Source organism: Piliocolobus tephrosceles, chromosome 13 (assembly GCF_002776525.5).
Source record: "Piliocolobus tephrosceles isolate RC106 chromosome 13, ASM277652v3, whole genome shotgun sequence".
Lineage (NCBI taxonomy): Eukaryota > Metazoa > Chordata > Mammalia > Primates > Cercopithecidae > Piliocolobus > Piliocolobus tephrosceles.
In genome coordinates this window covers 50934529-51006617 of record NC_045446.1, presented here as the reverse complement: position 1 = coordinate 51006617, position 72089 = coordinate 50934529, and the positions used below count along the sequence as shown (strand labels likewise).

The following is a 72089-nucleotide window of genomic DNA, read 5'->3' as shown; positions in this document are numbered from 1 at the left end:
TGAGGAAAGAAAAGAATCTCTGCCTGCTAGTTCAGAGATTTCTTCTGTATATTGTCCAAGACCATTAAGGTGGTACCTCTATGAGTCTGCAAGAACCACAGTATTACTTGGCTTAGGGTGTCCCCCTAAAGCAGATACAGCTTAGATCTCAACACTCAACTCCTTTGGAATATCTGGAAAACTTTCTAAAGAAGGATGAGTACAAAGAAGCCCGGATTGAGAAAACTACAATAAATACCTAACTCTTTAATGCCCAGACATGGAAGAGGATCTAGAAGTATCAAGACCATCCAGGAAAACATGACCACATCACATGAACTAAATAAGGCACCAGGGATCGATCCTGGAGAAACAGAGATGTATGACCTTTCACACAGATATAATAATTCAAAGTAGCTGTTTTGAGGAAACTCAAAGAAATTCAAGATATCACAGAGAAGGAATTCAGAATTCCATCAGATAAATGTAACAAAGAGATTGAAATAATTAAGAAGAACCAAGCAGAAATTCTGGAGCTGAAAAATGCTATTGGCATACTGAATAATACATCTGAGTCTTTTAATAGCAGAACTGATGAAGCAGGAGAAAGAATTAGTAAACTTGAAGACAGGCTATTTGAAAATAGATACTCAGAAGAGAAAAATGGAAAAAAAAAAAAAATGAAGCACACCTATAGGATCTGGAAAATAGTCTCAAAAGTGAAAATCTAAGAGTTATTGGTCCTAAAAAGGAGATAGAGAAAGAGATAAGTTTATTCAAAGGGATAATAACAGAGAACTTCCAAAACCTAAAGAGACATTAATTTCTAAGAACAGGAAGTTTATAAACACCAAGCAGATTTAACTCAAAGAAGACTGCCTCCAGGCATTTAATAATCAAACTCCTAAAGGTCAAAGATAAACGATCCCAAAAGCAACAAGAGAAAAGAAACAACATACCATGAAGCTCCAATACATCTGGCCATAGACTTTTCAGTGTAAACTTTATAGGCTAGGGGAGAGTGTCATCAATCATTGAGAGTGCTGAAGGCAAAAACCTTTACCCTAGAATCATATATCTGGTGAAAATATCCCTCAAACATGGAGAAACAAAGACTTTCCCAGACAAACAAAACCTGAGGGATTTCATCAACATCAGACCTGTCCTGCAAGAAATGCTAAAAAGAATTCTTCAATCTGAAAGAGAAAGATGTTAATAAGCAATAAGAAAGCACCTGAAGGTACAAAACTCACTGGTAATAGTAAGTACACAGAAAAACACAGAATATTATGATACTATAATTGTGGTATGCAAACTACTCTTATCTTAAGTAAAAGACTAAAAAAATGAACATTAAAAATAACAACTGCAACAACTTTTCAAGACATAGATAGTACAGTAAAATATAAATAGACACAAGAAAAATTTAAAAAGTGGGGGGACGAAGTAAATGTATAAATTTTTTCTGTTTGCTTTGTGCTTGTTTGTTTATGCAATCAGTGTTAAGTTGTCATCAGTTTAAAATAATGAGTTATAAGATAATATTTCTAAGCCTCTTGGAAACCTCAAATCAAAATACATATAATGGCTACACAAAAAATAAAAAGCAAGAAATTAAAACATATTACCAGAGAAAATCACCTTCACTAAAAGGAAGACAGGAAGAAAGGGAAGAAAAAATACAAGACTACAAAACAACCAGAAAACAAGTAACAAAGTGGCAGACATAGATCTTTACTTACCAATGATAACATAGAATGTAAATAGACTAAACTCTCCAACCAAAAAACATAGAGTGGAGTCTCAAGATGGCTGACTAGAAGCAATGACAGTAAGAAGCTCCCACCAAGAAAAACCAAAACAGTGTACTAATCCTGCACTGGCAACCAAGGTATCCAGGTTCTATCATCAGGACTGAGTAGGCAGTTGGTGTGACCCCTGGAGAGCAAGGAAAAGCAGGGTGGTGCATTAGCCCACCTGAGAGCCACATGGGGCAAGGAAAGACCATGCCCCCAGCCAAGGGAGGCAGTGAGTGAACATGCTACCCAGCCTGGGAAACCATGCTTTTTCCACTGATCTGTGCAACTCACATATTAAAAGATCTCACTCATGAGCTCACAACACCAGGGCTTTAGGTCTCAACTATGAGCCATGCAGAGTCTCAACAGCCACTCAGCTGGAATCTTCTTAAGACTACTGCGTTCCCCAGGGAAGGGGTGGCCATCATCACTGAGGCTGACTGCTGTCTAAGCCGCCTGAGCTCCCTGAAGGAGGGGTGGCAGCCATCACTGTGGCTGCTGGCTGCCTAAGAAAACTGAGTTCCCTGGGGGAGGGACCACAGCCATCATTGCAGCCACTAGCTGCCTAAGACACTGAACTCCCAGGAAGGAAGTGCAGCAGCCATCACTATAGCTCCAGGCCACACTTTTCTCCTGCTGGGAGACTGGACAGCCTGGGAGACTGGACAGCTTGGTCCCAAGAGGTATTCCCCACAGTGCAGCACACCAGCTGTGGCAGACCATGGCCAGACTGCCCCTTTAGGCTGTACCCTGAACCATCCCCCATCACTGGATGGGGACTCCCTGCAGGAACTCCTGCCAGCCAGGGGCTTAGGGCCAGAGCTCTGATTGATCTCCCTGGGCCTGAGCCCCTGGGGGGAGGTGGTCATCTCTGCAGACCAACAAACTTAGTCTTTCTCACTGTTACCTCTGAGGAATCCAGGCAGCCCAGATGAGTGGGTTTCCCCCTAGTGCAGCACATGCCCTCCACCAAGGGACAGCCAAAGTGCACAATTAAATGGGTCCTGGTTCCTGTGCCTTCCAACTGGGTGACACCCCCAACAGGGGTCTCCAGACATCCTATACAGATGTCTGGAGCATTCCTGGTGGCATCAGGTCAGTGCTCCTTTAGGTCAGAGATCCCAAAGGAAGGAGCAGGCACTACCTTTGCTGTTCTCCGGCCTTCTCATTTGACATCTCCAGGTGCGGGAGGGACCCAGGTGAAAAGGGCCTGAAGCGAACCCCCAGCAAACAACAGCAGGCCTACAGAAGACAGACCTATTACAAACAAACAAACAAACAGAAAGCAACAACAACAGCATCAACAAAGAAGTCCCCACAAAAACCTCATCCAAAGGTCAGCAGCCTCAAAGACTGACACTAAACAAACTCATGAAGATGAGAAAGAATCAATGAAAAAACACTGAAGACTTAAAAGGCCAGAGTTCCTCTTCTCCAAATGATCACAATATCTCTCCAGCAAGGGCGCAGAACTAGACAGAGGATGAGATGGACGAAATGACAGAAGTAGGCTTCAGAAGGTGGGTAATAACAAACTTCGCTCAGACAGAGGAGCATATTCTAACCCAAAGCAAAGAAGGTAAGAACCATGATAAAAGGTTACAGAAGTTCCTAACTAGAATAACCAGTTTAGAGAGGAACATAAATAACCTGATGGAGCTGAAAAACACAGCACAAGAACTTCATGATACAAACACAAGTATCAATAGCCAAATCAAACAAGTGGAAGAAAGAATATCAGAGCTTGAAGACTATCTTGCTGAAATAAGGCAGGCAGACAAGATCAGAGAAAAAAATAATGAAAAGGTACAAACAAAACCTCTGAGAACTATGGGACTGTGTAAAAAGATCGAACCTAGGACTGACTGAAGTATGTGAAAGAGACAGGGAGAATGGAACCAAGTCGGAAAATACACTTCAGGATATCATCCAGGAGAACTTGCCCAACCTGGAAAGGCAGGCCAACATTCAAGTTCAGGAAATACAGAGAACCCCAGCAAGATACTCCACGAGAAGACCAATCCCAAGACACATAATCTTCAGATACTCTAAGGTCAAAATGAAGGGAAAAATGTTAAGGGCAGCTAGAGAGAAAGGCCATGTTACCTACAAAGGGAAACCCATCAGACTAACAGTGAACCTCCCAGTGGAAACCCTACAAGCCAGAAAAGAGTGGGTGTCAATATACGACATTCTTAAAGAAAAGAATTTTCAACCTAGAATTTCATATCCAACCAAACTAAGTTTTGTAAGTGAAGGAGAAATAAAATCCTTATCAGACAAGCAAATCCTGAGTGAATTACTCACCACCAGGCCAGCCTTGCAGGAGCTCCTGAAGGAAGTACTAAATATGGAAAGGAAAAACCAATACCAGCCTCTGCAAAAACACACTGAAAAACAAAGACCAATGATGCCATGAAAAACTGCATCAACTAGTATGCAAAATAACCAGCTAGCATAATGATGACAGGATCAAATTCACATATAACAATATTAACCTTAAATGTACATGGGCTAAATGCCCCAATTAAAAGACACAGATGGGCAAATTGGATAAAGAGTCAAAACCCATTGGTGTACTGTATTCAAGAGACCCATCTCATGTGCAAAGACACATATAGGCTCAAAATAAAGGGATGGAGGAAAATTTACCAAGCAAATGGAAAGCTGAAAGAAGCAGGGGTTGCAATACAAGTTTCTGACAAAACAGAACTTTGAACCAACAAAGCTCAAAAAAGACAATGAAAGGCATTACATAATGGTAAAGGGATCAATTCAACAAGAAGAGTTAACGATTCTAAATATATTTGCACCCAATACGGGAGCACCCAGATTCATAAAACAAATTCTTAGAGACCTTCAAAGAGACTTAGACTACCACACAGTAAGAGTGGGAGGCTTTAACACACCACTGTCAATATTAGACAGGTCATTGAGACAGAAAATTAACAAGGATATTTGGGACCCAAACTCAGGTCAGGATCAAGTGGACCTGACAGATAGCTGCAGAACTCTCCACCCAAAATCAACAGGATATACATTCTTCTCAGCGCCATGTGGCACTTACTCTAAAATTGATCCCATAATTGGAAGTCAAACACTCCTCAGCAAATGCAAAAGAACAGAAATCATAACAGTCTCTCAGACAACTGTGCAATCAAATTGGAACTTGAGATTAAGAAACACTCAAAACCCACACAACTACATGAAACTTGAACAATCTGCTCCTGAATGACTCCTGGGTAAATAATGAAATTAAGGCAGAAATCAGGAAGTTTTTTGAAACCAGTGAGAACAAAGAGACAACATACCAAAATCTTAGGATGCAGCTAAAGCAGTGTTAAGAGGGAAATTTATAACACTAAATGCCCACATCAGAATGCTAGAAAGATCTCAAATCGACACCTTAACATCACAACTAAAAGAACTAAAGAAGCAAGAGCAAACAAATCCAAAAGCTAGCAGAAGACAAGACATAATTAAGATCAGAACAGAACTGAAGGAGATAGAGACACGAAAAATCCTTCAAAAAATCAATGAATCCAGGAGGTGGTTTTTTTGAAAAAATTAATAAAATACATAGACTTCTAGATACACAAAGAAGAAAAGACAGAATAATCAAATAGACATAATAAAAAATGATAAATGGCATATCACCACTGGTGCCACAGAAATACAAACAACCATCAGAGAATACTATTAACACCTCTATGCAAATAAAGAAGAAAATCTAGAAGAAATGGACAAATTCCTGGACACATAAACTCTCCCAAGACTAAACCAGGAAGAAGTTGAATCTGTGAATGGACCAATAACAGGTTCTGAAATTAAGGCATTAATAAATAGCCTACTAACCAAAACAAAGCCCAGGACCAGAGTGATTCACAGCCAAATTCTACCAGAGGTACAAAGAGGAGCTGGTATCATTTCTTCTGAAACTATTCCAAATGATTGAAAAGGAGGGACTTATCCCTAACTCATTTTATGAGGCCAGCATCATCCTGATACCAAAACCTGGCAGCGACACAACAAAACAACATGAACTTCAGGCCAATATCCCTGATGAACATCAGTGCAAAAATGCTCAATAACATACTGGCAAACTGAATCCAGCAGCACACCAAAAAGCTTATCCACCACCATCAAGTTAGCTTTATCCCTGGGATGCAAGGCTGGTTTAACATATGCAAATCAATAAACGTAATTCGTCACATAAATGACAAAAGCCACATGATTATCTCAATAGATGCAGAAAAGGCCTTTGGTAAAATTCAGTACCCCTTCAGGCTAAAACTCTCAGTAAACTAGGTATTGAGGAAACATATCTCAAAATAATAAGAGCTATTTATGACAAACCCATAACCAATATCACATTGAATGGGCAAAAGCTGGAAGCATTCCCTTTGAAAATCAGCATAAGACAAGGATGCCCTCTCTCACCACTCCTATTCAACATAGTATTGGAAGTTCTGGCCAGGGAAGTTGTACTCAAATAGGAAGAGAGAAGGTCAAATTGTCTCTGCTTGCAGACAAAATGATCCAATATCTAGAAAACCCCACTGTCTCAGTCCAAAAGCTCCTTATCTTCAGCAAAGTCTCAGGATACAAAATCAATGTACAAAAATCACAAGCATTTCTATACACCAACAATAGACAAGCAGAGAGCCAAATCATGAATTAACTCTCATTCACAATTGCCACAAAGAGAATAAAATATCTAGGAATACAGCTAACAAGGGATGTGAAGGATGTCTTCCAGGAGAACTACAAACCACTGCTCAAGGAAATGAGAGAGGACACAAACAGATGGAAAAAGATTCCATCCTCGTGGATAGGAAGAATCAATATCATGAAAATCGCCTTGCTGCCCAGAGTAATTTATAGATTCAATTCAGTGCTATTCCCATCAAACTACCATTGACATTCTTCACAGTATTAGAAAAAAACTACTTTGAATTTTATGTGGAACCAAAACAGAGCCCATATAGCCAAGACAATTCTAAGCAAAAAGAACAAAGCTAGAGGCATCACACTACCTGACTTCAAACTATACTACAAGGCTACAGTAACCAAAACAGCATGGTACTGGTGCCAAAACAAACACATAAGCCAATGGAACAGAATAGAAATCTCAGACATAAGACCACACATCCACAACCATCTGATCTTCAACAAACCCAACAAAAACAAGCAATGAGGAAAGAATTCCCTATTTAATAAACGATGCTGGGAAAACTGGTTAGCCATATGCAGAAAACTGAAACTGCACCCTTTGTTACAACTTATACACAAATTAACTCAACATAGATTAAAGACTTAAATATAAAACCAGCAGCCATAAAAACCCTAGAAGAAAACCTAGGCAATATCATTCAGGGCATAGGCACGGGCAAAGATTTTATGATGAAATTACCAAAAGCAATTGCAACAAAAGCCAAAATTGACAAATGAGATCTAACTAAACTAAAGAGCTTCTGCACAGCAAAAGAAACTATCATTGGAGTAAACAGGCAACCTACAGATTGGGAGAAAATTTTTGCAATATACCCATGTGACAAAGGTCTAATATCCAGAATTTATGAGGAATTTAAACAAATGTAAAAGAAAAAAAAATCCCAGCAAAAAGTGGGCAAAGGATATGAACAGCTAGTTTTCAAAAGAAGACATTTATGTGGCCAACAAACATATGAAAAAAGCTCAACATCACTGATCATTAGAGAAATACAAATCAAAACTACAATAAGATACCATCTCACACCAGTCAGAATGGCGATTATTAAAAAGTCAAGAAACAACAAATGCTGGCAAGGCTGTGGAGAAATAGGAACAAATGTTGGTGGGAATGTAAATTAGTTCAACCATTGTGGAAGACAATGTGGTGATTCCTCAAGGATCTAGAACCAGAAATACCATTTGACCCAGCAATCCCATTATTGGTTATATAACCAAAGGAATATAAATTATTCTATTATAAAGATACATGCACACCTATGTTTATTGCCAGATAATAGACATGGAATCAACCCAAATGCCCATCAATCATAGACTGGATAAAGAAAATCTGGTACATATATACCGTGGAATACTATGCAGCCATGATAAGGAATTAGGTCATGTCCTTTGCAGGGACATGGATGAAGCTAGAAGCCATCATTCTCAGCGTACTAACACAGGAACAGAAAACCAAACACCACATATTCTCATTCACGAGTGGGAGCTGAACAATGAGATCACATGGACACAGGGTATTTCTGGTTCTAGATCCTTGAAACACAAGGGAGGGAAACAACACACATAAGGGCTTGTTGGGAGGGTGTGGGGAAAGAGAGCCTCAGGATAAATAGCTAATGCATGCAGGGCTTAATCCCTAGTTGATGGGCTGATAGGTGCAGCAAACCACCATGGTACATGTTTACCTGTGTAAAAAACCTGCACATTGTTCACATGTACCCCAGAACTTAAAATAAATTTTTTAAAGCCTGTAGAAATCTGCACAGAGAAATTTATTTTATGTTTAAATCAGAAATTCAAGTGTAGTAGAGTATCTTTTTAAATAGACTATTCTTGAAACAACTGAATTTGAAATAATTGCATTGTTTTTGAATATTTATGTGGATCCTATTTGTATATGTTAAATCATTCTTAAGTTATAAAAAATGGTAAAAGTCCATGAATATACTTAAACCTCAGATAACAAATTTACTTCTGAAAGTTCTCTTTTCATTAACAAAAGCTGCAATAACTTTACTACTATCAAAGGAATATAATCCTTTTTTTATCATTTATACTTGGAATGCTACACTTGAATGATAAAAATAAAACTTAAAATATTTTAAAAAGACATAGAGTGGCTGAACAGAATTTTTTAAAAGAGACTGAATAATATATTGCTTGCAAGAAACACACTTCACCCATAATACACACATAGACTGATGGAAAAAAGATATTCCATGCCATTTGAAACCAAAAAAGAGCAGAAATAGCTACAGTTGTATCAGAAAAAAATAGATTTCAAGACAAATCTATAAGAAGAGACAAAGAAGGTGGTTGTATAATGATAAAGGGGTCAATTCAGCAAGAGGATATAACAAATGTAAATTTATATATGCACTCAACACTGGAATACAAATACACTTTGAGCTAAAGAGAGAGACAGACCCCAGTAAAATAATAGCTGGAGACTTTCACACCTCACTGTGAGCATTGGACAGATCTTCTTGGAAGAAAATCAACAATGAATACACATTCTTTTCCTCAGCACATGGATCATTCTTGCAGATGGACAATATATTAGGTCACACACAAGTCTTAAAACACTGGAAAAAAATTGAAATAATATCAAGCATCTTTTCTGACCACAGTGAAATAAAACTAGAAATCAATAACACGAGGAATTTTGGGAAACATACAAGTACATGAAAATTAAACAATATGCTCCTGAATGGCAAGTGTATCAATAAGGAAATTAAAAGGGAAATTGAAAAATTTATTGAAACAAATGATAATGGAAATGCAACATACCAATACCTATGAGATACAGTGAAAGCAGTACAAAGGGGGAAGTTTATAGCTGTAACTACCTACATTTTTTAAGAGAGAGAAAAACCTCAAATAGACAACCTAATGAATCCTCTTAAAGAACTAGAAAAGCAAGAGCAGGGTGGCGCCAAGATGGCCAAATAGGAAGAGCTCCAGCCTCCAGCTCCCAGCGTGAGTGACAAAGAAGATGGGTGATTTCTGCATTTCCAACTGAGGTGCCGGGTTCATCTCACTGGGGCGTGTCGGACACTGGGTGCAGGACAGTGGGTGCAGCCCAACAAGTGAGAACCAAAGCAGGGCATCGCCTCACCTGAGAAGTGCAAGGGGGAAAGGAATTCCCTTTCCTAGCCAAGGGAAACCGTGACATACAACACCTGGAAAATCGGGTCACTCCCACACTAATACTGTACTTTACCAAGGGTCTTGGCAAATGGCACACCAGGAGATTATATTCCGCACCTGGCTGGGAGGGTCCCACCCCCACGGAGCCTCCCTTGTTGCTAGCACAGCAGTCTGAGATCTAACTGCAAGGCAGCAGCGAGGCTAGGGGAGGGGCGCCTGCCATTGCTGAGCCTTAAGTGGGTAAACAAAGCTGCCAGGAAGCTGGAACTGGGTGGAGCCTCCCCCACAGCTCAAGGAGGCCTGCCTGCCTCTGTAGACTCCACGGTTTCCCCTGGCTAGGAAAGGGAATTCCCTTCGCCCTTGCACTTCCCGGGTGAGGCGATGCCTCGCCCTGCCTCGGCTCTCGCTCTTTGGGCTGCACCCACTGTCCTGCACCCACTGTCTGACACACCCCAGTGAGATGAACCCGGTACCTCAGTTGGAAATGCAGAAATCACCCATCCTCTGTGTTGCTCACGTCTTCTGTGTTGCTCATGCTAGGAGCTAGAGGCTGTAGCTGTTCCTATTCGGTCATCTTGGTGCCCCCTCCTCAGTGGCATTTGTATATGCCAACAGTGAATGAGCTGAAAAAGAAATCAAGAAAGTAATCCCATTTACAATAGACATAAATAAAATAAAATATCTAGGGATTTACTTAACCAAAGAAGTGAAATATCTCTATGGTGAAAACTATAAACATTGATTCAAGAAATTGAAGAAGACACAATAAATAGAAAAATAATTCGTGTTTATGGATTGGAAGAATCGATACTTTGTGTGTCCATACTACTCAAAGCAATCTACAGATTCAATGCAATCCCTATCAAAATATCAATGACATTCTTCACAGAAAAAGAAAAAAACAATCCTAAGTTTTATATAAAACTACAAAATACCCAGAATTGCCAAAGCTATCCTAGGCAAAAAGAACAAAACTGAAGGAATCACATTACCAGAATTCAAGTTATACTACAGAGCAGTAGTAACCAAAGCAGCATGGTACTGATATAAAAACAGACACAGAGAGCAATGGAACAGAATAGAGAATCCAGAAACAAATCCACACACCTACTCATTTTCAACAAAGTTGCCAAGAACATACGTTGGGGGAAAAGACTGTCTCTTCAATAAATGGTGCTGGGAAAACTGGATATCCATATGCATAAGAATAAAACTAGACCCCATCTTTTGCCATATACAAAAGTCAAATCAAAATTGATTAAAGACTGAAATCTAAGACCTCAAATATGAAACTACCACCAAAAAAATAATTGGAGAAACTCTACAGGACATTGGAGTGGGCAGATACTTCTCTTGAGAAATACCTCACAAGCACAGGCAACCAAAGCAAAAATGGAAAAATGAAATCACATCAAGTTAAAAAGCTTCTGCACAGCAAACAGTCAATGAACTGAAGAGACAATCCACAGAATGAGAGAAAATATTTGCAAACTGCCTATCTGACAAGGGATTAATAATCAGAATATATAAGGAGTTCAAACAACTCTATTGGGAAAATGTAATAATCCAATTAAATATGAGCAAGAGATCTGAATAGACATTTCTCAAAATATATACAAATGGCAAACAAGGATATATAAAAGTACTCAACATCATTAATCATCAGAGAAATGCAAATCAAACTCCAATGAGATATCATCTCACTCCAGTTAAAATGGCTTTTTTTTCAAAAGTTAGGCAATAATAAATGCTAATGAGGATTTGGAGAAAAGGGAACCATTGTACACTGTGGATGGGAATGCATATTAGTACAACCGTTAGAGACAACAGTATGGCACTTCCTCAAAATACTAAAAATTGAGCTAGCATATGATCCGGCAATCCCACTACTAGGTACATGCCCAACAGAAAAGAAATCAGCACATCACAGAGATATTTGCACTCCCACATTTATTGCAGCACTATTCACAATAGCCAGGATTTGGAAGCAAGCTACGTGTCCCTCAACAGATGAATGGATAAAGAAAATGTGGTTGGTACATATACACAATGGAGTACTATTCACCATACGAAAGAATGAGATTGTGTCATTTGCAACATGGATGAAACTAGAGGTCATTATGTTAAGTGAAATAAGCGAGGCACAGAAAGAGAAACTTCACATAGTCTCACTTGTTTGTGGGAGCCAAAAAGTAAAAGATTTGAATTCATGGAGATAGAGAGTAGAAGTATGTTTACCAAAGGTTGGGAAGGGTAGTGGGGGGAGGAGGTGGGAGAAAAGTGGGGCTGGTTAAAGGGTACAAAATAAGACAGAATAAGACATAGTATTTGATAGCATAACAGGGTGACTATAGTTAATAATAACTTTTTTTTTTTTTTTTTTTTGAGACGGAGTCTGGCTCTGTCACCCAAGCTGGAGTGCAGTGGCCGGATCTCAGCTCACTGCAAGCTCCGCCTCCCGGGTTTAGGCCATTCTCCTGCCTCAGCCTCCTGAGTAGCTGGGACTACAGGCGCCCGCCACCTCGCCCGGCTAGTTTTTTGTATTTTTTAGTAGAGACGGGGTTTCACCGTGTTAACCAGGATGATCTCGATCTCCTGACCTCGTGATCCGCCTGTCTCGGCCTCCCAAAGTGCTGGGATTACAGGCTTGAGCCACCACGCCCGGCCATTAATAATAACTTAATTGTAGATTTAAAAATAACTAAAAGACTATAATTGAATTGTTTGTAACACAAAGAATAAATGCTTGAGGGGATGGATACCCCATTTGCCCTGATGTGATTATTGTGCATTACTTGCTTGAATCAAAATATCTCATGTGCTCTATGAATATATATACCTATATGTACTCGCAAAAATGAAAAATAACAACATTTAAAAAATTAGATTAAAAGTAAATAAGGACAAGAGGAGGCAAGAGGGTTCTAAGAAACTATGTGTTTAACTAGACCAGATATTAGTCTGAAAAACAAGTATATGGCGAGCAGAAAAGAAAATAAGCAGAAATTATATGACATGGTGGTGGAGAATGGGCTGTCTGGTGACTTAGTGATTTTATAGGCAGAATTGTTCTAGGTGAAGGCAGGATCCAGGGTGTAACTTTGGGAGTATGTGGATAAGGTGAGAAGGGTGGAGAAGTCCACTGAAAATAAAATAATCAAAAACCTAAAAGCCAGGGTTTGGGATAATTAGTCCTGTCTAGATACTAAAGTTACCAATGTTAATGGGCAGATTAAGAGTAGAGAGAAAGATTGACCAGCTGAGTGACTAAGTCTTTGATGAATGAGAGTTGGCACCCAGAATGTCAACAGATGACAGACACAGGAAGAAGAGAAGGTAATGTGCCAAATGGCAGCAACTGTGTCAAAGCAGAGGCTTTCACAAGCATTAAAAGAGAAATGGTGAAAATCCAGCATTAAGAAACTGTGAGGAGAGAGGTTTCTGACCCCACCTCTGGTCCCTGATGCAGAGAAGTACACAGAGTTGTGAAAGAAAATCCCGCCTTCATGTGACTGGGCTGCAGTGGACTCTGATCCTCAGGGAATATCTTTTAGGGACTTTATTATTTTAATACTGTAGAGACATCACATTGCATGACCATTATAACCACAAAGAATCCTCTTCCCAGCCAGCTTTGAGAATGATCTTGTAGGAAGCATGTTCCAAATGTCAGCAGCACCTGCAACTCCAGATTCATAATTTCAGGTTAAGGCCTATGAGATCTCAAATGCCCTTCAGCTTTTACATTGGGGCACAAACATGCATGATCTCTTTCCAAGGAGAGGTGAGAATGGGACAGAGGAGAAGAGGAGGAGGAGATTAAACGTTTGAGGGAGAGATCCTCAGTAAATGAGGGGAAATGGGAGGCTGAGGACTCCTGAGGTCATATTAATAGCTCACAGTTATAACTGAGTGTTCACCTCTCAGTACTTTATGTCTAAAAATTCATTAAAACTCCACAAACAACCTAGTGTCATAAGTTCTGATATAAAACACTCTTGTTTTTCAAATGGGGAACTGAGATGCAGAGAGGTAAAGTTTCTTGCCCAAACTGAGTCATACACTAGTAAGCAGAAGAGCCAGGATGGAGGCTCAGGCAGTCTTGCTTTTACCCACCCTATCTTATGGCTTCCTGCCAAACTACATCCAGGGCCTGCCCTGGGAATCCTGAAGTATGACATAGATTTTCTTGGTTGTATTCCTTGAAGTCTTCCCATTATCCTTCAAATGGAATATCAAAGACAGTAGTCCTAGACTGTGCCAAAAATTAAAATGAGATATAGCAGGGAACCATAGAATCAGAGTGTTACATGACAAAAAGCAAAAAAGGCTAAAATAGAGTAGAGCTCGCTCAGTAAGGTAGGAAGGTTTTCCCCATAAAACCTAGGTAAACCAAAGGGAGAATTGGCTTTTCTGTTGGTTCCTCCATTATCTGTCATTCTTTTGGCCTTGTGGTCTGGGACTTTGAGGGAGGCACAGTCATTTTGGAGTAATGCTCTGAGTTTCATTACTCACCTCTTAAAATCTAGGGATTGGGGGGACTTCAGGGAAGAGAGAGGAGAGGCCTCCCTTCCTCCTATATTAGTCTCAGTCCATCTTACAAAGCTCCAGACCAACTCAATTATTTGGCATCTTTGAGGAATCCAGGCCAGGAGGGTCACTGACATATTTCAAAAACTGCAGTCTTTGTAATAACCACGATAAAACTTTTTTTTTCACTAGTTGTTCAGAAAAGCAAGTCACAAAAGCATATACTGTTTCAGCCCATGTTTCTTGACCACCCTCCCAGAAAAACATGTCTGTATCGGTTTACAAAAATGCCATGTGGCCTATATAACCAACAGGGGTTGACTTCAAGGAGCTATTACAGGTGTTTCTATAATTTTCTTCTTCTTTTTTTTATAATGAATGTGGAACTTAAGAAAAATAAAATAAAATAATTACAATAACATTGACTGGTCACAGTGGCTCACATTTGAAATCCTAACACTTTGGGAGGCTGAGGTGGGTGGATCACCTGAGGCCAGGAGTTTGAGACCAGCTGGGGGGCATGGCAAAACCTCAACTCTACAAAAATACAAAAATTAGCTGGGCGTATAAAGAATCGCTTGAACTTGGGAGGTTGAGGTTACAGTGAACCAAGATTGTGCCAGTGCTCTCCTGCCTGGGGGACACAGCAAGACCCTGTCTTCAAACAAACAAAACAATAACATTAAGAGTAGGTAAGGAATTCATTCTGCAGGATGAGGTCAAAGACATGAAGGATTATTCCCGAAAGTCCTGCCTTTGAGAATATCGTCTTTCATCATATTTCTTTCAGGAGTGTGCCCCAGAGGACAAGGTGAGAAGATCACCCTCTCTACTTTCTCCAAAGTGACCAATCAACACAGGGCCACATCAGTGCTCAGCACCTTCCATTTGACTTCACCTGACCCTCACTGGTTAGTTCCCATCTTGAAAGCTTCACATCTGCATTGTCAGCTATGCCTGGGTTTAATTCTGCACACCTACACCATGGCTGAACACCTGAGTAGACCATCCCATTTTTTGATGCTGTGATGCCAGAGCTGATACAACTGTGTATCTCCCAGTGTCAGTCGCAGTCTCCGATGTGAGCACCAACACTGCCATCCCCAGATACTGCAGTTCTCTCATTTCTCCTCAGCCATCTTTTCATTCTCCCTGGCTTTTCTGCTATACCAAGTTGATGCATCCCAATGACATGTTTAATCCTCACTTTCCTCTCCTCTGCTAGTAGCAGAGGAGAGGAAAGAAGGAAGATACCATCTCTTCTCAAAAAATGCAGCTCCTAAGGCTTACTCCAAAGATATTCATATCCCAGGTCTCTCTCTGTTAAGAGGGACTATGTCATGGTGTGTATGGTCCTGTGGCAAAACTGTAGTTTTACCCTAACATTTGCTGCTGAGGCTTGACTGGAGAGGCCAGCCCAGCATTATCCATATGCCTATGTTGTGCTGTGCTTAGCCCTTCCTTGTACTAGACTTCCTATGTGAGCTGAGGTCGTGGGCCAGGCTCACGTGGCTTTCCTTAGCATCTACTCTACTCGACATGAGCCATTTTCTCTTGCCAAAACAGCTTAATGTCATATGGATGAGAGAATTTTCCTTGGATTATTTCACTAGGAGTCTCTCAATTCTCAAGTATCTAGGAGCACCATTTGCAAATATGCTTATGTAATTTGCACATTATGCATTCATGCCAATTTTCTCTGATGCAGACCTAATTAGCCTCTAGATTAACCAGGAAACACTAAGAAGGCCATTTTAGCCAAGACAAGTGTAATATTATGAGTTATTTAGCATTAAGCAGAACCAGATGTTTACGTAAATACTCCACAATATTATTTGCATTCTGCCACTTAGAAGCAGCATGCTGCTTAGTTAGGAATACCAGGTTTTAATTTTCTAAAGACTGGAGAGTGTTGTCTCCAGAATATACTCTTGAGGCTGTTAAGTTAGGGTACTCATTGTTTTATCTAGAGCATCTTAACAACCTAGTAAGTCCATTATGAAAGAGAGAAAATAGTGGGAAAAGAGAGCCAGGGTGTTTGTCTTATGTTGCAGGAGGGAAAAGCCAGATCCCTGCAAAGTCAGATTAGGAAAAAGTGGGAGACAGCCAGTGAAGAAGTAGGGAAGTGGGTTTCTTTAAGTGACAGAAATCAGAACTACTCAAATGCAGTGCACTGAGAAGATAAAGGTACCTGCCTAGAAACAGGGCAGCACCCTCAGTGCCAGGGTTTGGGGATCTGTGGCAGAGGTCCTTGGAGTTGAGTGGGTACAACTAAGCCATCTGCCTTCTGTGTAATGAGGTCTCATGAGCTATTGTCCTGTGGCAAAACTCTTGGACTAAATGATGTTGGGCCTTGAACATATCTTCAATAATGATCTCAACAGACTGAATGCCAGAGAGCTCTCGCTTATTCATCCAGAACCCAAAGAAGCTCCAGAATCCTGGTAAGGCCCAAAGAAAGAGAAGGGAGAGGCCAGGCGTGGTGGCTCATACCTGTAATCCTAGCACTTTGGGAGGCCAAGGTGAGTGGATTGCCTGAGCTCAGTAGTTTGAGACCAACCTGTGCAACACAGTAAAACCCCATCTCTACTAAGTACAAAAAATTAGCCGGGTATGGCAGCGTGTGCCTGTAGTCCCAGCTACTCAGGAGGCTGAGGCAGGAGAATTGCTTGAACCCTGGAGGCAGAGGTTGCAGTGAGCCGAGATCACGCCACTGCACTCCAACCTGGGTGATAGAGGGAGACTCCATCTCCAAAAAAAAAAGAAAGAAAGGGAGTCCTGAAACATGACTGACATCAGGTTTATCACTGCTCTTGGCATAAGATTTAACTTGATACAGAAAAGAAAAAGAAATTACTGATACCTGCCGTGGTAATGGGAAGGCCTGGAGAGGCCAGTTCCCTGGAAGGACCCTGGGTGAATCTTCATATCAGTGTTTGAAGACAGAGTCAGCTTCCTTACCCCACTCTAATACCAAGGTCCCCAAAGTCTGTACATCATATCACAATCACATGTGTGAAAGTTAATTTGGTTTACTGAGTAGTGAAAGTTGTCTCTTGTACTTTCTAGGACAGATGTATATATTTATGTGTGTATGTGTGTGTATACACACACAGGGGTGGGGGAAGGAGAGAGAGGGACAGAAAGAGAGAGAGAGAGAGAGATCTATACACTTTTAAACAAACATTTACCTTTCCCACAAAGGAAAGTCTGAAACAGACTTGGGTGCAGGAGCTTATCCCAGGAAGGAGGATTCTGGAAATAAAGACGATGAGCAGATAAATGGAAATTGCTGAGAAGAGATGTGTTTTTTAGCTAGTCACTACATGGAAAAGTGAGATTCAGTCTCTCCTAGGAGCCCCTAAAGAACCATATAAAATGAGCCTTAGCATTGTCCCTCTGCAGGATGAGTGTCTGGGGCATTTTTTTCGTGGATTCCTGTCTTCCACTGAGGTTTGCTCTCAGGAATATTTCCTGGCTACCCTGTGGGGGAATCACTGATATCTCCTTGCCTCAGGAGAAGCTTTAAGGCTGAACAAAGCACAGGGAGATTGACAGGTGGGAGAACTTGTGCATGGGAAGTACCCACTAGAGCTGCTACTAGAATCCGTGCTGGGCTGAGCGCACGTGGCTTGGACACAAAAGGCACATGCTTCAAAAACCCACATCAGGAAAGTTAATGGAAAATGTTTAACTTTTTAGAGAAGAATCTTCCTATCCCCCATCTTCCACTGCAGGTTTTCCAGAGGAGGGTAGGTATGACATTTCCTGCTGCCTTTGCACATGCATTTTAACCTTAACTGAATTCTCTACTCAGTCAATTTCTCACTCCTGCTCTCAGTCCTGTCTGCCCTCTCAGACTTCAGAGCCTTTATAGGTTGCCAGGCAGATCCTCTCCCTCCTAGTTATATGGCAGCCCCTTGGAGCTTATTCCAGGATTCTCATCCAGTAATACATTCTTATTCACTTTTCATCATTTAGAATTTTATTGAAATCTTTCCTGTTTTGAAGAAGAAATGTCTATTCAAAGTTTTTGCCCATGTTTTCATTGAATTGTCTTTTTATGATTGAGTTGAAAAATGTCCTTTATATATTCTAGATTCTAGTCTCTTAGTAAACTTATGATTTTCATGTTTTATCTCATTTTGGGGGTCGTTTTTTTACTCTCAGTGGTGACCTTTGAATCACAAACATTTTTAATTCAGAGGAAGAGAAATTTTAAAATATTTTCTGTAGTTGTTTGTGTTCTTAGTTTCATATATAAAAAACTTTTGCCTAATCTAAGGTCATGAAGATCTACAACCTATTTTTTCTTGTAAGTATTTTATAAACTTATACATTTAGGTCTTTGATTCATTTCTAGTAAATTTTTGTGTATGGTAGAGGTCCACATGCATTCTTTCGCTTTGGGATACTCATTTGTCCCAACACCATTTATTGAAAAGATTAGTCTTTTCCGAGTGAATTGTCTTGAGGCTCTTATTGAAATATACTGACCATAGAATGTGAGAGTTTATTTCCGGACTCATAGTTCTACTTCATTGATCTATACATCCAGATCACACTGTCTTGTTTAATGTAGCTTTGTCGAAAGTTTCAATATTAGGAAGCTTGAGCTCTCCAAATGTATTCCTGTATTTAGAGATTGTTTTTGATTAGCTATTCTGAGTTCCTTGAATTTCCATACAAATTTTTGAATTAGCCTGTCAGTTTCTGCAAAGAAGTCAATTAGAACATGTCTCACATATGACCATAACATTTGAACATGAATCTTGTGAGTTATAATTGTATTTATTATCATTGTTAATCTGCACTATGAAATTCTATGAAGTTACTCTTAGAAGGTGGCATTTGAAAGCCTAACAGAAACTTGTTTGTTTATGAAAATCTACTCTTTTTTAAAAAAATTATCTTTATAATGCACAATTATATACACAGAAGAGTAGCACAACATGAGATGTGTTGTTATTCTTTTCAGATGTACCATGTAATAATTTTGTTGTGGAGGATGGATATTACCATAGGGCAGGCAGATTCTTCTTCTTTTTGTTAACACAGTGCTGAATAGTAGTAACAATAGAATTAATCTTTCTTTTCCTTCTTCCTCCTCCTCCTCCTCTTCCTCTTCCCACTTTTCTTCTTCTTCCTCTTCATTTTCTTCTTCCCTCTTTTTGAGACAGTCTTGCTTTGTTGCTCAGGCTGGACTGCAGTAGCACAACCTCAAGTCACTGCAACCTCTGCCTCCTAGGCTCAAGTGATCCTCCCATCTCAGCCTCCTGAGTAGCTGGGACTATAGGTGTGCACTACCATGACAGGCTAATTTTTTTGTGGTAGAGACAGGGTTTTACCATGCTACCCAGGCTGATCTCAAACTCCTTGGCCTCCCAAAGTGCTGTAATTACAGGCATGAGCCACAGTGCTTGACCACTTTGGCATTAATCTTAAAGTTCAATTTTCAGTTGGAGAACTCTCTCTCACATTCTTTCCAAAAAGAAAAAAAGAATACCTGTGAGTCCATCAAATATAACACTTTTAAAATAGAAATGATAAACTGAGCCCCTGTGGTATGTCTACCCATCTCTTCTTTGTGAAACTTAAGTTATCTACGCTGGTCACTTCTTTCTAACCCAGATAAAGTGTTTCTTTAATTGTTGGAGGTGGCTTCCTTACCTCACTATACAGGCAGTCCTTGCCAAGGACTCCTGTATTGCCACATCCAATGATCAGTTTTCCTTTGACCCATGTAACCTCTGCACTTCATTATACACAATTGCCTGCTCCTTACTTTGTGAACTCACCTCCACAGCTTCTCTGGGATCATGCCACCTGGATCTTCTACTTCTGACCACCTGGTCTCTGTTTTCTCCAGTACTCTCTTCTTTCCCTCCACCACACCCCAGGCACATGCCCTAGGCTACCCTAGTCCTTGCTCACAGGTTTCACAACCATTCCCACCCTGACCTCATCTTCTCACCCAGGCTCACACCTCCTCCTTCCTACAGGACACATCTATTTGGACATTACTTCACCTCAAATACAGCATGTCCAGTATGGACTCTCTTGACACTCCAAACCAATTTTCTTTTAACTTCATTTCTTAATGGTAACACCCAATTCCCAAGGTCATTAGATTTCAGCATCTGCCCCCTGCTTATGCCCTGTATTCCAATCAATTGCCATAAAGTCCTGGTCAGATGCAGTGGCTCATGCCTATAATGCCAGCATTTTGGGAGACCAAGGTGGGTGGATCATTTGAGGTCAGGAGTTCAAGACCAGCCTGGCCAACATGGTGAAACCCCATCTCTATTAAAAATACAAAAAGTAGTAAGGCATGGTGGCACACACCTATAATCCCAGCTACTCAGGAAGCTGAGGCAGGAGGATCACCTGAGCCCAGGAGGTGGAGGTTGCAGTGAGCTGACTTTGTGCCACTGCACTCCAGCCTGGGAGACAGAGGAAGACTCTGTTTCTAAATAAATAAATAAATAAATAAATAAAGTCCCACAGATATTTTCTGACAGAATTCTCAAACCAGTTTATTCATCTTCATTTCACTTCTACCACTTCTTCACTTGTTTATGAAATTTCTTGTGCGTGAGGTCAAGGGTAGTCTTGTAAGAGCTCTAATCTGACAGACATGTACCAACCTAGAAGGCAAGTTGGGCCCTAAAAACTAGGTCAGATAAAATAAGCTGTTGATCAATGTTGAGGGTCATTTTCAGATGATATCAGGAAGAACTGATGCAACTGTTACCTCTCGATTGTATTTCTACAAGTCCCCAACATGTCCCCATGATACCCTATGTTACTACCATGTTTGGCTCACACACACACACTTCTGTACTTTTATTTATTTGGTTAGTCTGGTTTAGTGGTACTAGTTTAGGATTATCACATTTAAAAGTGCTAATTAATGTAAAGGCTTTGGTGCCATGGTCAAAGGAAGAATGTGGTCAAGCCCATCCCTAAGTTGGTTTCCATGTGAACCAGCAGGTAGACAGGCAAAAAAAGTTATAATTTTTAAGACCACAGAGTCACCAAGATTATTTCAGAAACTGGAGTTGACATGGAGTTTTCCAGAACCAGAGGGGACGAAAACCAACAGACAAGTTTTGGCAGGAGTTTTTCTAAACTTTCTGGCACCTGTAAAACAAGAGCAACTCAATTCTTTACACTGAATCAGTCCCATGTGAACTTTTCTTGTCTTTGACGTCTAACAGGACTCAGTATCCCCTGCATATGAGTAGCTATCACTTATACAGCACTTTCCATGGGTTAGTGTATTCATCACAGATTTTCTATTTTATGACGTTTTGACTTTTTTTGGGGAGGCTAGCTTGGCAGAAAGAGACTGCCCCTCCCAGGGTCAGCTAATTTTTATAGATGATGAACAACTGGCCTGCACATATATGTCTCATTTGCAGGCCACCAATCCCAAGTCCATATCCCCAACCTCCTCTTTCATCTAATTCATATACCAAGCCAATATTTCCTGCCCCAAATCACCCAGGGCCAGGTACTAGACAGCTAGAGATCATCCTATAACCCACAGCCCACAAACATTATTCAAAGTAGCCCATTCTAACTTGTATCCTCTGCCTTGCTTGTTTTCCCATTGAAAACCCAAGAAAGGCTCTGGGCCAGGCTTTCCCCTTGCTCCTTTCTGCCTCCTCACTGACACTGATGCTTCCCCACGTGGCCCTGCATGGTAGGGCATGCCCCCTCCTCTAGGAAGTAACTAAAATCCTCCTTCAGTGAGATTATCTTTTGCTTGTGTTTACTCAATCACTTCCATAACTTAACATCCTGTAAGTATAACTGAGAGAGCTCGGAACCATTCTAAATACCTTGGATGGATAAACTCGTTTAATTTTCAGAACAACTCTCTGAGGCATGTACTACTATATCCTTATTCTAACAATGAGGACATGAACGTACAGAGAGGTTCAGGAAGCCATCCAGTATTTCTAGGGCATAGAGTGCCAGAGAGCCCTGGTGCTAGATGAGGCCAGAGAGATCCACAGGACCCAGGCCAGGGATGGGCCACAGGACTTGCCAAGAACCTCATAGGGAATAGGGAGCCAAGTTCCTTCCCTCCCTCATGCTTGAGGAATGGGAGTCTCTTAGTGATTGCCCAGTGGCTACTACATAAACAGTCATTTGGATTACCCAACATATAGGGAAAACTTTTGTATGACACTAATAAAACCTAATATTCACATTTGACAGGCATTACTATTTTATTTTCAATTACTGCCTTGGGCCAATTCCCAGAATAAGATTGAGTCAAAGAAAATTATTATTGATTGTCCTCATTACTTTTAACCTTTTTAACTTCCAAATTGCTTTCACCAAGCCCATCATTGTACATAATATACAGAGACCTGCCAGCATTGTTATGCCACGTATATTTATGCTGTTACCCTACGTTCTCTGAAAATCATGTTCACCCTTCTCCATCTTCAAATCCTCAACATCCCCTTCCCTTTTCTTACTCTCAACTGATCATCATGTAACTGCCCATCACAAATTTACCAAACCTCTAGCATTTACATTCATTTACTCCATTGTCTCTTGGATTACAATGAATGGGATTGCCATTCTCTTACCTATGGACAAATCCTCACTTGTGCATCCATCTCTTCTCTTCTGCTCAGAACTCTGCTCCCCTCTCTTTTCTGAATGTCCCATGACTTTAGTGAGCTTGCAGGTCTCCCCTGAGCTTAAAGCTTGACTTAATATATCTAACTTATTTCTTAATTTCTCCACGTGCATGTCAAACAGGCATTTCAAATGTAGCATTTCCAGAGCAAGACTCTGTTTCCTCCATCTCCCAAATCTGCTTCTCCAGCCTTCCTCATCTCAGATAATGCCACAGTCATTTATTCAGTTGTTCAGACTGCAGACTTGAAGTTATCCTTGATCCTTTCTTTTAAAAAATGTTTAAGTTATTTTTTAAAATTTTTGTGGATACATAGTAGATATATATATTTATGGGGTACATGAGATGTTTTGATACAAGCATGCAATGTGAAATAAACATATCATGGAGAATGCGGTATCCATCCCCTCAAGTACTTATCTTTTAAATTATAAATAATCCAATTATATTCTTTAAGTTAGTTAAAAATATGCAATTAAGTTATTATTGACTATACTTACCCTATTGTGCTATCAAATAGTAGCCATTTTTTCGTACCCATTAACCATTCCCACCTTTCCCTCAACTATCCACCACCCTTCCCAGCCTCTAGTAACCATCCTTCTACTCTCTATCTCCATGAGTTCAATTGATTTGATTTTTTATTACACAAATAAGTGAGAACATGCTGTTTGTGTTTTTGTGCCTGGCTTATTTCACTTAACATAATGATCTCCAGTTCTATCCATGTTGTTGCAAATGACTGGATCTCACTCTTTCATGGCTGAATAGTACTCCATTGTGTATATGTACCATATTTTCTTCATCCATTCATCTGTTGAGGGACACTTAGGTTGCTTCCAAATCTTAGCTATTATAAACAGTGCTGCAACAAATATAGGAGTGCAGATATCTCTTTGATATACTGATTTCCTTTCCTTTGGGTATATACCCAGCAGTGAGAATGCTGGATCATATGGTAGCTCAATTTTTAGCTTTTCTGAGGAAACTCTGAACTGTTCTCCATAGTGGTTGTACTAATTAACATTCTCACCAAAAGTGTATGAGGGCTCCCTTTTCTCCATGTCCTTGCCAGCATTTATAATTACCTATCTTTTGGATAAAAACTGTTTTAAACTGGAGTAAGATGATACCTCATTGTAGTTTTGATTTGCACTTCTCTGATGATCAATAATGTTGACCACCTTTTCATATGCCTATTTGTCATCTGTATGTTTTCTTTTAAGAAATGTCTGTTCAAATATTTTGCCCATTTTTGATGAGATTATTAGATCAATTAGATTATCGGATTATTCCTGTAGAGTTATTTGAGCTCCTAATATATTCTGGTTATTAATCCCTTGTTAGAGGGATAGTTTGCAAATATGTTCTCTCATTCTGTCACTTGTGTCTTCACTTTGTTGATTGTATCCTTTGCTGTGCAGAAGCTTTTTAACTTGATGTGATCCCGTTTGTTTGTTTGCTTTGGTTGCCTATGCTTATGGGATGTTGCTCAAGAAGTCTTTGCCCAGAACAATGTCCTGGAGATTAGATTTCCCCCAAAGCTTCATAATTTGAGATTTTTAGATTTAAACATTTAATTGTTTTGATTTGACTTTTGTATATGGCAAAAGATAGGGGTCTAGTCTTATTCTTCTGCATACGGATATTCAGTTTTCCCAGCACCATTTGTCGAAGAGATGGTTTTTTCCCCAATGTATGTTCTTGGCACCTTTGTTGAAAATGAGTAGGTGTGTGGATTTGTTTCTGGATTCTCTATTCTGTTCCATTGCTCTATGTGTCTGTTTTTATATCAGTAGTATGCTGTTTTGGTTACTATAGCTCTGTAGTATAATTTGAAGTCAGGTATTGTGATTCCTCCAGTTTTGTTCTTTTGCTTAGGATAACTTTGGCTATTCTGGGTCTTTTGTTGTTCCATATAAATTGTGGGATTTTTTTTTCTCTGTTTCTGTGAAGAACGTCATATTTTTTTTTAAATTCTTTTATGCTTTCATGTCCTACATCTAATCTATGTGCAATTTCTGCTACCTCTAACATCAGAATATATTCCAAATCCAGGCATTCCTCACCTTCTCCCACACTGTCTTCTCAGCCCTAGCCACCCTCATTCCATATCTGACTGTTGCAATAACCACCTACCTAGTCTTTCTGCTTTCACCCTTACCTTCTATATATTGGCCAAAGTATTTCATAATATAAATGAGATTATATCACTGCCCTTATCTTAGAGCTCAAATGACTTGCCATCTCCCTACATTATCTGCCCTCTGATTGCCTCTCCAGCCTTGCCTCCTCCTTCTCTTTCTCTGTTTACTCCATTCCAGCCACAGCATTCCTGCTGGTCTTCAGTACATCAAGCTTGTTCCCATCTCACGGTATTTGTGCCTGTTGGGTTTCCTCTCCCAGAAATGCTTCCAGTTGGGTCACATGACCTGCTGTCTCACTTCAGCAGAGTCTTCATTCATCACCTCCTTAGAATGACCTTCCCCGTCCATCTTATCTAAATAGCCTCTTGCCCCTCTCTGCTCTGCAATCGCTCACTCACCTCTATCTGTGTTTTTGCTTATTCATTTATTTTCTGCACCCTTACCCCACCTTCCAGACCCTAAAACATAAGTGCAATGAGGAAAGGGACTTAATTTGTTCACTTCTATAGCCAGTGCCAGGAACATAATTATTTGTTGAGTTATGGGTAAATAATTTAATAAAAGGAATCAACAAGGTAGTTTGCATTTTCAAGAAATATAATAGGATGTATTGATAGAAATGCAATCTTGGAGAGTTCAGATTCTGTTCATGAGTGGCATTACCCTTCAGCCCATTTGCAAAAGGGGTGTGGCCAGATGAATTAGGATCGTTATCTTCCCACATATGTCTAGTTGTATCTGCAATTTAACAGAGGCATAAAGATATTGACAGATGTCTGATGGACCAGAGTAGGCCTGACCAAAGTCTAAATAAAGGATAGGGGGACAATGCCTGTAAAAATATACTTCCCATGAGAATCAAATTTGTATGGATCAGTGGGTCAGCTTTCACATTCAGGCCAGAGGGGAGCACTCCTTACAGAGACTATTTCTACCTTCCCACACTGAAGCTGTGGGTTGTTAGGTGAAAAATTGTTTTTATGTGTGAATTGAAAGAGCTGTACCACTCAAGAAATGTACCATGTGGAACTCAGACTGTTTCTGTCATGGGAGATTGTGTCAGAGATTGTTATTTGTCCCCAATAGCCCTTCTTTCTTTCTTTTTTTTTTTAAAGCAAATCCAGCAAACTTTTTCTGTAAAGGGCCAGATAGTAATTATTTTTGGCTTTGAGGGTCATGTAATACATACACAATTGGGCAGGCTCTGTTCCAATAACTTCATTTACAAAAATAGGTGCTAGTGGAAGTTGGTCTCTAGCCATAGTATGGCAACCCTTGTTATATATAACAGTAAAATTTTTAGCTGATACATGGCTGTCTAGCTAAAGGCTATGTTTTATAGCCTGCCTTGTAGCTATCTATAGCAAAGTGACTGCATTTAGCATGTATTTGAATCAGAATTTCTTTTTTTTTTCTTTCTTTCTTTTTTTTTTTTTTGAGAAAGAGTCTCACTCTGTCGCCCAGGCTAGAGTGCAGTGGTGCAATCTCACTGCAGCCTGAACTTCCTGGGCTCAAGTGATTCTCCCACCTCGGCCTCCCGAGTAGCTGGGACTATAGTCACATGCCAGTATCCATAACTAATTTTTATACTTTTTTTGTAGAGACAGGGTTTTGCCATGCTGCCCAGTCTGGTCTTGAGCTCCTGAGATCAAGTCATCTGCCCACCTTAACCTCCCAAAATGCTAGAATTATAGGCATGAGCCACTGAGCCTGGCCTAGACAGGATTTCTTAATTTTCAATACTATTGACATTTTAGGCCATATAATTCTTACTTATTTTTATTGACATATATTTATACTGTAAAAAATACACTGTTTTAAAGTCTACAATTCAGTGGCTTTTTAGTATGTTCACAAGGTTGTGTTCAAGAGTCACTGTTATCTATTTCAGTACATTTTTCTTACCCCAAAAAGAAACCCTATAACTATTGACAGCCATTCCTCATTCCTGTTCCCACCCACAAGCCCCTGGCAGCCACTTACTTACTTTCTGTCTCTATGGATTTGCCTATTCTGGACATTTCATATAAATGGAATCATAATATATGCCCTTTTGTGTCTGGCTTCTTTTACTTAGTGTAATGTTTTCAATGTTCATCCGTGTTGTAGCGTGTATCAACAGTCCATTCTTTTTCCATGGATGAATAAATAATATGCCATTGTATAAATATATTACATTTTGTTTACCTGTGCATCAGCTGATGACCATTTGAGTTTTTTCCACTTTTTGGCTGCTATGAAAAATACTTTTGTGAACATCATATACTAGCTGGTCATATGGTAACTCTATGTTTAACCTTTGAAAAATTGCCACACTGTTTTCCAAAGCAGCTGCACCACTTTACATGCTCTCTAGCAATGCATGAGGGTTCCAGTTTCTTTACATCGTCACCAACACTTGTTTACATTTGCTTTTTGATTATAGCCATGCTAGTGGATATGAAATGGTATCTCATTGTAACTTCGATCTGGAAATACTGAAATTTATTTATCCATTCTACTACAATAGCTTTTGGGTAATAGTTGGTTTGAGCTATAATGAATACTGTTCTGTGAACATTCTGTTACATGTCTTCGGATATGCATATTCATTCATTTCCTATATCAAGGACTGAAATTAGTTGCACCATTATGCATTTCCACTAGCAGCGTTTTGAGAGATACCGTTGCTTCACAATTTCCCAGTAATGGCATTTTCACTGTTTTTTAGTTTTCGTTGTTCTGGTGAGTGTAAAGTAGTATTGCAGTGTGATTTTACTTTGTATTTCTCTAATAACTGTGCACCTTTTCAAATGTTTATTGGCCACTTGATATCCTCTTGTGAAGTGCCTGATCAACTCTCTTGCCCATTTCTAAAATTGGGTTTTCAATTTTTTTCTTCTTGATGTATAGGCATTCTTTATGGATTCCAGATACAAGGCTTTGATTAGATATAGTAATTTATGCGTAGAAAGACACATATAATAATATCTTCTCAAAGCTTTTACTCTCTCTCTTTTTCTCAAGCCAAACTGTATCCAGCTTTATTAAAGATACTTTCTATAAACAATCAGGCAGTACATGGGCAGAAATTATTAATAGTATACCACAACTTTCAAACTCCCTTCTTCAATGGATTATCAAAAATTAGAAAGTCACTATGAAACCGAATAAAGTCTTCATCTGATACTCTGAACAGGGGAAGTTTAGAGTGACCATTGACATTTCATATTCAGCATGTTGTTTAACAACTTTTTATGAGCCGACCCTGACTCTCAGGAACTGGAAAAACAATGGCAGAATTTATCGGAAGATCCACAATCTAGAAACAGAACCACTGCTCTTTTGAAGGGCACCATCTCAGTGGCATCACTGGAAAGTCCAGATTGCCTGACACACTGGTAACCAATGACAGGGGGTCAGGTTCCAACAGGCATCTGGATTTAAGGAAGTTAAGTCTATGTTGAAAGGTGGAAAGGGAGAAGATGACATAAAAAATGAATCTCTTTTTTCATACCACAAAATATTTGTGCCAAGGTGGCCATGTGTCTCAAAGTCATGGAATCCCTCCTCCTGGGAGCCAAAAGGAAGTCTCTCAAGTCTAGAATGGAAAGGTGTTTTCCCCACATCAATCCAACTTTGGAGACATTCTATAAGTGACATATGTCCCTTCCCTCAAAAACAAGTGTTCTGTGTGCTAACAGAATAACTTTAAAAAAAAGTAAAACAGAATTCTACATTTTTGTAAAACATGACAAAAATAATATTTCAAACTGTACAGTCACCAGGAGTGCACAGTTATAAAAAATGCACACACTTCACTTGGCATCTCCAGTGCCTTCAGCTTTCTGTGCCTGGTCTGTTTTGGCCTCTCCATTTTCTGCATGGTTATTCCCCTCCTTGCCAGCATCAACTTTTTCCTTTTTCCCTTTGAGTACCTTCTCTCCATTCTTTGTAGGGCCCTTTTTAGGCTTGGACCCTGGCTTTGGAGGAGTAGGTTTAGCAGTCAACCTCACAGATCTTCTCTGTGGTTTGTCTTTCACCTTGGCTTTAACTCCTTTAGCATCCCCTTTAGCCTTTTTTCTTGGGCATGGTGTCGGAGATGGTGGTGGGTGGTAGGCACTGGGTGTGGGAAGCGGTGGCCGCAGGATGCAGTGGCTGTGGTTGGTCTGGGAGTCATTCTCACCTCTTCTTCACTCTAAAGCTTTTTCTCCTAATGGTGTCTTTTCATGAACTATATTTCTTAATTTTAACCTAATTCAATTTATCAAATAATTTTGTATACTCTAAAATCATGATAATATTCTCTGTAATACTGTAGAGGCTTTATAGGTTACTAGCTTCCACGTTATACCTACAATTGACTTGGAATTTTTTTTGTGCTCTAAGTATGGTAGAGATCAAGGTATATCTACATATTATTTATTGGTATTTAATTAACTTAGCACTATTTATTGATCTTCAGTAAAACCTTCATCATAAATCAAGTATCTAAATTCCTTGGGTCTATCTGGATCTTCTATTCTGTTGTTTGGTCTATTCATCTACTCTTTTGACAATTCCACAGTGTCTAAATTATTGTAACTTTATAAGAAGTTTTGCTGTTTTATAGAGTAAGAACTTTGTCCTTTTATAAGAGTATGATGCTACTCCTAGCTGTTTGTTTTTCTATATAAATTTTTAAATTAGTTTGTCAGTTTCCACATATACAAAAGTACCTACTGGCATATTGATTAAAATGGCACTAAATCTAGGAATAATTTGGGGAAGAACTGATATTTTTATACTATTCAGTTTTATAATTTATGTGTAATTGTATCTTTTTAACTTCTTTCAATACTGTTTTGTGATTTTCTTTTCTATTTCTTTCTTTTTTTTTTTTTTTTTGAGATAGAGTCTCCCTTTGATGTCAAGGCTGGAGTGCAGTGGCATGATCTTGGCTCACTGCAACCTCCGCCTCCTGGGTTCAAGCAATTCTCCTGCCTCAGCCTCCCTAAGTAGCTGGGACTACAGGCATGTACCACCACACCCAGCTAATTTTTTGTGTGTGTGTTTTTAGTATAGACAAGTTTTCACCATGTGGCCAAGCTGATCTAGAACTCTTGGCCTCAGGTGATCTGCTCACCTCGGCCTCCCAAAGTGCTGGAATTATAGGTGTGAACCACAGCACCTACCCATGTTTTGTAATTTTCTGTGTAGAGGTCTTGTGCATCTTTTTCTAGATTTATTGTTAAGTATTTATGGGTTTAAAATTTTTTTTAATTCTGAGAGAAACTATCCCATCTGAGGAGTTGTCCTATGCTACTACTACTAGTAGTAATATCATAATAACTGACATTTATCGAGTGCTTACCATGTGCCAGGCACTGTGGTAGATGCTTTACGCATACTAACTCACAACAAGCTTATGATATGGGCACATTTATTATCTCTGTTTTACAGGTGAATAAATGGAAGTTCAAAGAGAATACCATAGACACATGGTAGTAGCAGGACAAGATTTCAGCCTTTGCAGTCTGATTCTACAACCTATAATTTCAACCGGATGTGTCCGTGTTCTCTCTCTCTCTCTCTTTCTCTCTCTCTGTCTTTGAATCTGAACCCTAGTCATGGGCAGTCCCAATCCACAGACTGACTATAACCTATGACATTATTTCCTATGATGCCATGAAAATATGAGCTTGGATAATCATATTTCCACTCTCACATCTTTGAATCAACAAATAGTAAGAAATAGAAGCATATTATTAGTGGGAGCTAAAGGAGAAAGTTTTCGATATGGAGAGAATCTGTCAAAGCAATGCTAGGCCATGTGTAAAGTAAAGACAGAGAGATTAAAAAACTATGAATAAGCCAAAGTCATGAGGCACACAAAGGGCACAATGAGAGTAGAAGAGGAGGAAGTCATCAGTAAAGAAATGGGCATATGAAGAAAATAGCTGACTCATATTGATGACAGAGTATCAAAGTGAGGATCAATAAACTCCTGTGCTGAGGTCTGAAGGACCGCCTTGGTTCCAGTTTCTGCCCCTGGGAAGCTTGGCTGTACTACAGATCCTGCTTTTCTCATAGTCTGATTGACTCATCCTGGGTTCCCAAAGCACATGGAGGGTTAGCATAAATGTATTTTGTCAATCATGATCCAGCTAATTAATTAAATGGGTTATGGAAGCACTGAGAAGTCAAATAGGGTATGATAAATAAAATCAGAGATTAACAATACCAGGGATCTACTACCATGTCTAGGGCCAGAGAACAAAGGAAAGAAGTGGAATTACAAGAGCCCAAAAATGTTGCCCAGAGGGAGCTGGGACCATAGAGAGAGGAGCTATCTATCAGGAACTGGAACCAGAGACATTGCTGGAGATAGCGCAAGACATGGAGAAAAATCTAAGTTTCCCCCCTCACCTTCTGAATTCCAATTTCTCCTAAGGCCTCCCATTGGCTGAACCTACCTGGAAGCCAGTTGTCAAGGAAACTTGAGACATAGAGCTCCCTACGATACAAAGTAAGGAATAGATTGCAGTGCAAATAGCAAAAAAACAGCATATCCTCTATTATTTGAGGTAAACCAAGGCTGTTTCTTATCCCCAAGGAGTATAATTCACAAAATTTTATTATCCTAGTGTTCCCTCTTCATAGATGATGAATGTCTTGTTAGGTATTGTGTGCATTTTCTGGAGGCACAAGATAAGCCCCACACCTTGGAAACCATAACTACTCTGTGGTGACTTTGCAATGGATAGCCCAGGAATATAAGCATCAGGAGCTCTTTGAGACTAGGTCTGGAGAGGAAATCCAGATATCATTTAATAATTATATTATTATTATTCATTCTACATCCCTTCTTACCCCCACCTTGGAGAATTATTATCATAAATTGTTTAAAACTGCTAGGAGTGCTGCATAGACTGAAGGACCCAAATATGTATATTGGGAAAGTCATCTTCTATTGGTGGTCTCCTAGAGTTGGATATAATTTTTTTTCTAACCTGAGGGCCTAGTTTTGTGAAAACATGAGCCTCTCTGGGTTGGTCTGCTAAATTGGGAATATGTGGGAGTTGGCACTGGGTCATTTTATCACCACATTAAGGACTGACAGTCTTAGAAGAACTGTTGCTTACAATCTTTTATTTTTCTAAAGAGGACAGTACTCTTTGTGGGAATAATTAAGAACCAAAAAAATGCCTACATACATTTATGTCTATAATGTCCCAGAGGAAATGAACCTCTGGCTGTAAGTAGGAATGTTTTATTTATTTACACATTAACTAATGTTTTGTAAACATCTACTACATGCTACCACTGAGAAGACTGGAGTGGTCAAGACTGTCTTCATCCATTTCATTTTGCTATACACAATACCACAGCCTGAGTAATTTGTAAAGAAAAGACACTTATTTGGCCCACAATTCTGGAGGTTGGGAAGTCCAAGAGCATCTGACAAGGACCTTCTTGCTGCTTCAAAACATGGCAGAAGGCATCACATGGTGAGAGGGCAAGAACAAGAGAGCCAGAGAGAGCTCACTTTTATTATAAAGTCATTCCCGTGATGATGAACCCACTCTGGTGATAGTGCCATTAATCTATGCATGAGAGAAGAACTCTCATTATTCATGAGAGCAGAGGGATTAGCTTTCCAACACATAACCTCGTAGGGGACACACTTAAACCATAACGAAGACCAATACAGTTTTTCCCTTCATGCTGTATGTAGGAATTCAGGTCCCAATAATACAGCTGTAATTGCAGTGGAAGAGACTTTTCCACATCCACCTCTGAGGACATGAAGCTCAGTATCAGTTTTAGGGTTTTCACTAAATACAACCAAGGACAAACAGGGAACATGTTGAGTGAATGAGGATAAGTTGCCTGGAATATATAGTCCATAAAAAGTTCTATTTGGACTGTCTCATAGTATCTATCGCTATTCAACATGTTTCACAGATCTGTTTGCAGGAAATACAGACAGGTACCAAGTAATTTTTGAGGATGATCTTCATTGGTAAATTGTGTGATAAATTATATGATTTTTAGGTTTTATATTTTCAGAGATAACTTAATTTGTACCTTGGCTGATTCTTTGTGAATAATGCATTTACATGGACAACTGAACAAATGATAATGATAATTTTTTTCTTTCCAACTTTTATTTTAGGTTCAGGGAGTATATATGCAGGTTTGTTACATGGGTAAATTGCATGTTACAGGGGTTTGGTATACAGATTATTTCATCACCCAGTTAATGAATGTAGTACCTGAGAGTTAGTTTTTTATTTTCACTCTCCTACCCTCCAACCTCAAGTAGGCCCTGTTGTCTATTTTTTCTTTCTTTGCATCTGTATGTACTCAATGTTCAGCTCTCACTTATAAGTGAGAACATGCAAAGTTTGATTTTCTGCTCCTGCATTAATTTGCTTAGGATAATGGCCTGCAGCTACATCTATGTTCCTGCAAAGGACATAATTTCATTCTTTTATGACTGTGTGGTATCCTATTGTGTGTGTGTGTGTGTGTGTGTGTGTGTGTGTGTGTATATATATATATCACATTTTATAAACACAATCCACCATTGATGGACACCTAGGTTGTTTCCATGTTTTGCTATTGTGAATAGCACTGCAACAAACATATGAGTGAAGGTGTCTTTTTGGTAGAACAATTTATTTTCCTTTGGGTATATATCCAGTAATGGGACTGCTGGGACATGTGGTTGTTCTATTTTTAGTTCTTTGAGAAATATCCAAACTACTTTCCACAATGGCTGAACTAATTTACATTCCCAGCAGCAGTGTATAAAAATTCCCTTTTCTCTGTACCCTCACCAACACCTGTTTTTTTTTTGTTTTTGTTTTTGTTTTTGCTTTTTTTTTTTTTTGACTTTTTAGCAATAACCATTCTGACTAATGTGAGATGGTATCTCATTGTGGTTTTGATTTGCATTTCTCTGATGATTAGTGATGTAGAGCATTTTTTATAAGCTTGTTTTATAAGCTTGTTGGCTGTGCATATGTCTTCTTTTGAGAAGTGTCTGTTCATGTCCTTTGCCCATTTTTTAATGGAGTTGCTTGTTTTTTGCTTGTTAATTTGTTTAAGTTCCTTATAGATTCTAGATGTTAGACCTTTGTGAGGTGCATAGTTGGCAAATATTTTATCTGATTCTATAGGTTGTCTGTTTACTCTATTGATAGTTTCTTTTGCTGTGCAGAAGCTCTTTATTTCATTAAGTCCCATTTGACAACTTTTGTTTTTGTTGCAATTGCTTTTGGAGTCTTCATCATGAAATCTTTGCCAGGTCTTATGTCCAAAATGATCTTTCCTAGGTTTTCTTCCTGGGCTTTTATAGTTTTAGGTTTTACATTTAAGTCTTTAATCAATCCTGAGTTAATTTTTGTATATGGTGAAAGGAAGGAGTCCAGTTTCAATCTTCTGCATATGCCTAGTCAGTTTTCCCAGGACCATTTATTGAATAGACAATCCTTTCTCTATTACTTGTTTTTATTGTCTTTGTCAGAGATCAGATGGTTGTAGGTGTGCAGCTTTATTTCTGGGTTTTCTAATTTGTTTCATTGTTCTGTGTGTCTGTTTTGTACCAATACCATCTTGTTTTGGTTACTGTAGCCTTGTAGTATAAGTCTGGTCAGGTAGTGTTATGCTTCCAGCTTTGCTCTGTTTGCTCAGGATTACTTTGGCTATTCAAGCTCTTGTTTTGGTTCTATATGAATTTTAGAATAGTTTTTTTCCTAATTCTGTGAAAAATGTCTGGCAGTTTGATAGAAATGGCACCGAATTTGTACATTGCCTTGAGCAATATGGCCATTTTAACAATATTGATTCTTCAAATTCATGAGCCTGGAATGCTTTTCCATTTATTTGTGTAGTCTGTGATTTCTTTCTGCAGTGTTTTGTAATTCTCTTTGCAGAGATATTTCACCTCCCTAGTTAACTGTATTCCTAGCTATTTTAATTTGGTGTGTGTGGCTATTGTGAATGGGATTGCATTCCTGATTTGGCTCTGAGCTTGGAAGTTATTCATGTATAGAAGTTTTATATTAATATTTGTAATTGATTTTGTATTCTGAAATTTTGCTGAAGTTGTTTATCAGCTCTAGGAGCCTTTGGTCACAGACTATGGGCTTTCTAGGTACAGGATCATATTGTTTATGAAGAGAGATAGTTTGACTTCCTTTCTTCCTATTTGGATGGCTTTTATCTCTTTCTCTTGCCTGATTGCTCTGGCTAGGATTTCCATTATGTTGAATGGAAGTGGTGAGAATGGACATCCTTATCTTGTTCAGTTCTCAAGGGGAATGCTTCCAGCTTACACATGTTCAGTATGATGTTGGCTGTGAGTTTGTCATAAATGGCGCTTATTATTTTGTGATATGTTCCTTCAATGCCTAGTTTGTGGAGGGGCTTTAACATGAAGGGATATTACATTTTATTGTAAGTCTTTTCTGCATCTATTGAGATGATCATGTAATTTTTGTTTTTAGTTCTGTTTAAACAATGAATCACATTTATTAATTGGCATAGGCTAAACCAACTTTGCATCCCAGCAGTAAAGCCTACTTGATTATGTGGATTAACTTTTTGGTGTGCTGCTGAAATCAATTTGCTTGCATTTTGTTGAGCAGTTTTACGTCTATGTTCATCAGGGATATTGACCTGAGTTTTCTTTTTTCATTGTATCTCTGCCAGGTTTTGATATCACAGTGATGCTGGTCTTATAGAATGAGTTAAGAAGAAGTCTCTCTTCCTCAATTTTTTGCAACAGTTTCAGTAGGATTGGTACCAGCTCTTCTTTGTGTGTCTAGTAGAATTTGACTGTGAATCAACCTGGTCAGGACTTTTTCTGGTTGGTAGATTTTTTTTTTTTTATTTAATCAGTTTTGAACCTTGTTATTGGTTTACTCAGGATTTCAGTTTCTTCCTGATTCAATTTTGGGAGACTATATATTTCCAGGAATTTGTCCACTTTTCTAGTTTGCGTGTATAGAGGTGTTTAAAATAGCTTCTGAGAGTTTTATGTATTTCTATGGGGTTCGTGGTAATGTCCCCTTTGTCATTTCCAATTGGGTTTATTTGGATTCTCTTTTTCTCTTTACTAGTCTAGGTATGGATCTATCAGTCTTATTTATTCCTTCAAACAACCAAATATTTTTTCATTGGTCTTTTGTATGGTTTTTCATGTCTCAGTTTCATTCAGTTCAGCTCTGATTTTGGTTATTTATTTTCTTGTGCTAGTTTTGGGGTTAGTTTGCTCTTGATTTTCTAATTCCTCTAGATGTGATGTTAGGTTGTTAATTTAATATCTTTCCAACTTTTTGATCTGGGTATTTAGGGCTACAAAATTTCCTCTTAACACTATGTTAGCTGTGCCCCAGAGATTCTGGCATGTTGTATCTTCATTTTCATTACTTTCAAGGAATTTATTCATTTCTGCCTTAGTTTCATTGTTTACCCAAAAGTCATTCAGAAGCATGTTGTTTAATTTCCATGTAATTGTGTGGTTTGGCAAGATCTTAGTATTGATTTCTATTTTTATTGTGCTGTGTGGTCTGAGAATGTGGTTGGTATGATTTGGGGTTTTTTGAATTTGTTGAGAATTGCTTTACAGCTGAGTATGTGGTGGATTTTAGAGTATCTGCCATTTGCAAATGAAAAGAATGTATATTCTGTTATTGTTGGGTGGAGTGTTCTATAGATATCTGTTAGGTCCATTTGATCAAGTGTTGAATTAGGTCCTGAATATTGTTTGTTTGTTTTCTGCCCCAATGATCTGTCTAATACTGCCTGTGGGGGTGTTAAAGTCTATCATTTTTATTATGTGTTTATCTAAGTCTCTTCTCAGGTCTCTAAGAACTTGTTTTATGAATCTGGGTGCTCCAGTGTTGAGTGCATATATATTTAAGATAGTTAAGTCTTCTCATTGAATTGAACCCCTTATCATTATGTATCCTTCTTTGTTCTTTTTGATCATTGTTGGTTTAAAGTCTATTTTGTCCACTCTACAGACATACCACCCTGAATGTTCCCTATCTTGTCTGATCTTGGAAGCTAAGCAGGATTAGGCCTGTCACTACTTGGATGGGACAAACTCTATTTTGTCTGAAATTAGAACAGTAACTCTTGGCCTTTTTTTGTTTTCCCTTTGCTTGGTAGATTTTTCTCCATCCCTTTACTTTCAGCCTATGGATGTCATTGCATGTGAAATGGGTCTCTTTAAGATACCATACAGTTGGGTCTTGCTTCCTTATCCAACTTGCCACTCTGGGACTTTTAAGTGGAGCATGTAGCCCATTTACATTCAAGATTAATATCAACATCTGTAATTTCATCCTGTCATTGTGTTGTTAGCTGGTTGTTATGTAGACTTGATTGTATAGGTGTTTTATAGTGTCAATTGTCTATGTATCTAAGTGTGTTTTTGTGGTGGCTGGTAACAGTTTTTCGTTTCCACATTTAGCACTTCCTTAAGAACCTCTTATAAGGCATGTCTGATGGTAATAAATTCCTTTAGCATTTGCTTGTCTGAAATGGATTTTATTTCTCCTTTGCTTGTGAACTTTGTTTGTCTAGATATGAAATTCTCAGTTGGACTTTCTTTTCTTTAAGAATGTTGAATATAGGCCTCCAATCTCTTCTGGCTTGTAGAATTTCTCCTGAAAGGTCCACTGTTAGTCCGATGGGGTTCCCTTTGTAAGGTGACCTGCCCCTTCTCTCTGGTTGCCTTTAATATGCTCTCCTTCACATTGACTTTAGAGAATCTGGTGACTATACATAGTCATCTTGTATAGTATGTCACTGGAGTTCTCTGAATTTCCTGAATTTGAATGTGACCTCACTAGCAAGGTTGGGGAAATTTTTGTGGACAGTATCTCCAAATATGTTTTCCAAGTTGCTTCCTCTCCCTCCCTTTCAGGGACACCAATGAGTTGTAAATTTGGTCTTTTTATCTAATCCCATATCTCTCAGAGGTTTCATCCATTCTTTTTCATTCTTTTTATATTATTTTTGTCTGACTGAGTTGATTCAAAGAACTAGTCTTTGTGTTCTGTGATTCTTTCCTCAATTTGGTCTTTTCTCCTGTTAATACCCTTAATTATATTGTGAAATTCCTGTAATGAGTTTTCTAGCTGTATCAAATCAGTTTGGCAGTTTGGTTCTTTCTTAAAATGGCTACTTCATCTTTTATCACTTGTATTATTTTATTGTATTCCTTAGATTCCTTGAATTGGAAAGTTTCAGTTTTCTCCCGAATTTTGATAATCTTAATTTCTATCCAGATTCTGAATTCTAAGTCTGTCATTTTGGCCTGATTAAGAACCATTGCTGACTGGGCACAGTGGCTCATGCTTGTAATTCCAGCACTTTGGGAGGCCAAGGTGGGTGGATCACGAGGTCAGGAGTTCGAGACCAGCCAGATCAACATGGTGAAACCTCATCTCTACTAAAAATACAAAAATGAGCCAGGTGTGGTGGTGTGCACCTGTAATCCCAGCTACTCAGGAGGCTGGGGCAGGAGAATCACTTGAACCTGGGAGCCGGAGGTTGCAGTGAGCTGAGAATGTGCCATTGCACTCCAGCCTGGGCAACAGAGCAAGACTCCATTCCCCCCAACAAAAAAAAAAAAAAAAAAAAAAAAAAAAAAAACCATTGCCAGGGAGCTAGGGCAATCATTTGGAGATTTGGAGGTAGGAATACACTCTTGCTTTTTGAGCTGCCAGTTCTTACACTGTTTCTTCTCATCTGTGTGGGCTGATGTTCCTTTAATCTTTGAAGTTGCTGCCTTCAACTGAGGGTCTCAGATCAGACTGGCCCCAACCCATGGACAAGATAGCCCTGTTCTGACCAGGTCTGACAGTCAACAAAAGCCAAATGATTGAAGTTGCTGAAGTTCCTTTGGGGAAGGGTTTTTACTTTATATTCTTTGATGCCCTCGAGGGTTTGACTATGGTGTAATTTGGGTTCAGTTGACTGGCTTCATTTCTGAATGACTTCAGGGTACCCAACCTCATCTCAGCACTCCCAGGCTATGTGCTGTAATGCCAGGGGCCTGGGACCAGACCCACAGCTTTGTTCTCTGGCCCCTAAGGTTAAGCACCTGCTGTGCTAGAGATGTCAAGATGTTTCCAGTCTGCTGGCAGCAACACTCTGATGGTGGGTGCCAGCTAAAGTGCTTCATCAGGACGCTGGCAACAAGGTCTATGTTCATGTGCTGGCAGCAGCTTGGCAGTGGCATGGCAGGTTCTGCATGCACATGTGCCAATTGTGGCTGTGCAGCAGGGTCCATGTGCACCAGTAGCAACAGGGTGGCAACACAGTGAGGTCCACACACACGTCAGCAGCAGCAGGGCTGTGAGGTCCCTATACATACCACATACACACACATGGAAACCAATAGGGGTAGGCTGTGGCCAGGTACATGCAGGCAAAGTGGTAGGGGGAAGCTGCTGGTGGGTTCACATTGGCAGGGACCTGTCTGCTGAAGCTCTCCAATGTTATACAGGGTTTGCTGGTGAAGAAGCTATGGTGGCAGCCACCAGGAAGTGCCCTGGTTGGGCCTCCAAGGCTGAGCTGCAAGCAGGCATGGCTAAGGAGGGACCCCAGGAGAGACGGGTAGACATGGGGATGCTCAGATTAGACTGGTCCCATCCCATGGACAAGATAGCCCTGTTCTGACCAAGCCTGACAGTCAACAAAGGCCAAAGCCATCTAAATAAGCACAGTGAACCGTGGGGAATGGGTGTCCCTGGCCATCCTCCACTTCAGCTGTTTCCATACCAAACCCTCTGGGCCCCACACAGGCTGGAGTCCCATCCCTGCCACTTCTCCAAACAGCTCTCCCTTCCAGCTCAAATGTCCCTGGGGGGTCATAGGGTCTCCTGCAGTTAGGATTCTGGAGGTTTGTGGTAATGGTGGGCCACTCTTTGCCTATTTAACTCACACCGTTTTCAGGAGCCATTAGGGGCCAGGAACAAGTCCTGGTACTCGGCAGCTCCATACTGTATTCCCAGCTTCCTACCCCTTCAGCCTAGGGTCTGCATCCACTCTCAATGCCTTCCTTCTGAAGATCTGTTCAGAGTGTGCCAGTATTCTTCATGGTCTGGTCTCTCAGTTGGAGATACTCTTCCTGGCTCTATCTAGTCAACCATCTTGACTCAACTTGCCCATAATTTTAAAATAATTAAATGTATGTCTTAGATTTAAGTAAGTGGAATTTTTTTTCCTTTTCTCACTCTTGCCTCTGGAATCAGAAAATGCAAACTCTTCTTTAATGGTGTTAATTTTAAATGTAATGACATTTTAACCTTGAAGAAGAAAGGGGCCTTAAAAAGAGAGAAAACAATCTCATGGTCTTTTGCTTATTAACATACAGCGCAGTGATATAAATATATTTGTGTGTATCTATATATATTTCTCACATTTAGTTTCTATGTGAGATATATAACATAGTAGTGTCTTTAAGAAAATATACTAATGTATTATATATTTTAATACATTAAAATAAAGACACTAATGTATGAATAAAGAGCTAACATTTATTGAGGGCTTAATATGTGCTAGATGCTGTTCTAAGAAACATTTGTTTCCTTCTTTCACTGCCTAACAGTTTTACATATTGGGCACTTTTCTTAAGCCATTTTACTGAGGCAAGGAGAAGTTAAGTAATTTTTCCAAGCCTCCATATTTCTTAAAGTGTGGAACTCACCTTTGAATCAAGGCAATCTCACCCAAGAATCCCCATCTTATTTACACTCTGCTACTGCATCACTTGAACACATAATTCTCAAAAACATCTGTTTTGGGTGCATGAGAGAGACTGATATATTTATTTATGTCAGTGAACCTGTGAGATAGGCATGGCTGTAGTGATATAAATGATTCAGCTGGTGATCATAGAGCAGTTTTTCTGCAATGATCTGCAAAACATGGGCATAATCCTTGGCGATTACACTAATAGGCAAAATATAAAGAATAAAGCTGTACTGGCTTAAAATTAGTTTCTCCAAGATGGCTGAATAGGAACAGCTCCAGTCTCCAACTCCCAGCGCGAGCGACACAGAAGACCGGTGATTTCTGCATTTTCAACTGAGGTACTGGGGTCATCTCACTAGGGAGTGCCAGACAATCTGTGTTGGTCAGCTGCTACAGCCCGACCAGCGAGAGCTGAAGCAGGGCGAGGCATCGCCTTACCTGGGAAGCGCAAGGGGGAAGGGAGTCCCTTTTCCTAGCCAGGGGAACTGAGACACACAACACCTGGAAAATCGGGTGACTCTCACCCCAATACTGCGCTTTGAGTAAAGGGGCACACCAGGATATTGTATCCCACACCTGGCCGGGAGGGTCCCGCGGCCACAGAGCCTCCCTCATTGCTAGCACAGCAGTCTGCGATCTAATGACAAGGAAGCAGCGAGGCTGGGGGAGGGGCACCTGCCATTGCTGAGACTTAGGTAGGTAAACAAAGCCGCTGGGAAGCTCGAACTGGGTGGAGCTCACAGTAGCTCAATGAAACCTGCCTGTCTCTGTAGACTCCACCTCTGGGGACAGGGTACAGCTAAACAACAACAAAAAAAGCGGCAGGAACCTCTGCAGATGCAAACGACTCTGTCTAACAGCTTTGAAGAGAGCAGTGGATCTCCCAACACGGAGGTTGAGATCTGAGAAGGGACAGACTGCCTGCTCAAGTGGGTCCCTGACCCCTGAGTAGCCTAACTGGGAGACATCCCCGACTAGGGACAGTCTGACACTCCACACCTCACAGGGTGGAGTACACCCCCGAGAGGAAGCTTCCAAAGTAAGAATCAGACAGGTACACTCACTGTTCAGCAATATTCTATCTTCTGCAACCTCTGCTGCTGATACCCAGGCAAACAGGGTCTGGAGTGGACCTCAAGCAATCTCCAACAGACCTGCAGCTGAGGGTCCTGACTGCTAGAAGGAAAACTATCAAACAGGAAGGACACCTATACCAAAACCCCATCAGTACATCCCATCATCAAAGACCAGAGGCAGATAAAACCACAAAGATGGGAAAAAGCAGGGCAGAAAAGCTGGAAATTCAAAAAATAAGAGCGCATCTCCCCCTGCAAAGGAGCGCAGCTCATCGCCAGCAATGGATCGAAGCTGGTCAGAGAATGACTTTGACAAGATGAGAGAAGAAGGCTTCAGTCCATCAAACTTCTCAGAGCTAAAGGAGGAATTACATACCCAGCACAAAGAAACTAAAAATCTTGAAAAAAGAGTGGAAGAATTGACAGCTAGAATAATTAATGCAGAGGAGGTCATAAACAAAATGACAGAGATAAAAACCATGATGCAAGAAATACATGACAAATGCACAAGCTTCAGTAACCGACTCAATCAACTGGAGGAAAGAGTATCAGCGATTGAGGATCAAATGAATGAAATGAAGCGAGAAGAGAAACCAAAAGAAAAAAGAAGAAAAAGAAATGAACAAAGCCTGCAAGAAGTATGGGATTATGTAAAAAGACCAAATCTACATCTGATTGGGGTGCCTGAAAGTGAGGGGGAAAATGGAACAAAGTTGGAAAACACTCTTCAGGATATCATCCAGGAGAACTTCCCCAATCTAGCAGGGCAGGCCAACATTCAAATTCAGGAAATACAGAGAATGCCACAAAGATACTCCTCGAGAAGAGCAACTCCAAGACGCATAATTGCCAGATTCACCAACGTTGAAATGAAGGAAAAAATCTTAAGGGCAGCCAGAGAGAAAGGTCGGGTTACCCACAAAGGGAAGCCCATCAGACTAACAGCGGATCTCTCGGCAGAAACTCTACAAGCCAGAAGAGAGTGGGGGCCAATATTCAACATTTTTAAAGAAAAGAATTTTAAACCCAGAATTTCATATCCAGCCAAACTAAGTTTCATAAGTGAAGGAGAAATAAAATCCTTTACAGATAAGCAAATGCTTAGAGATTTTGTCACCACCAGGCCTGCCTTACAAGAGACCCTGAAGGAAGCCCTAAACATGGAAAGGAACAACCCATACCAGCCATTGCAAAAACATGCCAAAATGTAAAGACCATCGAGGCTAGGAAGAAACTGCATCAACTAACGAGCAAAATAACCGGTTAATATCATAAGGGCAGGATCAAGTTCACACATAACAATATTAACCTTAAATGTAAATGGACTAAATGCTCCAATTAAAAGACACAGACTGGCAAACTGGATAAAGAGTCAAGACCCATCAGTCTGCTGTATTCAGGAGACCCATCTCACATGCAGAGACATACATAGGCTCAAAATAAAGGGATGGAGGAAGGTCTATGAAGCAAATGGAGAACAAAAAAAAGCAGGGGTTGCAATCGTAGTCTCTGATAAAACAGACTTTAAACCATCAGAGATCAAAAGAGACAAAGAAGGCCATTACATAATGGTAAAGGGATCAATTCAACAGGAAGAGCTAACTATCCTAAATATATATGCACCCAATACAGGAGCACCCAGATTCATAAAGCAAGTCCTTAGAGACTTACAAAGAGACTTAGACTCCCATACAATAATAATGGGAGACTTCAACACTCCACTGTCAACATTAGACAGATCAACGAGACAGAAAGTTAACAAGGATATCCAGGAATTGAACTCATCTCTGCACCAAGCGGACCTAATAGACATCTATAGAACTCTCCACCCCAAGTCAACAGAATATACATTCTTCTCAGCACCACATCACACTTATTCCAAAATTGACCACATAATTGGAAGTAAAGCACTCCTCGGCAAATGTACAAGAAAAGAAATTATAACAAACTGTCTCTCAGACCACAGTGCAATCAAACTAGAACTCAGGACTAAGAAACGCAAGCAAAACCGCTCAACTACATGGAAACTGAACAACCTGCTCCTGAATGACTACTGGGTACATAATGAAATGAAGGCAGAAATAAAGATGTTCTTTGAAACCAATGAGAACAAAGATACAACATACCAGAATCTCTGGGACACATTTAAAGCAGTGTGTAGAGGGAAATTTACAGCACTAAATGCCCACAAGAGAAAGCAGGAAAGATCTAAAATTGACACTCTAACATCACAATTAAAAGAACTAGAGAGGCAAGAGCAAACACATTCAAAAGCTAGCAGACGGCAAGAAATAACTAAGATCAGAGCAGAACTCAAGGACATAGAGACACAAAAAACCCTCCAAAAAATCAATGAATACAGGAGTTGGTTTTTTGAAAAGATCAACAAAATTGACAGACCACTAGCAAGACTAATAAAGAAGAAAAGAGAGAAGAATCAAATAGATGCAATAAAAAATGAAAAAGGGGATATCACCACTGACCCCACAGAAATACAAACTACCTTCAGAGAATACTATAAACACCTCTACGCAAATCAACTAGAAAATCTAGAAGAAATGGATAATTTCCTGGACACTTACACTCTCCCAAGACTAAACCAGGAAGAAGTTGAATCCCTGAATAGACCAATAGCAGGCTCTGAAATTGAGGCAATAATTAATAGCCTACCAACCAAAAAAAGGCCAGGACCAGATGGATTCACAGCTGAATTCTACCAGAGGTACAAGGAGGAGCTGGTACCATTCCTTCTGAAACTATTCCAATCAATAGAAAAAGAGGGAATCCTCCCTAACTCATTTTATGAGGCCAACATCATCCTGATACCAAAGCCTGGCAGAGACACAACAAAAAAAGAGAATTTTAGACCAATATCCCTGATGAACATCGATGCAAAAATCCTCAATAAAATACTGGCCAACCGGATTCAGCAGCACATCAAAAAGCTTATCCACCATGATCAAGTGGGCTTCATCCCTGGGATGCAAGGCTGGTTCAACATTCGCAAATCAATAAACGTAATCCAGCATAGAAACAGAACCAAAGACAAGAACCATGTGATTATCTCAATAGATGCAGAAAAGGCTTTTGACAAAATTCAGCAGCCCTTCATGCTAAAAACTCTCAATAAATTCGGTATTGATGGAACGTACCTCAAAATAATAAGAGCTGTTTATGACAAACCCACAGCCAATATCATACTGAATGGGCAAAAGCTGGAAAAATTCCCTTTGAAAACTGGCACAAGACAGGGATGCCCTCTCTCACTGCTCCTATTCAACATAGTGTTGGAAGTTCTGGCTAGGGCAATCAGGCAAGAGAAAGAAATCAAGGGTATTCAGTTAGGAAAAGAAGAAGTCAAATTGTCCCTGTTTGCAGATGACATGATTGTATATTTAGAAAACCCCATTGTCTCAGCCCAAAATCTCCTTAAGCTGATAAGCAACTTCAGCAAAATTTCAGGATACAAAATTAATGTGCAAAAATCACAAGCATTCTTATACACCAGTAACAGACAGAGAGCCAAATCATGAATGAACTTCCATTCACAATTGCTTCAAAGAGAATAAAATACCTAGAAATCCAACTTACAAGTGATGTAAAGGACCTCTTCAAGGAGAACTACAAACCACTGCTCAGTGAAATAAAAGAGGACACAAACAAAGGGAAGAACATACCATGCTCATGGATAGGAAGAATCAATATCATGAAAATGGCCATACTGCCCAAGGTTATTTATAGATTCAATGCCATCCCCATCAAGCTACCAATGAGTTTCTTCACAGAATTGGAAAAAACTGCTTTAAGGTTCATATGGAACCAAAAAAGTCTGCATTGCCAAGACAATCCTAAGTCAAAAGAACAAAGCTGGAGGCATCACGCTACCTGACTTCAAACTATACTACAAGGCTACAGTAACCAAAACAGCATGGTACAGGTACCAAAACAGATACACAGATAAATGAAGCAGAACAGAGGCCTCATAAATAACACCACACATCTACAGCCATCTGATCTTTGACAAACCTGAGAGAAACAAGAAATGGGGAAAGGATTCCCTATTTAATAAATGGTGCTGGGAAAATTGGCTAGCCATAAGTAGAAAGCTGAAACTGGATCCTTTCCTTACTCCTTATACGAAAATTAATTCAAGATGGATTAGAGACTTAAATGTTAGACCTAATACCATAAAAACCCTAGAAGAAAACCTAGGTAGTACCATTCAGGACATAGGCATGGGCAAGGACTTCATGTCTAAAACACCAAAAGCAATGGCAGCAAAAGCCAAAATTGACAAATGGGATCTCATTAAACTAAAGAGCTTCTGCACAGCAAAAGAAACTACCATCAGAGTGAACAGGCAACCTACAGAATGGGAGAAAATTTTTGCAATCTACCCATCTGACAAAGGGCTGATATCCAGAACCTACAAAGAACTCAAACAAATTTACAAGAAAAAAACAAACAACCCCATCAAAGAGTGGGCAAAGGATATGAACAGACATTTCTCAAAAGAGGACATTCGTACAGCCAACAGACACATGAAAAAATGCCCATCATCACTCGCCATCAGAGAAATGCAAATCAAAACCACAATGAGATATCATCTCACACCAGTTGGAATGGCAATCATTAAAAAGTCAGGAAAGAACAGGTGCTGGAGAGGATGTGGAGAAATAGGAACACTTTTACACTGTTGCTGGGACTGTAAACTAGTTCAACCATTATGGAAAACAGTATGGCAATTCCTCAAGGATCTAGAACTAGATGTACCATATGACCCAGCCATCCCACTACTGGGTATATACTCAAAGGATTATAAATCATGCTGCTGTAAAGACACATGCATACGTATGTTTATTGTGGCACTATTCACAATAGCAAAGACTTGGAATCAACCCAAATGTCCATCAGTGACAGACTGGATTAAGAAAATGTGGCACATATACACCATGGAATACTATGCAGCCATAAAAAAGATGAGTTCACATCCTTTGTAGGGACATGGATGCAGGTGGAAACCATCATTCTTAGCAAACTATCACAAGAACAGAAAACCAAACACCGCATGTTCTCACTCATAGGTGGGAACTGAACAATGAGATCACTTGGACTCAGGAAGGGGAACATCACACACCGGGGCCTATCATGGGGAGGGGGTGGGGGAAGGGATTGCATTGGGAGTTATACCTGATATAAATGACGAATTGATGGGTGCTGACGAGTTTATGGGTGCAGCACACCAACATGGCACAAGTATACATATGTAACAAACCTGCACGTTATGCACATGTACCCTAGAACTTAAAGTAGAATAATAAAAAATAAATAAAATAAATTAAAATAAAAAATAAAAAAATTAGTTTCTCTGGAACAAATCTGTCCCAAGTCTTTTGGCAGCTCTTCTCCTGAGGATTTTATGTTACTGAGTGGATCTCTTTCACACCTTTCTCTTTTGAATTCTTTTGATCTTGTTAGTACTTTTCAGTTTATAATGCTTTTCTCAGCAATCCAGTGAGGTACGCAAGGCAAGTATCCTTATTCTCATTTTACATATCAGTTAAGTGTTTTGCCTAGGTCACACAACTAGAAAGTGGTGGAGTCAAACTTAGCCTATGTTATTGACTCCAGATCCTGTGCTTTTCTCATTGTGTCATAATTAGCATTCTAAAACACCACTGCCACCTCTCTTTTTCGCAATTACCCTTTTTGCTTTTTAATTTGTTCCCCTCACCCCCTATCCACAATTTATTGTACTAAATAATCATATGCAGCAACAACAGCCCTTCCATACATAGCATCTGTGTCTATATTGTTAGGAAACCTTGATGACACAATTCAAGGACTTTTTTTTTTTTTTTTTTTTTTTGAGATGGAATTTTGCTCTTATTGCCCAGGTTGGTGTGCAATGGTGTGATCTCGGCTCACTGCAACCTCTGCTACCCGGGTTCAAGTGATTGTCCTGCCTCAGCCTCCCTAGTAGCTGGGATTACAGGCACCTGCCGCCATGCCCAGCTGATTTTTATATTTTTAGTAGAGACAGGGTTTTACCATGTTGGCCAGGCCTGTCTCAAACTCCTGACCTCAGGTGATCCACCAGCCTCTGCCTCCCAAAGTGCTGGGATTACAGGCATGAGCTATTGCACCAGGCCCAATTAAAGGATTTTTGCAAGAGTGTTCCTCCCTGATAATTTTTCAGGTTTTGGATGTTTGGAAAAACTTTTCTAATGAATTTTCAGTATAACTGAATAATTAATTCAAGTTTTTTTTTTTTCTTTTTCTTTTCTTTCTTTCTTTTCTTTCTTTTCTTTTTTTTTTTTTGAGGCAGTCTCACTGTCACCCAGGCTGGAGTACAATGACATGATCTCAGCTCACTGCAACCTCTGCCTCCTGGGTTCAAGTCATTCTGACGCTTCAGCCTCCCAAGTAGCTGGGACCACAGGTGCATGCCACCATAACCAGCTAATTTTTATATTTTTTGGTAGAGATGGGGTTTCACCATCTTGGCCAGGCTGGTCTCGATCTCCTGACCTCAAGTGATCTGCCTGCTTCAGCCTCCCAAAGTGTTGGGATTATGGGCATGAGCCAGTGGGCCCAGCCATATGTTCACCACTTAAATCTTGGTTTTTGAATCTAATTTTTCTTGTTTTATTATTATCATCATCCCTCCATGTAAAATATATTTTAGATAAAGCTAAAATTCTTTTTGATTACCATCAATAATCTGGATCCTTCCCCTTTCACCATGAGCAACTACTGACACTACTTAAATTTTTGACCTTCTAGACTTGTTTCTCTGCGTTTATATACATTCATCCATATATTTCCATGGGGAATAAATAATTTTGTAAGTTAGTTTAAATTTTATATAAATGAAGAATGTTCTGAAACATGCTTTTTCTCACTCAATATTATATATTAGAGATATTTCCATATTAACATTATTTATTTTAAGATTATGTAGACTTTTATGGTGTGGCTCTACCACAGTTTAGTTCCCCGTACTCCTTAGTCTACTTCTTATTTTTGCATACACAAACAATGCTGCAATGAACATCTTTGCATGTGCATCCTTGTGCACTTACATTGATATTTCTTTTGAGCAAATATGGAGAAGTAGAATTGCTGAATCACAGGGTGTGTGTGTTTTAAAGTTTTATTAGTTTACTGCAAAATTGCGGCAATTGGCAGCATATGAGATCACCTTTTTCCCACACTTAGCTACCCTTGATAGTTTTAAACTCTTTCAGTTTTACAAATCTACTACTATCTCATTGATAATTTGCATCTTCCTGTTTTCTAGTGAGATTCAGTCTCTTTTCATATCTTTCTGGACTACTTCTATTTCTCTTATGAGTTGTCTTTATATCAACTACCCTTTTTCTAGACAGGCCATCTTTTTCACATTGTTAGTGTCTTGTTACTGAAAAAAACATTTACAGGTTGATGAAGCAATTTATGACTTTTGATTTTTTTTTTTTTTTTTTTTGAGACAGGGTCCTTCTCTCTCTCCCAGACTGGAATGCAGGGGCATGATCTCGGCTCACCACAGCCTCGACCTCCTGGGCTCAAGTAATCCTCCTGCCTCAGCCTCCCCAGCAGTTGGGACTACAGGTGAGTCACCATGCCTTGCTAATTTTTGTATTTTTTGTAGAAACGGGGCTTTGCCATATTGCCCAAGCTGTTCTCAAGCTCCTGGGCTCAAACCATCCACCCACCTTGACCTCCCAAAGTGCTGGAATTATAGGCATGCATCACCACACAAGCCAATTTTTAAAAATTGAGGTAAAATTTACATTAACAAATTTACCTTTGGAACCATTTAAAAAATATACAATTCAGTGATTGTAATATGTTCACAAAGTTGTGCAACCATCATCACTAATTCCAGAACATTCTCATCACCCAAATAAGAAAGCTCCTAGTGATTAGGGTTTCATTCCACATTCCACTCCAACCCTCGTCCTCAACCTCTGACAACCAGTAACCAGCTTGTGTCTCTATGGATTTTCCTGTACTGGACATGTCATACAAATGGAGTCAAACAATATGTGGCCTTTTGTGTCTGGCTTCTTTCACTTAGCATAATGTTTTCAAGGCTCATCCATATTGTACTATGTATCAGTACTTCATTTCTTTTTATTGCTGAATAATATTTTATTATATGGATATACCACATTTTGTTTAATTCATTCATCAGTCATGAGCATTAAATTGTTTCTACCTCTTGGCTATTATGAATAATGCTGCTATGAATATTCCTATACAAATTTTTGTCTGAACAATTTGTTTGCAATTCTCTTGTGTATATACTTAGAAGTGGAATTGTTGGGTCTTATGGTAGTAAGTTTTGAAGTCTGGAATTGTGAATCCTCCAACTTTTTACTTTTTTTCAAGATTGTTTTGGCTATTGTGGGTCCCTTGCTCTTCTACATGAATTTTAGGAGCAGCTTGTCCATTTCCACAAAACAGGAAGTTGGAATTGTGATAAGGATTGCATTAAATCTGTAGATAGATTTGGGGAAGATTGCCATCTTAATAATAGTAAGTCTTCCACATGAATAGAGGAAGGTTCACTTATTCATAAGGTCTTCTATAAAGACAGTATTACAAACAGCAGTTTGTAGTCTTTAGCGTACCAATTTTGCATGCTCTGAGTTAAATTTATTCCTATTTTATTATTTTTGATGATATTATAAACAGAATTGCTTTCTGCCACAGCCTCTCAAGTAGCTGGGACTACAGGCACGTGTCACCATGCCCAGCTAATTTTTGTGTTTTTGGTAGAGATGGTTTTTCGCCATGTTGGCCAGGCTGGTCTCAAACTCCTGACCTCAGGTGATTCGCCCGCCTCAGCTTCGGAAAGTGCTGGGATAATAGATGTGAGCCCCCTTGCCCAGCCTTATTGTGATTTTTTTTTGGTCTGACTTTGGTATTGGGTGATACTAGACTCATAGAATGAGTTATGAAGTTCTCATTTTCTCTTCTACTTTTTGGAATGGTTTGAGAAGAACTGGTGATAATTCTTTAAATGTTTGATAAAATTCTTAGTGAGTCATCTGATCCTGGGCTTTTCTTTTTTCAAAGTTTTAACATTGTTCCAGGAAGTCAGGGACCCCAAACGGAGGGACCAGCTGAAGCCACGGCAGAAGAACATAAATTGTGATGATTTCATGGACATTTATTAGTTCCCCAAATTAATACTTTTATAATTTCTTACACCTATCTTTACTGCAGTCTCTGAACATAAATTGTGAAGATTTCATGGACACTTATCACTTCCCCAGTCAATACCCTTGCGATTTCCTATGCCTGGCTTTAATCTCTTAATCCCGTCATCTTCTTTGTAAGCTGAAGAGGATATATGTCGCCTCAGGACCCTGTGATGATTGTGTTAACTGCACAGATTGTTTGTAGAGCATGTCTGTTTGAACAATATGAAATCTGGGCATCTTGAAAAAAGAACAGGATAACAGCAATGTTCAGGGAACAAGAGATATAAGACTTCTGGCAGCCGGTGAGCCGGATGGAACAGAGCCATATTTCTCTTCTTTCGAAAGCAAATAGGAGAAATACCGCTGAATTCTTTTTCTCAGCAAGGAATATCCCTGAGAAAGAGAATGCACCCTGAGGGTAGGTCTATAGACGAACCCCATAAGGCGGCCACCTTTTACGGTCGAAGTCGAAGGGATGAAATAAGACCCAGTCTCCTGTAGCGCTCCCAGGCTTATTAGGACAAGGAAATTCCCACCTAATAAATTTTGGTCAGACAGGTTGTCTGCTCTCAAACCCTGTTTCCTGATAAGATGTTAACAATGACAATGCATGCCCGAAACTTCATTAGCAATTTTAATTTCACCCCATCCTGTGGTCCTGTGATCTCACCCTGCCTCCACTTGCTTTGTGATCTTCTATTACCTTGTGAAGTATGTGATCTCTGTAACCCACACCCTATTTGTGCACTCCCTCCCCTTTTGAAAATCGCTAATAAAATCTTGCTGGTTTTATGGCTCAGGGAGCATCATGGAACCTGCCAACGTGTGATGTCTCCCCCAGACACCCAGCTTTAAAATTTCTCTCTCTTGTACTCTTTCCCTTTATTTCTCAAACCAGCTGAGATGCCTAGGAAATAGAAAAGAACCCATGATAAATATCAGGGGTGGGGTTTTCCCCTGATAAATGTAACTGATTCAATCTCTTGACTTGTTATAATTATATTCAGATTTTTTATTTTTTCTTCCATCAGTTTTGGCAGCTTGTGTATATCTAGAAATTTATTCATTTCATTGAAGTTATCTAATTTGTTGGTGTATAACTGTTCATACTATTCTCTTATAAATCTTTTTATTTATATAAGAGCTGTAGTGAGATGATCTAGGGAGGGAAGATATATAGAGAAGGGGCTGGGCATTGAGCCCTGGTGGACTCCAACACATGTTGAGGAAGAATCAACAATGGAGCTTCTGAAGGAGCAGATTATGAGGTAGAAGGAAAAAAACAAAAGCATGTAATGTCATGGAAGCCAAGTGAAGAAATATTTCAATGAACAGTAAGTAGTCAACTGTGTCAAACACAGCTGAAAGATTAATAAAATGAAACTGAGGAATAACCATTGGATTTGGAACATGCCACCCAAAATAGGCCCTTTTGGCAAATTCATTACTTTGAGCTGCAGATGTTTTTGAAACAGCACATGCAGGAAGGGCTATCTGTCTTCCCTTTTTCTACCTACAAGCAGATCATAAACTTTCCCATGAGAGCAATGCCCTCCATGGACCAGGAAGATAACATTTTTATCACCAGAGAATGGAAGTCAATGCTGCAATGGATCTACACAAATAAACCTACCAAAATAACCTTTATCTTCCTTTAGCTTCTCTATATTTTCTAATCACTTTCTAGAAATTTCTTCACAATTTGCCACTCCTAGAAGTGATAAATATCCTATTGATAGTAGAAATCCTATTCTGTCTTGCCATTTCTCTGCAAATTTATTGTTCTTTATTTTTAAACAAGTATATAAGCTCTCAGTCCTAACTGCTTCTTCAGGTCTTCATTTTTCCTGTGAAGGCTCCTATAAAATAAAATGCACACATTTTTCTCCTGGTAATCTATTTTATACCAGTTTAATTCTCAGGTCCAGCCACAGAACCTAAGAGGATAGAAGAAAGGTTTTCCTTCCCTAAGGCATGATGAGTGTGTTGAAGAGAATAACTGAAAGTTTGAGTGTACAGAAACAGTGAGCTTGAGAAAAGATAAAAGGTGAAGAAATTGATTGGTGATAGAGGCACAGATTTGGAGAGCAGCAGTTAGGCAAAGAGTAGCTGACCATGGTCACACTGGAGCAATGGTTCTGAATTTCTCCTGCTGAAGACCGAGGGCTGCTTTGGATTCTGCATGACCATCCAGTCTCACCGGACCCAGTCCTACCAGAGTTCCTGCCATTCATGAATGAATGTTTTTGTGGCAAACCACAGAAAATGGCTCTAACTTAGGCAGAAGGGGATTTATGTAGAGGAATTAGAAATAGAACTAAATTGACAAGAGCCAGGAGAATCAGGCTCAGGAACTGGTGAGAACCAAGACAGCTCTGGAGACAATAGCCGTCTCATGGCAGGAATGGTTTAGTCAGGGTGCTGCTATGCAGACCAAGGGGAACCTTTAGTCTCTTTATCCCTGTGCCAGAGATTCACATTCCAGTGAGGACTTATACAGTTGCCCTAGCTTGGGTCACAGACCTGCTCCCAAACAATAACAAGTCAAGTCCCAAACAATAACAAGTCAAGTCCCAAACAACAACTCTACTAATTAAAGTGGACAAGGCAATGGAAAAAAATGGAAATTGGGGTGCTGAGAAGGGGAAAAAGAGAAAAAGATGAATATTGGAAAGCTAGAGCTAGAACTGTCCACTGCCAAGCAACATGGCTTATTGTCCTTTCCTGATTTCCCACAGGCCTTCTCACGTGATTGACATTTCTGTCTTTGTTCCTATAAGTATCTTACACCAGCTATCCCATAACTGTTATTTGATGATGCTCAATGTCTTACAACAAAACAACTGAGTCAGACCACTGAGGAAAAGCGTGCTGCTCTGTTTTTCTGTGTATATTTTCGACAGCAATGATTACAGCCTCTCAAAAAAGACTCCAACTTTCTTCTAGGAGTATTTGGTTCTGCTGGATTCTATTAACTTGTCTTTTCTATCAGCTTTCTCTTGGGGCATTTTCCATGTGGGAAAGGAAGGGGTCATAATAGTATAGTTATTTCCTTTCTCAGTTAATGCTTTAGGCTAGTATGTCTCAGAAGACCAGTGCAAACAAGGGCAATACCAGGACTCTCACACTCCCTCATTCTTTTTTTTCTAACTGAGATATAATTCACATGCCATAAAATTTACCCTTTTAAGGAATATATTTCAGTAGTTGTTAGTATATTCATAAACTTGTGCAAACATCACCACTGTATAATTCCAGAATGTTTCCATCAGTTACTCCCCATTTTCCCCTCCCCCTAACTCTTGGCAACTACTAATCTACTTTCTGTCTCCATGAATTTACTTATTCTGAATATTTCACGTAAATTGAATCATATAATATGCAGCTCTTTGTGCCTGTCTTCTTTTTCCATAGTGGCTGTACCATTTTACATTCTCGAAAGCAATGCACTGGGGTTTCCACTCCACATCATGAACACTTGTCTGTCTAAATTTTATAGATACTTGTCTGAATGTTAACCATCCTAGGGGGTGTGAAATTGTATCTCATTGTGTTTTGATTTCCATTTCCCTAATGGCTAATGATGTTGAGCATTTTTCTCATGTGCTTATTGGTCATTTGTGTAACTTCTCTGCAGAAATATCTATTCAAATTCTTTGCTCATATTTTAATTGGATTGTCTTTTCATGGTTTAGTTGAAAGGATGAAAGTATCTTTTATATGTTCTGAATACTAGTCTTATCTGATAAATGATTTGCAAATATTTTCTTCTATTCTGTGGTTTGCTAATTTTTTTTTTTTTTTTTTTTTTTTTCATTTTTGAGACAGAGTCTCTCTGTGTTGCCCAACCTGGAGGGCAATCATGGCTCACTGCAGCCATGACCTCCTGGGCTGAAGCAATCTTCTCACCTCAGCCTCCGAAGCAGCTAGGACTACAGTCACATGCCACCACACTTGGCCCTCTATTCTCTGGTTTGTTATCTTGCTTTTCTGACATGAAAGTACAAACTTTTTTTTTTTTTTTTTTTTTTTTTTTTTTTTTTTTTTTTTGAGACGGAGTCTCGCTCTATCACCCAGGCTGGAGTGCTGTGGCCGGATCTCAGCTCACTGCAAGCTCTGCCTCCCGGGTTCACGCCATTCTCCTGCCTCAGCCTCCCGGGTAGCTGGGACTACAGGTGCCGCCACCTCGCCCGGCTAGTTTTTTATAGTTTTTAGTAGAGACGGGGTTTCACCGTGTTAGCCAGAGTGGTCTCGATCTCCTGACCTTGTGATCCGCCCGTCTCGGCCTCCCAAAGTGCTGGGATTACAGGCTTGAGCCACCGCGCCCAGCCGAAAGTACAAACATTTTTAATTTTAATGTAGTTCAATCTATTTTTTCTTTGGTTACTTGTGCTTTTGGTGGCATATCTAAGAAGCCATTGCCTGATCCAAGATAACAAAAACCCACACCTGTTTTCTTCTGAAAGTTTTATAGTTTTAGCGCTTATATTTAGGTCTTTTGTCCATTTTATGTTGTGTGTGGTGTGAGGTAGGGGATCCAAATTTGCTCTTTCACATCTAGATATTCCATTGTCTCAGCATCATTTGTTGAAAAGATTTTTCTTTTTCCCATGAATTAATTGTTTGGTACCCTTGTTTAAAATCAAATGACTGTAAATGTAAGCATTTATTTCTGGACTCTCAATTCAATTCTATTAATTCATATTTCTATCTTTATACTAGCACCATGCTGTCTTGATTACTGGGCTTTGTAACTTGTTTTAAAATAAAAAAGTTTTTGTCCTCAGCCTTGAATCTTTTTCAAGATTATTTTTGCTATTCTGAGTCTCTTGCTGTTCCATGTGAATTTTAGGATTAGCTTGTTCAATTTCTGCAAAAGCAAAGCAGCTGGGATTTTGATAAGGATTACACTGAATATGTGGATTAATTTGGGGAGTACTACCATCTTAATAATATGTCTTCCAATCCATGAACATAAGATGTCTTTGCATTTACTTAGATCTTCTTTAATTTCTTTCAAAATTGTAAATAAGTTTTGTTAAATTTCTTTCTAAGTGTTTAACTTTTGTTATGCCATTATAAATTGAATTTCCTTAATTTTATTTTCTGGTTGTTTATTGCTGCTGTATAGGAATACAATGCTTGTATATTGATCTAGTATCCCGCAAAACCTTGGCAAATTAATTCATTTGTTAATTTTAGTGGGTTTTAATGGATTCCTTAGGATATTCTATGTACAAGATTATGGCATTTGCAAGTAGAAGTAGTTTTACTTCTTCTTTTCTAATACAGATGCTTGTTAAATGTCTGTTTTTTTTTTTTTTTTTTTTTTTTTTTTTTTTTTTTTTTTTTTTTTTTGAGACAGTCTCGCTTTGTCACCCAGGCTGGAGTGCGGTGGCGCGATCTCAGCTCACTGCAAGCTCTGCCTCCCAGGTTCACGCCATTCTCCTGCCTCAGCCTCCCATACAGCTGGGACTACAGGCTCCCGCCACCACACCTGGCTAATTTTTTTTGTATTTTTAGTAGAGACGGGGTTTTGCCGTGTTAGCCAGGATGGTCTCGATCTCCTGACCTCATGATCCGCCCACCTCGGCCTCCCAAAGTGCTGGGATTACAGGCGTGAGCCACTGCACCTGGCCTAAATGTCTGTTTTTTGCCTAATTGCCCTGACTATACTGTCCAGTACAATGTGAAATAGAAGTGGAGTGGCAGAATCAAACATCCTTGTCTTATTCCTGATCTTATGGAGAAAGCTTTAAATCTTTCATCATTAAGTATGATATTAGCTGTGACTTTTCGTATGTGCCCTTTATAAGATTGAGGAAGTTTCCTTCAATTCCTAGTTTGTTGAATGTTTTTATCAGAAATACTGAGATGATTATATAGCTTTTTACACATTTTATTCTATGAATATGGTTGATATTAAATCAACCTTGCATTCTTGGGATAAATCTCACTTGGTCATAATACATTCCTTTGTATATTCAGCTGAATTTGGTTTGCATATGCAAAACTATGCTCTTGTATTTTGCTGAGGATTTTTATGACTATCTTGATAAGGAATATTGGTCTGTAGTTTCTTTTTCTTTATTTGTGACATCTTTGTCTGGTTTTGGTATCAGAGTAATACTGACCTCATAGAGTGAGTCAAAATGTGTTCCCTCCTTTTATTTTTCAAAGAGTCTGAGAAGACCTGTAGTTTCAACAACTAAAGGCCAAGAAAATGATAGATTCTGCTTTGTCTACTCTTCTGAGTTAAAAGAATACAAAAGTATTACAAAGATACTCTTGTGAACAAGGTACTAAACATGTAAAAGACAAAAACCTAACCATGTTGTATCCCAGAAAAAGTTTACCCCCTCCTAAAAATTTCTAAAGATAATATATTTAAACTATATCATAAATGTATTTTTATAATGATTGTATCTATGAAGATAGAAATATAGCATATTATTGGATAAGCATTCAATCAACATAACGACATATTAATGAGAACATAAAAAAAACAAAGTCCTACTACCTAGTAATAATCATCAAAGGTATTTGGTAAATACCATTTCCAATGATGCTTTGTATCACAGCTGTTTAATTCTATATTAAATGTATTTGTTATTTACCACCAATCTTTTTTCTTAGTTTGTCTACACTCAAATCACATGGATATATGGATTTTATTGAAAGCAGTTTTGTTCTAGAACTTCTGGGTACTGTATTTTCCGAGTTCTTGGATGCTTAAGAATGTAAATATTCTTCTTTTATATGCGAACGACTAGGCTATGAAATATTCCTGTATCACATTTTAGCCTTCTAGATTTTGCTCTGTTATCTTCTGGCATTAATTGAATATTGCTAAGGAGGAGTAGAGGATAATTTGATTTTCCCCTCTTATTTTTCTGTATGGATGCCTGAAGAATATTCTTTAATCCTCGAAATTTAACTTAATTTGATGTGTCATCTCAGCTCAATCACTTTTTTTTCTGGAACAGGATGGCCCCTTTAATTTTCAGATTTTATGGCTTTTTTTTTTAGTATCTTTTTGTTCTGCTGCATGTTTTAGGCTTGCTCTTTTGGGGACAGTTATTAGTCTCATGCTGTATGTTTGTCTTTTACATTGACTAACTTATCTCCAATTGATTTAACCTTGATTTGCTTTTCCTCCACTATTGTAGTGAGTAAGCAGGCTTGCTTTTGGGTTAGAAATCTCATTTCAGTTATGTCCATTCCATGTCATGTTAATTAATTAATTAATTTATTAATTAATTTATTTTTTTTATTTTTGCAAATTCACAAGTATTTTATTGACTTTTATAAAAGACTTTTCATGTTTTGGTTGGTTCTCTCCCTACTGAAATACATCTTATCATATTTTCTTTTTTTTTTTTGTCCTTTCTTTTTTTTTTTCATGTTAATTTATTAACTGACAGTTGTTGTTACTTTGATCCTTGAATTGTTTTCTTAACTCTGCTATTCCTTTTTCCATCTTCTGTTGTTGTTTTATCTGATATTTGAGTTCTTGCTTTATTGAATGGCTATTCTTATTAAATTTTCCTAGTGTAAAGCACTCATTTACATTTTCTCCTGTTTCTTAGTACTGAATATGCACAGTACTGAATATGCACAGTACTATGCACATAACTATTTTAAGTTATGTTTGTTTCTTTTTATTTTCTTTCTTTATGTTTACTGTAATCCCATGACAGATTAACACTTTTTTTTCAAAAACAGAATTTTAATACTTTGCCCAGAATCACCTGTAACTCCTAGGCTCAAGAGATAGTCCACCTCAGCCTCCCAAGTAGCAAGGACTACAGCTATAGGCATTCGCCACCACACCCAGCTTTGTTTCTTTTTAAACACCCCACACCTCTCTACATTTGTATGATTTGGGTATTTTTCAGATAGTGGCAGAATTCTTAATATGGATCCCTAATCCTATTATGTTTCAACCCTATCTGTTAGGATTCTTTGGGCTGCAAATAACAGAATCTCTATCTAACAGTTTAAACACTAAAGACACTCTCATATACCTAATATCTAAAGGTAGTCAGTTCCAAGGTTGATTCAGTAATCTAACTATGTCATCAAGGACCTGAGCTGTTCTTACCTCTCTGATCTGCCATACCTCAGAATCAGAAGATAGTGGCCACAGCTTTATGAATTCAGTCCATCAGTGTCCAAGGCAGCAAGAAAGAAGAGACTAAAAGGACTCTGTCTTTAATTTTTTTCAGAAAGGAGCATCTTCCTCAGAATTCTTTTCCTTCCTCCCCTAGCCCCTGAACAGATTTTCTCTTTCATCTTGCCAGAACTGGATCATATGCCCTTCCCTATATAAGTGCCTTATGAAAGATTGGGGGGAACCAGTGAGGTTCCCCACTTTTTTTTTTTTTTTGTCCTTCTGCCTCCTATGATGAAAGGACACAGCAAAAAGACACCTTCTAAGAGGGCATCTCTTAGAGGCAGAGAGCCCTCAGCAGACACCAAATCTACTGACAACTTGATCTGGAACTTCTCAACCTCCAGAAATGTAAGAAATAAATTTCTATTATTTATAAATTACCCACTCTTAGATATTTTGCTATAGCAAAGCAAATGAACTAAAATAAGCACTAAGAGTTTTCACCATTTTTCATAGTGAGGTAGGAACTAGACATTTCTGTGAGAATTCACTGTGTTTTTGTTACAGTTTGATGTTGAAAGAGATCAGACACATTCCTCAGCCCTGGGCCCAACACAAACACATTCCTCAGCCCTGGGCCCAACACAAAAACATTCCTCCATATATCTCAACTTCCTGGGCCCAACACAAACACATTCCTCAACTCAGAGACAACCATATATCTCAACCTTGGAAAAACACCACCTGGAGAGTCCCCGATAAGGTCACAACCGTTTGTGGTTTTACTGAAAGCGCAGGAACCAATAGAAAACTGCTAAATGTATAACTTACAATGTTAACCAATTGTAATGCTGTAACCAAAAGAATTTCCTTGTTCCTCGGTAACCTTACATATCCTGTTTACATCGGGCTATAAAAAGCGAGTACATGCCTCATTTGGGGCCCTCTTGTATGCTGTGGAACGGAGGGACCAAGTTCGAACTTGCAGTAAAGATCCTTGCCGCTTGGCTTTGACTCTGGACTCTGGTGGTCTTCTTTGGGGAATAAACGGTCTGGGCATAACATTTAGGGGCTCGTCCAGGATTCCCCAAGCCCACCAGACCCCTGGTCAACGGATCTACCAGGAGCTGTGGATAGGTGAGCCGGCTCGTCTCTGTTTGTCTGTCTGTGTCTGTTCTGAACCTGTAACTGTGACTCGCGAGGTCTGAAACTGAAGCTGGCACAGTCCTGGCGGACACGCTATAGGACGGCCAGCGGAGACCAGTGGGAGACATCCCCTGGCTCTCGCCTGATTTAGATTTCTATCTGAACTGATTCTGACCCGGGATTCTGGAGTGCACTTGCAGCTAGATATTATTGATACTCCAGTTTTCCTTTACAGGAATTCTAACCCATATTCTTTTGCAGGAAGAGACTACAAACTATTACAGAATGGGTAATACCCAGAGCACACCCCTATCTCTCCTTATAAATAATTTCAAGGATGTTAGGGCAAGGGGCCATGATCTTATTGTGGAAATCAGGAGGGGAAAGCTAATTACTCTGTACCGCTCTGAATGGCCCGCCTTTAATGTAGGGTGGCCACCCGAAGGGACATTCTGTCTTCCTGTCAAGCCGCAAGGAGTGTGGCAAAGGCTCCCAGCCAACTCCTTGCACTCCAGCTCCCTGATCCGGGCCCCCGGGACTTGCCATATCTCCCTGATTATTCAGAAGAAGATCTCCAGTGGATCGACAAACTTCCCCTGAAACGGATCCAGAATGGGTGGTGGACTGATACTAATGACCAAACTATCCTACCGGAAAAATTAGGACAACAAGTGTTAGAACACATCCACCAAACCACCCACCTGGGTGCCCGGTGGATGACAGACCTGATCAGACGCTCCAAGCTCAAGATCAGACATATAGCGAGATGGCCAGCAGCATCGTGACAAGTTGCAAAGTCTGCCAGCTTAGCAACGCCTATCCCCAACCCCAGGCTGCAACGGGAACAAGGCTCAGGAGAACCAGGCCCGGTATCTACTGGGAAGTAGACTTTACTGAGATAAAGCCAGGAAAATACGGGTATCGGTACTTACTTGTCTTTGTAGATACTTTCTCAGGGTGGACTGAAGCATTCCCAACCAAAAGAGAAATCGCTCAGGTTGTGGCAAAGAAAATTCTGGAAGACATCCTCCCCAGGTATGGCTTCCCCATCCAGATAGGGTCAGATAATGGGCCAGCCTTCGTTGCTAAGGTGAGTCAGGATTTGGCTTCCCTCCTTGGGGCAAATTGGAAACTACATTGCGCTTATAGGCCCCAAAGTTCAGGACAGGTAGAAAGGATGAATCGGACCTTAAAAGAGACCTTAACTAAATTGACTATGGAGACTGGCACTAATTGGGTGGTCCTCCTCCCCTACACTCTGTTCCGGGCCCATAATACCCCTTACAGTCTGGGCCTTACCCCTTATGAAATCATGTATGGCAGACCCCCACCCCTGGTTCCTAGCCTAAAAGATGATCTGCTCAAATCTGAAACAGAAAATGTCTCTGAACTCTTATTTTCCCTACAAGCCTTACAGAAAGTTCATCAGGAATTCTGGCCCAAGCTGAAGGAACTATATGAAACCGGTCCCCCACCGACACCCCATCCGTACCAGCCGGGAGACTGGGTCCTGGTTAAGCGACACCGACAAGAGACCCTAGAACCCAGGTGGAAGGGACCACTCCAGGTACTCCTAACCACACCCACCGCCCTGAAGGTAGAAGGCATCGCGTCGTGGATCCACTACACCCACGTCAAACCAGTGGACCCGACCTCCGACCTTCTTGGGCCAATCACGGCAGCGACTGAAGCACCGGCCACGTGGACTGTGGACAGAGCTAAGAACAACCCCTTAAAACTCACCCTGCGCCGGCAGCATAGCTCGCTGCAAACATGCAGCTAGGTAGTCTAACCCTAACGTTAGTCGCCCTAGTGGCCGCTGGGGCAAACACAAAACCAGTTCCTAATCCCTTTGTCTGGAGATTCTGGCTTTATGAAAACCAAACCCACCCTGGGCAACCTCATAAGCCCGGGAAATTATTGGCCAGTGCTGATTGCCCCTCCTCAGGGTGCAATGACCCAATTTTGCTAAATTTTACTGGTTTTCAGACAGCCAAATCAATGGTGCCAATAATATGTTTTGAGTTTGATCAGACTGAATACAATTGTAAACACTATTGGTGGCACCAAAACGCAGGCTGCCCCTATCGCTACTGCAACATGCACAAACCTCGGGTGTGGAGGCCAGACACAGAAGGCTGGAGGCCAGGATCCGAGAACTGGAATTTCGGGCAAGGCACCCAAGACACAGGTAAAATATATACCTGGATAGTCAAGGACCCTTGGAACTCCCGCTGGACCATGCCTCAACATGGGGCTGTATACTATTCCTCTTCCTCCATGTGGCCTAGCAATCACCTCTATCTGTGGCGTGGCCTAGTTCAGGTACGGCCCCTGGTCCATAGGGATATCCAACGACAGGAAAACAGACTAACACAAGATTTACGTCCTTTCTCCTGGTTAGAATTATTACAAGAAGGATTAGAACTTGCTAACCTTACAGGACTTCACAGCTTGTCTGGCTGCTTTCTGTGTGCCACCCTAGGGCGTCCACAACTAACCACTGTCCCTCTGCCATGGGAAACCTCTACCCAAACTGACAACCTTCAGAATCTCTTGAATGCCCCTATTCCTAATGTGCCACTGTACCTGAACCCCAGTCAGGAGAAGTTTCCCTACTGTTTCTCAGGGACTAACTCCAGCCTCTGCAACATCACTGTAATGCCCCCTAATACGACCCTAAGGGCTCCGCCGGGCATATTCTTTTGGTGTAATGGAACATTATCTAAGAACTTATCTGGTCCCTCTGTTACCAACCTACTGTGTCTTCCTGTCACATTAGTTCCCCGGTTAACTCTACTAACTGCTGGCGAGTTCCTGGGGTACACCGGTAACTGGACTAGTACTGCTATTCACCCAGCCTCTAGACCGAGACCCAGGGGGAGCCCTAGGTCACACCCTCATAGAAAGCAACAAGTTGTACCAACAATTTGCTGTTGCTATGGAGGAGTCGGCTGAGTCCCTTGCCTCCCTTCAGCGACAGCTCACATCCCTAGTTCAGGTGACCTTGCAGAACCGGAGGGCCCTAGACCTACTCACTGCTGAAAAAGGTGGTACATGTATGTTCCTGAAGGAAGACTGTTATTTCTACATAAATGAATCAGGGCTTGTAGAGAACCGGGTCCAACAGTTACGCAAGTTAAGCATAGAAATGAAAAAACAGCAGTTTGCCTCAGCTGCAAACCAATGGTGGACTTCCTCTATGTTTTCTCTGTTAGCCCCCTTCCTTGGACCCCTGCTAAGTCTACTATTTCTGTTTACCATAGGACCTTGTGTTATTAACAGAATTTTGCAGTTTGTCAGGGAAACGTTTGACACCATACAGCTCATGGTCCTTAGAGCCCAATACCAACCTGTAAACACTGAAACAGAATCAGACTTATAAGACCCAAGATTGGCTCCAGAGGTACCTGAGAAAGGGGGGAATGAAAGAGATCAGACACATGCCTCAGCCCTGGGCCCAACACAAACACATTCCTCAGCCCTGGGCCCAACACAAAAACATTCCTTCATATATCTCAACTTCCTGGGCCCAACACAAACACATTCCTCCATATATCTCAACTTCCTGGGCCCAACACAAACACATTCCTCAACTCAGAGACAATCATATATCTCAACTTTGGAAAAACACCACCTGGAGAGTCCCCGATAAGGTCACAACCGTTTGTGGTTTTACTGAAAGTGCGGGAACCAATAGAAAACTGCTAAATGTATAACTTACAATGTTAACCAATTGTAATGCTGTAACCAAAAGAATTCCCTTGTTCCTCGGTAACCTTACATATCCTGTTTACATCGGGCTATAAAAAGCGAGTACACGCCTCGTTCGGGGCCCTCTTGTGTGCTGTGGAACGGAGGGACCAAGTTCGAACTTGCAGTAAAGATCCTTGCCGCTTGGCTTTGACTCTGGACTCTGGTGGTCTTCTTTGGGGAATAAACGGTCTGGGCATAACAATGTACTCATTAGCCAGGGTTCCCTAGAGATCTATAAACAGAACCAATAGGAGATTGTGTATGTGTGTACATGTAGTTGTCCCTTGGTATACACAGTGGGTTGGTTCCAGGAGTCCCCTCATTTACCAAAAGCCTCATGAGTTTTGGGGAATTGTTTCTAAATACAATTTTACTGTAAAAAGACACAGGAGTTAGCCAGAAAGAATTCTCAATGGCCAAAGCTGGAACAATTTGAACAACAGAATATTGATGGTATTCTGTTATAAACCAAAGAATAAAAAATATATACATGGGCCCATATTGCTATAAATAAATGATAAATATATAGGTAAGTGCAGGAAAAGCAGAAAATTTTCTGTACAGAAGAATTTTAAACTGTTTTTGTACATATTTGTTTCTCCAGGAGGTAGTGCTTAATTTCCCCCACCTTAAGTGTGGACTGAACTGAGTGACTTTCTTCTAAAGAACACAATATGGGAAAAAAAATAGTAACTTTGCAGTGAAAAAAATTGGCAGATATTACATGAACCAAGTAGATAAGGTTAGCATCATCAGTGATAATTCATGTTGATAGCATGTCCTCCCTGATATGATATGATGTAATGAAAAAGGCACTGTACCTTTGTGGTAATTTCCCCCAAAACTCATAATTTTAATATAATCATGAGAAAAACAGAAAAACCCAAACTGAAAGATATTCTACAAAATATCTGACCAGACTCCTTAAAACTGTCAAAGCCATGAAAAACAAGGAGAGATTGAGAAAACATCAAAGATTAGAAGGGATTAAAGAAACATATTGACTAAATGCAATGTAGGATTTTGAATTGGATCCTCAAACCGAAAAAGGACATTAGTGAAACAACTGACAAAATCTGAATGAAGTCCATAGTTACTTGTATTGCAGCAATGTTAATTTCTTAGTTTTAACAACTGCACCATGATTGTATAAGATGTAGACATTAGGGGAAGCTGGGTTAAGGGTATATGGAAACTTTTTAGACTATCTTTACAACTTTTTAGTAAATCTAAAATTATTAAAAAGTAATATTAAAATGTTTAAGCAAGTTCAGAAAAGCAAATTCTGGCAGTGTCTAGTATAAGTAAAGTATTATTTTGTAGGTCAGGAATATTTCCTCAGTCTTCTGCATGAGTTGTCTGAAAAATGCCTCAAGTCTAGTTATCTCCTTTGGCCAGAATTCCTTGTTTAACCAGCAAATTTTGGAATTCAGCAAAATGGGACTGTGGTCCTGAGAAAAGGAATGCATCAAAGAGGGCACATGAGCATCCTGTCACTAGGAATATATATCCTGTATTAGTCAGGGTTCTCTAGAGGGACAGAATAATAGGGTAGATACATATAAAAGGGAGTTTATTAAGTATTAACTCACATGATCACAGGATCCCACAAAAGGTAGTCTGCTAGCTGAGAAGTAAGGAGAGCCAGTCTGAGTCCCAAAACTGAAGAACTTGGAGTCTGATGTTCAAGGGCAGGAAGCATCCAGAATAAGACAAAGATGTAGGCTGGGAGGCGAGGCCAGTCTCTCTTTTCATATTTTTCTGCCTGCTTTATGTTCTAGCTTCGCTGGCAGCTGATTAGATGATGCCCACTCAGATTAAGGGTGGGTCTGCCTTTCCCAGCCCACTGACTCAAATGTTAATCTCCTTTGGCAACATCCTCACAGACACACCCAGGATTAATAGTTTGTATCCTTCAATCCAATCAAGTTGACACTCAGTATTAACCACCACATATCCTCAAATTGTAAATCAATTAACTAGCATTCAGGACAACTGCATCAACCTCAGAAAATTTAGTTACTGAGTTTCTCTCATCCTAGGATCTAAAGTCTGCTTTCTGGACCACCAAGGCTCAAAATGAGGCCCTACAAACTTTGGGCTACGTTAGTCTGATCTCACATTGCTATAAAGAACTACCTGAAACTGGGTAATTTATAAAGAAGAAAGGTTTAATTGGCTCACAGTTTCACAGGCTGTACAGGAATCATGGCTGTGGATGGCTTGGGAAACTTACAATCATGGTGGAAGGCAAAAAGGAAGGAGGCAGGTCTTTCATGGCTGGAGCAGAAAGAAGAGGGCAAAGGAGGAGGTGCTATACACACTTTTAAACAACCAGATCTCATGAGAACTCACCATCATGAGAACAACAATGGGGTCATCTGCCCTCATGATCCAATCACCTCCCACCAGGCCCCTCCTCCAACACTGGGGATTACAATTTGACATGAGATTTGGACGGGGACACAAATCCAAATCTTATCATGGGCTTCCCCTACACATACCCCTAGTCACCTCCCCACTCTCTTACCCATTCACTCTTTTGTCCTTGTTGCTGTTCGAGCCCATTTGTCCTGGTAGCCAGCTCTCTCAGGAATAGCCCTAGCAACACCAAAGCTGCTACATACAATCAAGCCTATTTCTTATACTTTGACATTTCTTTTACTTTCTTAAATAATAAGAACACTAGTTTCTCCCATTTTCAAAAGTGTCATCTCTCTCTCTCTTGACATTTTTATTAATTAAAAGCTTTGGCCGTATTGTGGGAAATATAGAATAATAATCAATGGCCCTAGAATCCAGTCTCAACAGGTTTTTACTTTGTTAAAAGAAAAAACTTGATTCACTCCCTCTTGTGTAATGAATTTTTCTTTAATCTCTGTGTACTTTCCTTGTGCTTTTAATCATTATGTGTTCAAAGGCCCATGTAACCTGAATTGCCACTTTTCTTTTCAGAGATAAAGAGAAAAATACACATTTCATTTGTATTTCAAATGTTAGGTCCTTCCTCTTTCTCACTTTTTATAGCTTCTAAGACTTTGCCTTTAACTTCAAGTTCTTCTGGCCAACATGACTGTAACCTGGTTGTCAATAATTTTTAGTACTTACGGTAACTGAGAGCTTTTCTTCCCCACCCAAAGATCACCAAATGCTATGCTGTATTGTCAACTAGAATGTGTCAGTGAGTCAAGCATAAGGCATGCAGGGTATCATCTTAGGTAAGCCAGAATGAAAACCAAAGTTACTGAATATTTGTTTCCTCTTCATTGTTCAAACTTTATTTCACATAACTTATTTTGATGATTCCTCATTCCACAGTAGGCAAGCCTATGCAAACCTACCCCTAAAAATTCAAGGAAGCAGAGAAGCTGAAGAAAAAGGCTGACATATTCAGTTTCTCAGAGAGAAACATTTAATAGGGACTTTCGAACAGAAACCATGTCTGTGTCTCAGGTAGAGGTGAGGCAAGGTGGTGGCTCCATCGGTCCCCAGACCCAAGGCTTATATACCACAGGGAAGGAATATGTAGGACAACTATAGGGAAAGGGAAGAATGCTATAGGAATAGCATAAGAGCAGGATGTATGGTCAAGGTTGTTCTGATCTGAGAACAGGATCTAAAGTAAATATGTGTTCTTACACAAGGAACAGTACATAAAATAGAAATCTTAGAGCTATTCCTGAAACTAGGGTTAATCCAAAATCAAAATGGCAGATTAGTATTTAAGATGGAGTTGCTTTGGCCTCCACACTCTACCTCGCTAACCTGGCTTTTATAATCTCATGCACCTTCCTCTTCTGTGATGGTCCCTGAGCTTTTAGAGAGAGTGGTTAATATGGTACAGCTTTAGCAGCAGTGCACAGGCAATGGAAAACAGGTCAGGCCCAGTGGGATTCCAAATAAGGGAGAATAACAGGCTCTATTGAATCATCTCTTGTCTTTGAAATACTATGGCTTCAGTTTTCTTTGAAAAAGTAAAACAATGAGATACAAAACATTAATAATTGGAATAGTAAAAATATGATGCACACAATGATTATGTCAAAAGAGAATTTGTGTGTCAGAACAATAACAAAAAGAACCTACTCCATTAGAGAGCCACTACAGGAAGAAAATTAAAACCCTATTCTCCTTTAGAGACTTCTTGTAGCCAGGAAATAATTTGGGTATGAAATAATTTGGATATAGTATAATTTCAAGCTATAAATAGCTTAAGAGAAAAAAGTTTTCTTTTTTTTTTCTTTTTTTTCTTTTTTAAGATGGAGTATTGCTCTTGTCACCCAGGCTGGAGGGTAATGGCATGATCTCTGCTCACTGCAACCTCTGCCTCCTGGATTCAAGTGATTCTCCTGCCTCAGCCTCCAGAGTAGTTGGGATTACATGCACCTGCCACCATGCTTGGCTAATTTTTCTTTTTTTAGTAAAGACGGGGTTTCACCATGTTGGCCAGGCTTATCTCAAACTCCTGACCTCAGGTGATCTGCCCACCTCAGTCTCCCAGTGTGCTGGGATTACAGGCGTAAGCCACCTTGCCTGGCCAAAAAAGGTTTTCTTGACTCTTCTTCAATCAGAGTAGCAGACTTCCAAACAAGATGTTGTTTTTTCACGTTAGAGCTACCATCCACAAACCACGCAGCTCTTTGTCAGTCCGGTAAGAGCTGTTTATCAGTCTCCCTAGAATCCAGCAGCTCCTCACACAGTTGCAGAGTTAGTCCTAGGGGAAAAAGAGGTTCCCTGCTCATGAATATCTCTGCATGTCTTAGGTAGCAAAACACTATATAAACCATTTCAACTTTATCATGGAACTCTTTTGGGCACTGCTATCCCCATGAAAGTGGTTCCTTGACATCACCCCATGAGTCCAGTAAATGTTCCACTAAGGGCCATTGAGTGGAGAATTTGTCCTTACCAGCACTCCAGCTTCTACTCTACACTGTGTGGGCTTGGGCAACCTTACTGGTTCCCGTTTAGCATGCCTGACTAATACTGCTCAAAGAGCAGAATTACATGCTTCTCTTTTGAAGTATTAGGTAGGGAAAACATTCCCCAGTTAAACATAAGATTCACTTTCAAAAAACATTTAGGTAAAAGATACACAACTACTCTACATAAAGCTTTTTTAAACTTTTCAACTTTCATAATGCTGTCAACCTTTATATTTTCTGTTCTGGTCCCAGAAACTTCATATTTCCACCTTCATGACATTTTACCCTCTCTTGCAAAAAAGGATTTGGGTTCCCAGCACAGGGTGGAGCCTTTTGGTCCATATTTGCTTCAAGTAAGTCACCTCAACATTGCCCCAGGCAATTGGTCAGCATTCTCATTGTAACCTTTTCCTTCCAATTTTTTTTTTTCGATCTGGAGTAAATATAGAAAACTCATTTGGGGCTCCCTTTGGTTCACTTAACTTTTGATAGTGTTGTATTAAAATCTTTGCTCTAACCTCATCAATTTCTATTTTACTCATTTCATTTCTTAATAATCATCTACAGATTTCCATCCTGTTGGAATGAGTCCCATGACTTTTTTTTCTCGTAGTTTCACCCCATCAATGTTTTCTTTCCTTTTTTCTTTTCTTTTTTTTTTTTCTTCTTCTTCTTTTTTTTTTTTTTTGGTGAGACAGAGTCTTGCTCTGTTGCTCAGACTGGAGTGCAGTGGTGGAATCTCAGCTAACTACAACCTCCACCTCCCAGGTTCAAGCGAACTCTTGGGCTCAAGTGATCCTCCTGCCTTGGCCTCCCAGAGTGCTGGTATTACAGGTGTGAGCTCCCATCTCAGGCTCCTGAGTAGCAAGGAATACAGACATGTGTCACCCTGCCTGACTGATTTTGCTTATTTGTTTGTTTGTTTTGATAGAGATGGGGTCTTGCTTTGTTACCTAGACTAGTCTCAAACTCTGGGCCTCAAGCAATCCTCCCGCCTTGACCTCCCCAAAAGCTGAGATTACAGATGTGAACCACCATACCCAGCCTTTACCTGCATTTTGAAAAAACCTTTAACTAACATCTAAACTAGACAAAAATCACTTCTTCTTTAGCAAAAACTACATCTTTATGTCTTTTTTATAAACTTCCTTACCAAAAACACATCTTTCTTTGCATACTCTCCATATAGATTGTTTCTGTTACATATAGTAGTTTTAATTACACATACTAACTACTATTTAAACTCTTAGTAACCCTAATTTCCAGTGAAAAATCTAGGATTACTTAATTTAACATAACATGACTTTAAAATTTTAAATTACTGAAGAAAATGTTGAAACGAGTTTTATTTGTCAAAGACCACTAAAGTCATGTGAATTAAAAGGCATTTGAGTCGGTTTTTATTTTTCTATAAGTGAGTGCTTTTTCTTTAAGCCAATCAATTAGAGTTCTTTCATGTAAGTTGGTAGTAAATATCAAATACACATGACACATATAAGACATACAGAGACACAGACAGAAGCTGATCTCATAGATTTATAACATTCTTCATTTGCCAGTTTTCAAATAGTTTCTTTACCTCTGTTAGAGATTATCAGTCATTTCCAGAGACATGACTTTTAGGTAAAAAAAGATAGAAAAGTTTCATTTCAGGTTGCTTCCAAGATGCCTGAATAGGAACAGCTCCAGTCTACAGCTCCCAGCGAGATCAATGCACAAGACAGGTGTTTTCTGCATTTCCAACTGAGTTACCTGGTGCATCTCATTGGGACTGGTTGGACAGTGGGTGCAGCCCAGGAGGGTGAGCCGAAGCAGGGCAGGGAGTCGTCTCACCTGGGAAGTGCAAGGGGTTGGGGGATTTCCCTTTCTTAGCCAAGGGAAGCTGTGAGTGAATGTACCTGGAGGAATGGTACACTTCTGCCCAAATACTGTGGTTTTTCCCATGGTGTTTGTGACTGGCAGACCAGGAGATTCCCTCCCATGCCTGGCTTGGCAAGTCCCACACCCATGGAGGCTTTCTCGCTACTAGCATGGCAGTCTGAGCTTGACCTCAGATGGTGGGGCTTGGCTGGGGGAGGGACGTCTGCCATTGCTGAGGTTTAAGTAAGTGGTTCTATGCTCACAGTGTAAACAAAGCAGCAGGGAACCTCAAACTGGGCGGAGCTCACCACAGCTCAGCAAGGCCTACTGCTGCTGTACATTCTACCTCTGGGGGCAGGGCATATGTAAACGAAAGGCAGCAGACAACTTCTGCAGACGTAAAAGTCCCTGCCTGACAGCTCTGAAGAGAGCAGTGGTTCTCCCAGCACCGAGTTCAAGCTCTGATAACGGACAGACTGCCTACTTGAGTGGGTCCCTGACCCCCGTGTAGCCTGACTAGGAGACACCTCCCAGTAGAGACCAACAGACACTTCATACAGGTGGGTGCCCCTCTGGGATGAAGCTTTCAGAGGAAGGATCAGGCAGCAATATTTGCTGTTCCGCATCCTCCACTGGTGATACCCAGGCAAACAGGGTCTGCAGTGGACCTCCAGCAAACTCCAACAGAACTGCACCTGAGAGGCCTGTTAGAAGGAAAACTAACAAACAGAAAGGAATAGCATCAATATCAACAAAAAGGACATCCACACCAAAACCCCATTGGTAGGTCACCACCATCAAAGACCAAAGGTAGATAAAACCAGAAAGATGGGGAGAAACCAGAGCAGAAAGACTGAAAATTCCAAAAACCAGAATTCCTCTTCTCCTCCAGAGGAACACAACGCCTTGCCAGCAAGGGAACAAAACTGGATGGAGAATGAGTTTCATGAGGTAACTTCTGTTACCTTGTAACAGAAACCTTCTGAAGAAGGCTTCAGAAGGTCAGTAATCCCAAACTTCTCTGAGCTAAAGGAGTATGTTCTAACCCATTGCAAGGAAGCTAAAAACCTTGAAAAAGGGTTAGATGAATGGCTACCTAGAATAACCAGTGTAGAGAAGAGCTTAAATGACCTGGTGGAGTTGAAAACCACAGTACAAGAACTTTGTGAAGCATGCACAAGCTTCAGTAGCCAATTTGATCACGCAAAAGAAAGGATACCAGTGATTGAAGATCAAATTAATGAAATAAAGCAAGA

At 39.9% G+C, this 72089-nt stretch overlaps 1 pseudogene; it reads right to left on the bottom strand.

The window, feature by feature from the left end:
• Positions 1–28795: 28795 nt before the first annotated feature.
• On the bottom strand, positions 28796–66616 carry LOC116418416 (annotated as a pseudogene).
• Between the last annotated feature and the right edge of the window lie 5473 nt (positions 66617–72089).